Raw genomic sequence first — 72,089 nt, forward strand, 5'->3', positions numbered from 1 at the left:
GTTGCTTTTTCCGGTCCATGGACTAGTCCTTTGGCTGTAACACCACACCAGAAGGCCGCTTGTAACGCTGAATTACGTCAGAGTCTGTCAAAGTCTGCTTCCTGCCGTGAGGGACACGCGTGGACAGGGTCAAGAAACTGTTCTGCAGTCGGTATGCGAGCGTTACTATCGCGCGGCCTAACTTTGAACGCGATAGTGGTGAGGAGCGGCACGAGACACTGACCCTGGCCGCTGCGCTAAGTGAGCGCGGGTCATCTACACAAGCAGGGGTCACGGCGCTTATCTGCTCGTATCCGCGCGCCGTCTGCTGTCTGCCTAGTGTCGCGTGCTGGCGACCACGCCGGCGTCGGGTCGCGTCAGATTACCACCCAGACACTCGCAACGCTCGATTCTAGAGTGTTCCAGTATAAGTACCTTTTTTGTCCACGTCGCGTTCGTTTCCCCTCTATCCAGCGTCAGGTTAGTTTAGGATATTTATGGCATCTGTCCACCATTCTTCTTCCATAACAGTTTCGTTGCAGTCCAGATTCCTTCTTCTTAAAATAGGCATCATTGAGACAATCCATCTTGCTCTAGGTCTCCCTCTTGCCCTCAAACTTGGCCTTCATAATTTGTCCCGTGTTCTTCATTTCAACCTGTTCTTCTCATTTCTCTCAGTCAGCTTTTCTACACCAGTTTCATTCCTAACATTTTCATTTCTCACTCTGTCGTTCCTCGTTTTCCCTAATACATTTCATAGGAAGTGCATTTCACTAGCTTGGATTCTTCTCTCCTCTCTTCTTGCCATTGTCAAGGTCTCCAAAGTATATATCAGTAACAGGGGGAAGGGGGGGAGGGGAGTACGTCTTGTTCATTACTCCCTCACACTTTATTGACACCTCCCTTCTCCAGACTAAAGCCCTCACACACACTGGTAAAATATATTGCTCTGTTGTACTCTTAACAATTTCTGCTCCATTTTTGCACCCTTGCTAGACAATTAAAGTTATCTACAATTTCAATGTCCTGTCCTTTAATATTAATCTGTCACTTGTGTTCTCTGTCTTCTCTGATTACCACTATGATCTTCCTTTTCTCCATACTGCATTTCATTTTCATTCCACATTTCTCGATTTTTGCATTTGAGATGTCTATTTGTTCTTGTACATTCGTTACTATTGATTCTCCGCGCCAAAACGTCAACGGAAAATTGTGACAACTTCATCTCCCTTTCTCTATGAGCTTCTTTTGTCTCTTTCATAATTTCATCAACAACCATTACAAATAATAGTGGTGACACCACACTTCCTTGTTTGACACAGTAACATTCCTAAACCAATCAGTTCTTCCACCGTGGGCCTGGACACAGCTGAAGCTTTTGTTGTAAATTGCTTGAAGAATTTAAATTATTTGCTTTCCAGCTCTCTTTCTCTCAAAGGTTTCCTATATATTTTCTCTGAGGGCAATATCGTAAGCCTTTACTAAGTCAAGAAATGTCATCACCATTATCTTTCCCATACTCTCAATTCATTGCCATTAACTGCCTCACACTAAAGATTGGGTCAACTGTTGATCTACCCTGTCGAAAGGCATACTGCTCCTCTTCCATTTTTTCCCTCAATCTTCTACTCCAGTACCCTCTCTAATATATGTTCTGCATGTGATGTGAGTGTTATGCTTCATTCGTTATCGCATGTTTTTCTGCTTCCCTTCTTGAACATTATTCAAGCACACATTACTGAGTCCATATGGATCTTGGCAATGTGTTGGGTGATCAAACAGTCAGTATAAATTTGAAAACTTAATAAACTACGGAATAAAGTCGATAAAGAGGTAAAAATTGACACACACGCTTGGAATGACATGGGGTTTTATTAGAACCAAAAAACACCCCATATTGCTAGACGCGTGAAAGACCTCTTGCGCGCATCGTTTGGTGATGATCGTGTGCTCAGCCGCCACTTTCGTCATGCTTGGTCTCCCAGGTCCCCAGACCTCAGTCCGTGCGATTATTGGCTTTGGGGTTACCTGAAGTCGCAAGTGTATCGTGATCGACCGATATCTCTAGGGATGCTGAAAGACAACATCCGACGCCAATGCCTCTCCATAACTCCGGGCATGCTTTAAAGTGCTGTAAACAACATTATTCCTCGACTGCAGCTATTGTTGAGGAATGATTGTGGAGATATTGAACAAATCCTGTAAAGAACATCATCTTTGCTTTGCCTTACTTTGTTATGCTAATTATTGCTAGTCTGATCAGATGAAGCGACGTCTGCCGGACATTTTTTGAATTTTTGTATTTTTTTGGTTCTAATAAAAGCCCATGTCATTCAAAGCATGTGTGTCAATTTGTACTTCCCTATCTACATTATTCCGTGATTTATTCAGTATTCAAATTTATACTGACTTTTTGATCACCCGGTATATAGCCACAGTAGCATAGTAGGTCCAGCTTCCTTTATCACTTCCACATTTATTGCATCTATCCCACATGCCTTTTCTGTTTTCGTTCTTGTAAGTGCTATTTCTACTTGTGACATTGTAATATCTTTTTCTTTGTCCAGGCGCAGTTTCCCCCTGCCGTACTTCTATTCCTATTTCATTGCTGTTTATCACATATAGTAGTTTATTAAAGTACTCTTTTTATCTTTTCCTCATCTCCTCAAGTTGTGATATGTGCTCACCATAATCCCCTTTCGCCAGTTTTGTGTATGTGCTCTCCATCCTCTTACTCCTTGTAATTCCATACAGCATCCGTTGCCCCCAGTAACATACCTTTCTAACTCTCGTGTGAATTCCAGATGTTCATCTTTTCTTCCACTGTCACTTTCTTACACTTCATTTCACTTTCCTGGCATATCCTTTTGCTTTATTCCCTTTTATTCCTGTTCCAGTCATGCCATGCTTTGTTGTTTTCTTTTGCTACTTTCTTCATCTGCCCACAGTATATTTTAATTATAGGGTATAATATTGTGGAGTGCCTAAAATGTAATTTACGGTGTTAAAAAATGTTTGTTGCACAACATAAATGAAGAGCTATGAATGGTGGGCTCTATGTGGTTCTCCAGTTGTGCAGCGACTGTAAACCATAAAATTACCAAATAAGCAGCAACCAGTGGCAATATCATGTTTTATTTATTCACTTTTACAAATCGATTTCAACTGATTAACAGCCATCATCGGTGCTTTCAACGAATATATTCCCTGACTAGTAATACTGACTTAAGCCAAGTCGCTTAAGTCAGGATTACTACTGAGGGCACATATTTGTTGAAAGCACCGATGATGGCTGTTAATCAGTTGAAATCGATTTGCAAAAGTGAATAAATAAAACACGATTTTGCGACTGGTTGCTGCTTATTTGGTAATTTTAATAAATGAAGAGTGCTCAGCTCAATAGTTTCTCATAAACACTAGCATTATAACCATTTAGACTGTGATACTTTGTAGTTTAATTATTTATTGTGCTCTCGACTACTACTTCCACTCTCGCAGACAGACCTCATCTCACAACAATGCTTAGAATCTGTTGTGTACATAGTTCCACGTAGTCAGCACGTACACAACTTTCCCACTAGAGCGCGCCCCGCTAAGCACAACAGCGCAGGCGCAGCGCTCGTCCGTCTCCGCACTACGAGATGGCGCTGCCTTAGAGACGGACGAAATTCTGCTTCCGCCGATCCGCGTATTAATATGTAACGCAGCCAATGAGATTGCTGCTAACCTAGAACCATTTCTCCTCACGGATCACACTCGCGCAGTGATATCTGAACGCGCGAGGTATTAAAATGAGTGTACAGACCTCCGATTAGTCAGTCTGCATTTGTCTGCACCAGTCTGTACCAGTCTGCATTAGTCTGTATCAGTCTATAGTCAAGATTCAGTCTGCGGCTAATAAGATTACCATATTCCTGTACATAGCCATGAAGATAAATGAATAGGCACTTTGTCAAGTGCGTCGGGTCGCGTCAGATTACCACCCAGACACTCGCAACGCTCGATTCTAGAGTGTTCCAGTATAAGTACCTTTTTTGTCCACGTCGCGTTCGTTTCCCCTCTATCCAGCGTCAGGTTAGTTTAGGATATTTATGGCATCTGTCCACCATTCTTCTTCCATAACAGTTTCGTTGCAGTCCAGATTCCTTCTTCTTAAAATAGGCATCATTGAGACAATCCATCTTGCTCTAGGTCTCCCTCTTGCCCTCAAACTTGGCCTTCATAATTTGTCCCGTGTTCTTCATTTCAACCTGTTCTTCTCATTTCTCTCAGTCAGCTTTTCTACACCAGTTTCATTCCTAACATTTTCATTTCTCACTCTGTCGTTCCTCGTTTTCCCTAATACATTTCATAGGAAGTGCATTTCACTAGCTTGGATTCTTCTCTCCTCTCTTCTTGCCATTGTCAAGGTCTCCAAAGTATATATCAGTAACAGGGGGAAGGGGGGGAGGGGAATACGTCTTGTTCATTACTCCCTCACACTTTATTGACACCTCCCTTCTCCAGACTAAAGCCCTCACACACACTGGTAAAATATATTGCTCTGTTGTACTCTTAACAATTTCTGCTCCATTTTTGCACCCTTGCTAGACAATTAAAGTTATCTACAATTTCAATGTCCTGTCCTTTAATATTAATCTGTCACTTGTGTTCTCTGTCTTCTCTGATTACCACTATGATCTTCCTTTTCTCCATACTGCATTTCATTTTCATTCCACATTTCTCGATTTTTGCATTTGAGATGTCTATTTGTTCTTGTACATTCGTTACTATTGATTCTCCGCGCCAAAACGTCAACGGAAAATTGTGACAACTTCATCTCCCTTTCTCTATGAGCTTCTTTTGTCTCTTTCATAATTTCATCAACAACCATTACAAATAATAGTGGTGACACCACACTTCCTTGTTTGACACAGTAACATTCCTAAACCAATCAGTTCTTCCACCGTGGGCCTGGACACAGCTGAAGCTTTTGTTGTAAATTGCTTGAAGAATTTAAATTATTTGCTTTCCAGCTCTCTTTCTCTCAAAGGTTTCCTATATATTTTCTCTGAGGGCAATATCGTAAGCCTTTACTAAGTCAAGAAATGTCATCACCATTATCTTTCCCATACTCTCAATTCATTGCCATTAACTGCCTCACACTAAAGATTGGGTCAACTGTTGATCTACCCTGTCGAAAGGCATACTGCTCCTCTTCCATTTTTTCCCTCAATCTTCTACTCCAGTACCCTCTCTAATATATGTTCTGCATGTGATGTGAGTGTTATGCTTCATTCGTTATCGCATGTTTTTCTGCTTCCCTTCTTGAACATTATTCAAGCACACATTACTGAGTCCATATGGATCTTGGCAATGTGTTGGGTGATCAAACAGTCAGTATAAATTTGAAAACTTAATAAACTACGGAATAAAGTCGATAAAGAGGTAAAAATTGACACACACGCTTGGAATGACATGGGGTTTTATTAGAACCAAAAAACACCCCATATTGCTAGACGCGTGAAAGACCTCTTGCGCGCATCGTTTGGTGATGATCGTGTGCTCAGCCGCCACTTTCGTCATGCTTGGTCTCCCAGGTCCCCAGACCTCAGTCCGTGCGATTATTGGCTTTGGGGTTACCTGAAGTCGCAAGTGTATCGTGATCGACCGATATCTCTAGGGATGCTGAAAGACAACATCCGACGCCAATGCCTCTCCATAACTCCGGGCATGCTTTAAAGTGCTGTAAACAACATTATTCCTCGACTGCAGCTATTGTTGAGGAATGATTGTGGAGATATTGAACAAATCCTGTAAAGAACATCATCTTTGCTTTGCCTTACTTTGTTATGCTAATTATTGCTAGTCTGATCAGATGAAGCGACGTCTGCCGGACATTTTTTGAATTTTTGTATTTTTTTGGTCCTAATAAAAGCCCATGTCATTCAAAGCATGTGTGTCAATTTGTACTTCCCTATCTACATTATTCCGTGATTTATTCAGTATTCAAATTTATACTGACTTTTTGATCACCCGGTATATAGCCACAGTAGCATAGTAGGTCCAGCTTCCTTTATCACTTCCACATTTATTGCATCTATCCCACATGCCTTTTCTGTTTTCGTTCTTGTAAGTGCTATTTCTACGTGTGACATTGTAATATCTTTTTCTTTGTCCAGGCGCAGTTTCCCCCTGCCGTACTTCTATTTCTATTTCATTGCTGTTTATCACATATAGTAGTTTATTAAAGTACTCTTTTTATCTTTTCCTCATCTCCTCAAGTTGTGATATGAGCTCACCATAATCCCCTTTCGCCAGTTTTGTGTATGTGCTCTCCATCCTCTTACTCCTTGTAATTCCATACAGCATCCGTTGCCCCCAGTAACATACCTTTCTAACTCTCGTGTGAATTCCAGATGTTCATCTTTTCTTCCACTGTCACTTTCTTACACTTCATTTCACTTTCCTGGCATATCCTTTTGCTTTATTCCCTTTTATTCCTGTTCCAGTCATGCCATGCTTTGTTGTTTTCTTTTGCTACTTTCTTCATCTGCCCACAGTATATTTTAATTATAGGGTATAATATTGTGGAGTGCCTAAAATGTAATTTACGGTGTTAAAAAATGTTTGTTGCACAACATAAATGAAGAGCTATGAATGGTGGGCTCTATGTGGTTCTCCAGTTGTGCAGCGACTGTAAACCATAAAATTACCAAATAAGCAGCAACCAGTGGCAATATCATGTTTTATTTATTCACTTTTACAAATCTATTTCAACTGATTAACAGCCATCATCGGTGCTTTCAACGAATATATTCCCTGACTAGTAATACTGACTTAAGCCAAGTCGCTTAAGTCAGGATTACTACTGAGGGCACATATTTGTTGAAAGCACCGATGATGGCTGTTAATCAGTTGAAATCGATTTGCAAAAGTGAATAAATAAAACACGATTTTGCGACTGGTTGCTGCTTATTTGGTAATTTTAATAAATGAAGAGTGCTCAGCTCAATAGTTTCTCATAAACACTAGCATTATAACCATTTAGACTGTGATACTTTGTAGTTTAATTATTTATTGTGCTCTCGACTACTACTTCCACTCTCGCAGACAGACCTCATCTCACAACAATGCTTAGAATCTGTTGTGTACATAGTTCCACGTAGTCAGCACGTACACAACTTTCCCACTAGAGCGCGCCCCGCTAAGCACAACAGCGCAGGCGCAGCGCTCGTCCGTCTCCGCACTACGAGATGGCGCTGCCTTAGAGACGGACGAAATTCTGCTTCCGCCGATCCGCGTATTAATATGTAACGCAGCCAATGAGATTGCTGCTAACCTAGAACCATTTCTCCTCACGGATCACACTCGCGCAGTGATATCTGAACGCGCGAGGTATTAAAATGAGTGTACAGACCTCCGATTAGTCAGTCTGCATTTGTCTGCACCAGTCTGTACCAGTCTGCATTAGTCTGTATCAGTCTATAGTCAAGATTCAGTCTGCGGCTAATAAGATTACCATATTCCTGTACATAGCCATGAAGATAAATGAATAGGCACTTTGTCAAGTATCAGAGATATGCGAGAATAAGATTAACGTACCAAGACCAAAGGAACTTCAGATTGTCAATTGTAAACAGCATGCAGAATCAAGTTACTTAATGTCTACGCTTTTTATTATTTTAATAAATGTGTGTGAATATTAATCAAGTTCTGTTTAAAGTTGGTCACCGTCAATCTGCTACTCTAAGCGTGCAAGTGGCATTTCTATCGTCTGACCTAGCGGCAGAAGATAAACACATCACGATAAGACCACGAGACATATTGCTGACACTCACCTACTTCGTTAGAGCGACAAGTCAAATAATCTGATGGTGTGTGTACCGAAGGTCTTACAGTACGCACACCACAGAATCGCGCTCCAATGTTTCGCCCACAGATTGTTATCATCGATATCTGAGTGCTTATACAATGCGTAGAATAGCGTTAACTTGACTGTATTGTTTTGAATGTAATGGAGTGTTCTGACACACTCCTTACAAATTTTTACCCACATCATTATAGCGGAGACGCCAATGAAAAAGCATATTTCTAAATCACCTAATTGGCGAACAAAGTGTGATCCTCTGTATCATCGAACCCTGAATCCACTCCTCTCAGTTACTTTCAGTGATGTGCAAAGAAATAAAAGAGATAACTCTTTGCTTGGACATAGAAATTTTGTGTGTAGTGTTACATAGTGTTTTATGACAGGACATTGGTGTTGCTTTATATTTACATTTTTTGTAAGCAATGGTGTTACGGGGTTGTTCCACCTCTTCCCAGAAATCAGATGAAACATTTACGTACATGTCTGGATTAACAGACATTGTTGACGACAAACAGCCCCAGGAAATTACTTCGAAATAAATCCGCTGAATACTTGGCTTCAGCTGTGTTCAGTATAGATGTACTACCTGTTGGTAGGTGATATATGAAAGTTTTTGCCGGACCGAGACTCGAATCCGGATTTTCTGCTTATCAGACACGAAAATACGTATTAAATGCTGAAGCATGCAAAAGACGATAACATCAGTGGTATCGATTCCTCACAGCCTTATTCTCACTGGTGTGGGAATACAGAGCATAGCTGCGAGCATTTATTGATGAATGCAGGAGACTATGGTATTGGCGTGACATATGGAAGTTAGGATCGGTCCGGGAGGCGTACAAGGATAGCCAATTTACAAGACGACTGCTCGCGATAAATTGGAAATTCCGGTACAAGTCTCATTCCGGCACAAATTTTCCCACCATCAGCAGGTAGTACATGCATACCGAACACAGCTGAAGCCAAGTTATTCGCATTCAGCGAATTTATTTCAAGACAGATGAAAGATGTTCGCGTAAAACAGTTGGTTATGTAACTAGCATGTGAGAATCGCCATCTGTAGAGACGATGGATGAAGCGTGAGTACAAGACACTGGCGACGCACGATGCTTCAAGAGTCTCCACGTGCTGTGGGGCCGCGTTTGTCACGGCTTCGCGGTGTTTTGGAAGGCACAGGGCAGAAGTCTCTTCTGATAGTGTAAACGCTGGAGAAAATAGTCGATAGCAGCTAGGGACAAATGTCATTCTCTTATGTGCTATTCTGCAATTCGGCGGAAGATATGTCGTTCTGAATAATAACAGACCTGCACGTAACATTTTAAATATTAAATACGAGAATTACCAAATACAGAAGAGCTCTTTAAGGGGCAGTTACATTATTTGGTAGTGAGTTGACGTAGATGTGAGCCCTCTTACAGTCTTTGACCCTCTGCGGTTGGAGAAGATGTCCTACGGCACAATTAATGGCACTGCACAGCAGGTCAACTACGTCAAGAAAACACGAGGAGGCGACTGTAAATTTTCGATAAGGTAAAAGTGCTTGTAATAACATAAAGGTGACAGATCGTTCGAGAAACGAGGAATTTTGCTAAAACTGTAAGAAGAGACCCTTTTATAGAAGTACATTTTGTCGCCCAAGAGCAAGGGCGTGGATAAGAGGCTCTGATATAAGAGAACTTTTGAGATATAAAAAGGAATTTTCAAGAAATAACGGAGAAATATCGACGTTGCCTAGAGCAGTTGAAGTAAGCAACGAAGGTATAAGCGGTCACACGCTCTAGTGTCGTTGTAGTGTCTTCCAATATGATTGTAGAATTTAAGAAGTAATACCGTCACTTGGTACAAACGAAATAAGTGTGAATTACCATAACAGATGAAGTAAGCGAAGTTTGTTGCCCATAGCATCCACGTCAACAACAAGAAATATTTACTGGTTAAAATAACAGTCGACGCGTTCGTAAAAAGATACTACATCCATGGAACGGGAAACTTCGGCGTGCTGATTCCGAGCCTAGGAGCGCAGCATCGATATCCGAGAACGGCTCTGCTGCTGCCGACCAACGCAACGGCAGCGCGGCTTCGTTTACAATTAGCAGCCTGGCAGTTAGTCAGCTGACTACGGCAACGGCTACACAACGGCTCGCTTCGCCCACGCACGACGCAGCGGCAGCGTACGGTGTGCCCAATTAGTTGAGGTGTAAACAGACCCAAACAATATTTTGTTTTGTGGTGATACGTTTGTGAAGTGTTGTCGAGATACGTTCTACTGATTGCACTGATTGACTCTTCCGTCGGTTCTTGGTAGAATATTTTATACATTATGAATGAAACACACACAACACTGATGTAGTATTCTACTGCAAAATTTATTTGTTACACGAACCGGTTTTCGGCTGCTATGCCATTGACATGTGGGACAGCGAAATGTTGTTGAATCAATGATTTTAAACTATCGCATCTACAAAGTATCTCCATTTCCAGAGATGAAAAAAGGTAATGTTAGAATTAGGAATAAAACAAGAGGGATTATTTCAGCGCAAATGTGGTGTAAGATTATTTAATTACGACAAAATGTGTGATACCTTAACAAAAGAACTATAAACATAGAAGAAACATAGAAGAAAATAATTGAACAATAAACTTTCGTGACATATTCCAAAGTTGTGGCTGAGCAAAATAACCTTGTCTTTCATAGGTTATAAATTACAAACAGATAAGATGTAAATAGTGATATTAAGCAGGTGAGTGAAATTTTTTTTTATCATAACGAGAGAAATTATAGTAACTGAAATAAAGGAAAATAGGGCCTGTGAGTAAGAGGCTAATTTACAACATCGCCTGGACTGCATTATGAGTAATATATGGGGTTAGAGGTGGCGACTAAGAGAAGTATGTCTCGTCATTCAGTAATAAGATTGAGTTAATGGAAATGTGATTATTAATTACCATTCCTTCAAGATAGATCATCTTGCTTTCGTTATGGATGTCATGTAATACTTCATTTTTCACCTTGTAACTATGGTCTTCTTTAAGCAGATGTTCTGCAGAAGTACAGCCTCCTTTTCTAAGCTTCCAAATTCCGTGGTGTTTCTTCAAGCGGGTACGTATTGCCCTGCCAAAGAAAACCTTGATGTAACAGACTGTTTCATCTTTTCCTCACAATCAGATGAGAGATGTTCACGTGAAATCGTTGGTTAGGTAGTTAGTATTTGAGGATGTCCATTGTGCGCGGTTTTATTTTAGTTTCTGCACAGACGATGAAGTGTGAGCACAGGACAGTAGCAAGGTCCCATGCTGTCATGAGTCTCGAAGTACTGTGGGGGGTGGCGTTTATACTTCGGCGTCGCGGCTTGGAGGTGTCTTGGAAGGCAGAGCAGGCGCCTCGACTGACAATGTAAGCCGGCCGCGGTGGCCGAGCGGTTCTCGGCGCTTCAGTCCGGAACCGCGCGACTGCTGCGGTCGCACGTTCGAATGCTGTGTTTGATGTACTTATGTTAGTTAGGTTTAAGTAGTTCGAAGTTCTAGGGAACTGATGACCTCAGATGTCCCATAGTGCTCAGAGCCATTTGATTTGACAATGTAAACGCTGGAGAAGACAGTTAATAGCAGCGTGCGGGGAAATAACATTCTCTTATGTGCTGTTTTGAGATTGACTTAAGATATGTTGTTCTTAATAGTAAGGGATTTGCCATCTAACGTTGTAAATGTTAATTACGATAAGAACCAAATACAGTAGAGTTCTTTAAAAGGCCGTTACGTTAATTTGTAGCGAACTGGCATAGATGTGAGCTCCCTTACAGCCCTCGACCTTCTGTAGTTAGTCTCACGGCACAATTAGTGGCACTGCATAGCAGGTCCACTGTAGCAAGAAAACACGAGAAGGCGAGCGTAAATTGTCTTATTGTGCTTCAAGTACATCATATCCCCCTCATTCCCCTGCCTGCCATCCAGAACAAGTAAAGGACTCCCTGTAATATGTATTCTCTGTCAACTCGCGCCTCTGGTCGGAGAGCAGCAGGGAATTACCGTTCCGTGCGTAGGCTGTCGCTAGCACCGAAACGTAAATGGCTGCGTTTGCAATGGTGCCGTTGCCGGGAACCATGGACTGTTGATGACTTGCGTCGCATTGCAAGCAGTGATGAATCGCATTCCTGCATTATCCCAGATTACCATCGTCTGCGAATAAGGAGGTGACGTGACGGGAGGTCCCATTCTTCCAACGTTTTTTGGAGAAGCACATTAATTTTACTTCCGGTGTCATGGTGTGGTGAGACTTCGGGCATGACTTAGGTCACGGAATGTAGTGACTTACGAAAAAAATGACGGCGCAACAGTACGTCATGGACATCCTACGTCGTCGTGTGTTCATGTAACAAACCGCGGTGCCATTTTTCAACAGGACAGTACTCATCCACACGTGGCACGTTTCTCTATGGACTGCCTGCGTGGTGTAGAGGTCCTCCCGTAGGCAGCAAGATTCGCAGCTCTTTACCCTGTAGAACATGTGTGAGACCAACTTGGTTGTCATCTTGTCATCTCTGTGCCATTGGCAAAACCCAGGATCCTAAGGAGCAGTTGCAACAATTGTGGGCCGGCATGTTCAGCAGAGGCTTGACGACACCTTTCCCATCCGAACACGTTCATGCAGACAGGTCAGAGGGGGTACAACGTCGTACTCATAGGTGGTTCAGATGGTTCAAATGGCTCTAAGCACTATGGCACTTAACATCTGAGGTCATCAGTCCCCTAGACTTAGAACTACTTAAACCTAACTAACCTAAGGACATCACACAGAGCCATGTCCGAGGCAGCATTCGAACCTGCGACCATAGCAGCAGCGCGGTTCCGGACTGAAGTGCTTAGAACCGCGCGGTCAAAGCGGCTGGCTCATAGGTGGGTTCATACTGTCAAGTTCTTTGACTCACTATTGTAATCACTGAAATAACATTATATACTCATTCAACACCTTCAAGTTTCATTTTGTTTCCTTCTCCTCTGTGGGTGTTTCACTTCTAATTTTTTAAAGCTTTTTATAGGCTGTATAAATGTTTCCAGAGCTTCCTTGAGGTATGACACTGGTCATAACTGACTTAACTACTCGTATTAATTGCCCTTAGTGTTCTGATAATCACTGCTGCTACAGTTGCCTCATAGTCACTGATTCCAGTTTCTGTTAAGCTGCTATTCAGTTTTCTTCATCATTCTCTTTGTAGTCTCGTAGCGAGAGTTTGATAGTCCCTCTTTTTGTAACTTTCACTGACTGGTACTATTTAACCAATAGTTGTCTTTGGTGACTTTCATTTATTTGGTACGTATTTACTTAGACTACAGTTTAAACCGTCGTTGAAATTATACAATTGTTGTGCGTTTACTAGATCTGATCTACTTGTTATCAGTTTCTCTTTAAATTACTTTGTTAGTGACCGTCTATCAGTTCGATCAAAGACGACTAATCTCCTAGCTTTAGTGATGACTTTTAGAGTTCGGCGACCATCATTCCTGTAATAGCATCTCCCTCTCATTCCTAGCACTCTTGAAAGATCAGGTGTGTTTATATCCAGGAGGGATAACATATCTCTTCTGTATGTGATACATTGGACTAGTTGTTAGAGGCAGCTGTCAGACAATGTGTTTAATGTTATTTAAAGAAACTGTTTGTACTTCCTGCCAATAAGTTATGTATAGTTTTTCTAGTTGTAAAAAAATGGCTCTGAGCACTATGGGACTTAACATCGGAGGTCATCAGTCCCCTAGAACTTAGAACTACTTAAACCTAACTAACCTAAGGACATCACACACATCCATGCCGAGGCAGGATTCGAACCTGCGATTGTAGCAGTCACGCGGTTCCGGATTGAAGCGCCGCTCGGCTACAGCGGCCGGATTCTAGTCGTAAAGGGGCAGATTAAAGTCATCACCACCTACTACAAGATTCTAGCAGCATTTCCATCCTGTTGAGTTTGCGCTTTCTTTTAATGACTCTATGAGTGATGTGTCTGAATGAGGCAGCCAGTAAAAACATAGTATTGCTAATCCGTCCGACACCTGTTACTTTGTCAATATTAGTTCGCAGTTGGACTCATTTTGTACATCGCTAGACATAATGCTTCTGCTTGCCGCCATAACTAGCCCTCACCCTGGAGAGACTATCTTTCTGACATGTGTTCCACGTATTGTCGAAAATTTCCCTGCTCTCTAATTCATACGTTTATTGTGGACCTATCGCTCTAAGATCGTCATTTGAAACGGTTTGGGTCGCTCTGGGCTGAAGTTTGCGGACCACTGATGACCTCCAGAGACCGCTTGTAGAGCTCTGGGAGGCCTTATTGCAAGCTGCACTGGGTGGTCTGTTCCGCGGTATGGGGAGCCTTGTGCAGCCTCTATTGCTATCATACCCCGTATTGACATTTTGTGCGGAATCAATCAGCAGAGGATTACACATACGATACGTGCTACCCACGGCACAGAGCCGGTGTTTCCGTGTACCATGTACCTGTAACATTATGTAGCCTGTCACAATGTTGGCAGGACGCCTTTCGTGTACATGTGATCACCATGCTTCATTTCCTTTCCTGAATGTCGATGATTGTTAAATTTGTTGACATGATTTTACTTCTAAATAGTAGCTAGTTACTTTCTGCACACTGCGGACAGACCATTATTTATGACACTTGTTTTCATTTTGGCGTAACTGTGTTGTGTTTTTAATTTCTGCTACTTGCATTAGTTCATCTGAATATTCTTGCCTTTTGAAACTAATTTTTCCTGACAGGTAGGATTTAATCTGTCTGGGTAGTTCTTTATGAATCAACTGTGCCGGTTTAAGTGTACTATTAGTTCTTTCTCCTTTGTACGCTGTAATCATCGTGTTTTTCTCATTAATTTCTTTTAGTACATGTTTACTGCATTTTATTACAGCCCAAGATATTTTTGTGACTACTTTCTATATCTATATTACAAATCCTTCTGAGATTCTTCCTGTTACCTCAATGACAACAACTCATAACCATAACTTAATTCGTTCATATAAAATTTCTTGATAGATTTCTACCAAACTTCTATATTATGGCGATTTTATGTTAGTAAATTTCTTTTGTTTCCGAAATATTATTTTGCCGTTATGCTTTCTTTTTATAATGTTGATTAAACCTCTGTTGTTGTAATGTTCAAGTACAGTCAATGAGTTTCAAGTGATAAGGTAAATTCAATAATTTCGTACATGAATAGGGAACAACCCTACTAAGCTATAGGGTTATGACTAGATCCGCAGCTGCAATGAATTTTTTAAATGATTTTACGCCACCATCAGTTGACATTTTGTTTCTTTATTCGTTGTACGGTTGCACAGTTTCAGTCTTAGACCATTATCAAGTAACACTACAAAAAAAATCATCGTTGGATGCTTTTTAAATGCACACAGGTGCAGAGACTTGCGTGACATTACGTGCCATCGATGAATTTCGTACAACGAACAAATGCAGTCGGTATTAAATCATTTAAACATGGAAATCACAGTCACAAAAAGACAGCTGCTGAAACGAAAAATGTAAAAAATGCTTGGATAATTGGCAGTACTGATGGCAAGTGCTGCGAAATGCACACATACCGAAACGCATACGCAAATGTTCTTGCATCCCCCCTTTTATTTCATCCATGTCCCGGTCTTCCTGTATCTCTCTCTCACGCTAGCTAAAGTATTCCAGTGCTTGGGCAAACATGATGACACGACGCAGGAATAGAAAAAGAGAGAGGCTACGAGTAACGCAAAAGCAGGCATTTGCAGAAAATTGTGAGTTCCGATGAAAACTTTCGCACGAATTAATGATCCAGAAGAAGTATAGCAAGTTTTTTTTTTTTAAAAAAAAAAAACATCTGATTTGAACCTGTTATATTCTAGTTATCAAAGTAGAAAGGTGAAATTAAAAAAAAATGCACATTTAAAGATACGGTTTTGTACAAAAATAATACGACTGTTCGTAATTTCCTCAGTGTGGCTCCCTTTGGACGCCCGGCTTACACTGAGGTGACAAAAGTCATGGGATAGCGATATGGCGATAGTATCGCGTACACAAGATATAAAAGGGGAGTGCGTTGGCTGAGCCGTTATTTGTACTCAGGTGATTCACGTGGAAAGGTTCCCGAGGTGATTGTGGCTGCACGACGGTGGTTCACAGACTTTGAGCGCGGAATAGCACTCGGAGCTAGACGTATGGGACATCGTAAGGCAATTCAGTATTCCGCGATCCGCAATGTTAAGAGTGTGCCGAGAATACCAAATTTCAGGCATTACCTCTCACCACGGACAACGCAGTGGCCGACGGCCTTCACTTAAGCGGCGTGTGCCATGGAGAACTGGATTCGTTGGGGTGAAGAGAGCAAAGACCGAAGTCATCGGTCTCATCGGATTAGGAAAGGAAGTCGGCCGTGTCCTGTCAAAGGAACCATCCCGGCATTTGCCTGAAGCGATTTAGGGAAATCACGGAAAACCTAAATCAGGATGGCCGGACGCGGGATTGAACCGTCGCCCTCCCGAATGCGAGTCAAGTGTTCTTGCCATAGAGCTAGCAGTGCTAACAGACAACCAACATTGTGTGAAATAACCACAAAAATCAACGTGGGCCGTACCGTTACAACAGCACGGGGAAATTTGGCTTTAATGTGCTATGGCCACAGACAATCGAACCGAGTGCCTTTGCTAACAGCACGACATCGCCTGCTAGGTCTGTCCTGGGCGCGTGACCGTGTCAGTTGGATCCTACACGACTGGAGAACCGTCTCCTGATCGTATGAGTCCCGATTTCAGTTGGTAAGATCTAGTGGTAGGGTTCGAGTGTGGTGCAGACTCTACGATGCCACGGACCCTAGTTGTAGACAAGGCAAGGTGGAGCTGAGGGTGACTCCATAATGGTGTGGGCTGTGTTTACGTGGAGTGGATTTGGTCCTCTGGTGCATCTGAAACGACCATTGACTGGAAATCGTTATGTTCTGCTAGTTGGACACCATTTGCAACCATTCATGGACGTCACGTTCCCAAACTATGAAATTTTTTTGGATGAAACCAGATATCTTTAAGATTACGTTTTAGTTCATTATTTTATATTTTGATTTTATAATTATTTTAGGTTTTGTATTAAGATTCTTGATTTAATTTAATAATCTTTCTAATAATGATACACTACTGGCCATTAAAATTGCTACACCACGAAGATGACGTGCTACAGAAGCGAAAATTAACCGACAGGAAGAAGGTGCTGTGATATGCAAATGAATAGCTTTTCAGAGCATTCACACAAGGTTGGCGCCGTCGGCGACACCTACAACGTGCTGACATGGGGAAAGTTTCCAACATATTTCTCATACACAAACAGCAGTTGACCGGCGTTGCCTGGTGAAACGTTGTTGTGATGCCTCGTGTAAGGAGGAGAAATGCGTACCATCACGTTTCCGACTTTGATAAAGGTCGGATTGTAGCCTGTCGCGATTACGGTTTATCGTATCACGACATTGCTGCTTGCGTTGGTCGAGATCCAATGACTGTTGGCAGAATATGGAATCGGTGGGTTCAGGAGGGTAATACGGAACGTCGTGCTGGATCCCAACGGGTTCGTATCAGTAGCAGTCGAGGTGACAGGCATCTTATCCCCATGGCTGTAACGGATCGTGCAGCTACGTCTCGATCCCTGAGTCAACAGATGGGGACGTTTGTAAGACAGCAACCATCTGCATGAACAGTTCGACGACGTTTCCAGCAGCATGGACTATCATCTCGGAGACCATGGCTATGGTTACCCTTGACGCTGCATCACAGACAGGAGCGCCTGCGATGGTGTACTCAACGACGAACCTGGGTCCACGAATGGCAAAACGTCATTTTTTCGGATGAATCCAGGTTCTGTTTACAGCATCATGATGGTCGCATCCCTGTTTGGCGACATCGCGGTGAACGCACATTGGAAGCGTGTATTCGTCATCGCCATACTGGCGTATCACCCGGCGTGATGGTATGGGGTGCCATTGGTTAAACGTCTCGGTCACCTTTTGTTCGCATTGACGGCATTTTGAACAGTGGACGTTACATTTCATATGTGTTACGACCCGTGGCTCTACCCTTCATTCAATCCCTGCGAAACCCTACATTTCAGAAGGATAATGCACGACCGCATGTTGCAGGTCCTGTACGGGCCTTTCTGGATACAGAAAATGTTCTGGTCAATGGTGGCCGAGCAACTGGCTCGTCACAATACGCCAGTCACTACTCTTGATGAACTGTGGTATCGTGTTGAAGCTGCATGGGCAGCCGTACCTGTACACGCCATCCAAGCCATGATTGACTCAATGCCCAGGCGTATCAAAGCCGTTATTACGGCCAGAGGTGGTTGTTTTCGGTATTGATTTCTCAGGATCTATGCAGCCAAATTGCGTGAAAATGTAATCACATGTCAGATCTAGTATAATATATTTGTCCAACGAATACCCGTTTATCATCTGCATTTCTTCTTGGTGTAGCAATTTTAATGGCCAGTATTGTAGGTCGGAGCTTTGCACAAAATTCTCTCCATCATCAAGTTCCGTTCGGTTTCTACATTAATATTTACGTCTATACCCCACACGTCATTAGCTGGAGTGTGGCGGAGGGTAATTTATGCAAGACAATCACTTCTCCCTTTTCCTGTCCAAATCGCAAACGGTTAGCGGGAAGAACGATTATAGGGTAGCCTCAGTGTCTGCTGGAATCTAATTCTACCTTCATACTCTTTCCGCGCGATATACGCAGGAGAAAATAATATACTGGTTGACTCTACTAGCGACATATGCTCTCGATTGTTTGACAGCAAACAACATCGAGATGCAGAGCGTGTTGTTTGTAGCATCCGCCGCTCGAGTTGGGTGATCACCTCCTTGAAACTTTCACGCTGAAAAGGGAACATTCCCAAGTGCCAATAGAGGATTTTGATTAAACTTGTCGAGATTGTGGAAAGGCCAGAATAGTGCAATATCTATATTTTTTTAGCCCAGTTTCACTTTTAAGGGATAAAAGGCACTCCGAAACATAATTTGGCAATTTAGGTTTAGAGCGAATATCTTCGAAACGATTAAATATAAAAATGTTTTTCATATAAAAGTTTATAGGTAACAAATGTTCTTCAAAACAAAGGCTCGATGGCACAGGAACAGCAGCGAAATGTATACTGCTTTTGATGTTGGAAGAACTTTGTGAGAAGATTTTCGGATCTAGTCTGTTGAATGATTGTGATGTAAATCTCCACCTGAGAAACAATTCAATTAAGCTGCAGGCACTTGTACATAATCAATTCTCTTCGCCAAAGCTTAACAATGAAATGGAATGTGCCTGATACAAACAGCATATGTAGAGGATCACCGGCGACAATTTGAAATCCCGCTGAATTTTGTTTTGCATTATCTCCTCCGTCGCATATATTACGTGAAGAAATTTCATTCGTATTATGTGCGTGATGTAAAAAAAGCTTATGTTTTAAGCATTTCGTCATAGATTACCAAAATTTTAATTATTTTCTATCAGAATAATCAGTTATGTATTATTTGCAATTAAGAAAAGACACGTATGTGACACGGTAAACTATAAAACGAAAAAAAACTTTGAATCTAGAAAGTAAAATAACAATTTGAAATATAAAACAAACATAAGTAAAGTAAATAATTAGAATAGTAATGAATATTTATATATTTGAATTAGATATGTTGAAAATACTCCTACAGCACATTATGCACAGGATATTTTCCAAGAAGGATATTTCAGAAACCAGCTTGGATATATGTGGCTTGGAAGCTCCTTTAATTTATGTTGTAACAAAAGTTTTCATTTCTCAACACTAATCAATGGAGGTGGGGTATATTGCAAAGTTTCAGATCGTTGCAAACGCTGGTTATATAGTTTTATGAACATTAATTATGTATCAACTTTTATATAAAAATATTTTCATATATCATCGTTTAGATGATATTCCCTCTAAACCCAAAACGCCAATTTGGCTTTCGCGATGTGTTTTACCCCCTAAAAGTGAAATTCAGTAGAAACAAAAAAATAATTATTACAACATTTTGCACCCTCTACAGACCCGCCATGTTTCATCAAGATCGTTTATTGACACTTCGGAATGTTCCTGTGGCATTAAGTGAACCTCTGACAAAATGTTCTGCTCCTATTTCGGTCTTGTCTGTGTCCTCTATCAATCTTATCTGGTAAGGGATCCCAGACTTACGTGCAGTACTCAGGTATCGGATGAACGAATGTTTTGTAAGTTAGTTACTTTATGAATGGACTACACTTCCTGGGGATTCTTGCAATGAATTTCAACCTGGGATCTGCCTTACCTGCGATTAGTTTAATGTGGTCATTCCCCTTTAAATCCCTCCACACACATATTCCCGTATATTCAATGGATTCGACTGCTTCCAGTGATTGTTCGACAATCACGTAATTATGCGATAACAATATTTATGCACCATACATTTGTTTATGTTGAGGGCCAGTTGTAGATCCCAGTATTAAAGTAACTTGCCTGTAAATCCACTTAAAAAATCGATGTTTTTTTATCTTAAATCGAAGCTTAGAGTTTTTTGAACATGGTGGTTAAAAGAAATGAACTGGACATCAGAAAGTTGTTTGGAAATGAACTTAAAGATCTCTCTTTTGCGTCCACACCCATATTTCTGGCGTCTTCGTATATCAGTGTTGTCGTTAGACGCCTATTCGAGACACATGTACTATACAACAATTTTTCAAGTTGACACTCCTGTTAGAAGATATGCTTTGTGGCAGTCTTATGTTTTCTTCTCTGTCTTTGGTTTTTGAGCGTTATTGTGCTTATTAACTGTGAGTTGCTGCTATTTTGTCATTCTCGAAAGTTATTCTGCCTGTGATTTGTTTTAATGTGGGCTACTTTGGAGGTGTGAAGTTCTAGAGTGCTAGTGATATATGCTGGGTTTGAATGTGAAAATAACTATAGGCTCTGCTAGCAATTGGTTCCATAAAAGTAGCTGAAGTAAGGAGAATCAAGAAAAGGAAGAGAGAAGGTGTGAAAAGTGTAAACCAAGAAGATTGTGCAACTGGAGTGCATTAGGAGCAACAGAGGTGAGTTATAGATCACATATAGCTCGAATTGAATTTCCAGAGAATCAAATTTTCTGACTTCTTTTCTTCACACACAAAATATCTATTTGAGCCAGAGGTATGGAAATTTTTGGGCTATTTCAGGTCACTATTTGGAGAAAAGTAGATTACATATACTAATAAGTGCTATCAACAAGAAGGCAAATACATACTGATTAATTATAAAAAAATTAACCTTAAGTTTGATTATCAGATGTAAACATTTCTAGAATAAAAAATTGTGGCTTAAATGACATGATTGTGGACTAATTTTCAGGTAACTATGTTTTCAAAGTGTTCTTTAAGTTTCAACGATCTTAGTAAAGTGGTCAGTCAGTGCGTAGTTTCCAAGTTCGGATCAGCATATGCAAACGAAATTTACTGCTCTTTACAAAAGAAACTGTAATAAAAATAACGTGCCAACTAATTTGATTGATTGTATATCAAAATGTTCAACAAGAATCATTCCTATTGTCCTACAATTTTCATCCTACAAAGAGTTCACGTTTTTCTGTTAGAGCCGTGTAAACTTTATGAAAATTGTTAGTATTTTTCCAGGCGTTCACAGGAAATCTACCTTTTAGCGCTCATGCTCTGAGGGTCGTCCTGCATTTCTCTACAACTTTGTTGCTTTGCAACTTCTCACTGTACAACAGCGTCATCCGCGAACAGCATAATAGTGTTTCCGCCGTTACTCGTTAGGTCGTTTATATATATTCTGAACAGTAATTGTTTTATTACACTCCACCGGGGCACGCCCAGAGCTACTTTTATGATATATTACAGTACATCCAATGCAGCTGAACGCCGTGGCGTATATACATTTTCTTTAACGTTCCCCCACACTAAGAACAAAGGGCTATTTATACATTTACTCATCGTATGGACTTTTACGACAGTCCAGTAATTGGGAAAGTGTGTTGAACAGTTATCATCGCATATGCAGTACATTGCAGCTTTAGGATAATAAATAAAGAAGTAATAGGATCGAGCTTTACCTGTGGTAAAAACTAATTCCCAAGCGTACACTTCTGTGATAGTGTCAGACAAAGTGAAGTACGTGCCACATATCTTTTTTTTTAAATTAAAAAAAAAAGCGACTCACCACACAGCAGCAACGCGACGGACCTCTTCCCGATTCACTCGACGATAGGTTTCTCAGGATTACGAAATAAGCTTTGTCGAATGCACTCCGCATCTTGGTTAATTCCCTTTGTGCCGACAGTTCGTGTTGTGTATGTGTTCGCGTCAACGTCGACTACCCTAAGTGTTAGGAAGTTACTTAGTTTATCTATCTAAATATCGTTTTTCATTTATTTTAGACATGTAACTTCAATACTGCAATAAAACATAATTAAAATTTAAAACAAAAAAACAAGAAGAGCTTTTCCTATACGTTACAAAGAACACTCTGATACTTTTAGACTTAACCACTTTGACAAATCCTTAGTGGGTACTGAGTAAGTGACACCAACAACAGCCTAACTGTACTCCATTCAGAAAACCATAGTAAACAATTTGATCTACTAGAATAATTAGAAATAATGTAACACAAAGAAAAAGTTCTTGAAAACGTGTTGAATGAACAAACGGAGTTTAGCAACACAAATATTTGTTTTATAGATGATATTTACATATAGTTGTAATTAACAATATAACACCTTTGTTTCTTCTTTGAAATAACCATACCCGTGTATTCGTCGAATTCCATCATCTTTACAGTTAAAATACTTGATTTGTGTTTACAAATGTACTTTAATGGAAAGTGTACATTTATTTGTACATTAAAATGTCTACTCACACAGTACTTCAAAATCATGTTTCCATTGGTGGAAACAGTAAGTTATTTTTCGATTTGTCTTAGTTATGCAAACTTATATTTACAATGTGTCACTTTTTAACATACCAATGTAATCTTACCAGAACAGAATTAAGCTAAAATTGGAAACAAATTTGACGTAGACTGTCAAAGCACCTGACAATGAGCCCACTGGGCCCGCAGTGCATCGTGCTTTGAAATAAAATCACCGTTGTGACTATTTTTCTTTATTTTACGAAAGGAATAGGGTCACGGAAGAATCACTGACGGCAGTGGATAAAATTAAGTAAAACATGTATAGTGTATAATTACGTACGAGCTCAGTTGACTCCCATACTAACATTGCACTATTTGTTCACATCTCTTCACGAGTCACTGTGAACGTTGTACTCACGGCACGCTTTATGCACAAATATTTTCGGCTGTTACCAGGCCCGTGACGATACTTTTGTCTCTTCATTATATTCTTTGAGAGTACCCGTCAATCAGATTTGAAAAACTAAGTCAGCATCTCTCTATAATGAGGGGATGAGGGATATGTTGCACTCGGGAAGATGAAAGAAGGGTAGAGATTTCCATCATAGATTTCGGCATATAATTTTCCACTACCTTATATTATACTGAGAAAATATATTGTGGCTTGAGATATGTCTTATATTTTTATTTTTAACAACATTTCTTTCACCAACCCCTACTCTGTGTTACTTAAGTAATCCGTTACTTTATAATATGTGTAAGAGGTAGGCTTCAACTGTCTTGCTAAACATCTTGATTCAAAATCAGATTGTCACTGAAAATGTCTTTTGTAACAGATTATATCGAAGGGTTACTGAATTAAGAGACTTCAAAATCAGGTGATTCATTTTGAAACATTTGGCATTTTAAACGTTAAAAATATTGTAAATTTTACGTATTTCCGACATACTGTCAGTTGGTACTGCGACCAACACAAGTAGCAAAAGTTATTTGCTTTAGTGTATAGCTAAAATTTTATTTACCTACCGGTTACCGGTTTCAGTACAAAGTAGCCTACCATCATCAGCCCATCCTACACTCAAAAAATTACAGTGCATTGTTAAAATAATTCTTGAAGAAACATTTACAAAATATTTTTTCTCTATGCCAGCAAACGCAGGTATCTTTGAGATTACGTTTTAGTTCATTATTTTATATTTTGATTTTATAACTATTTTAGGTTTTTTATTAAGATTATTGATTTAATTTTAAAATCTTTGTAATAATGATAGAATTAGTCTATTATTTGTATAAAATTTTTACCTTGTAAATTTATTAATAGGAACCAGACAAAATTGATTTCCGCCTGTTTATCAAAAACATGTCCTCTTGAAAATATTTTGAGGTCTGGCCTGCTCACTGAGTGGATTTTTAATGAGCCGCGGTATTTTGACCGTGCAAAGGTAGAATAATCATTAGTCACTTAATTAGTGGCTGGAATGAATGGCTTGACGAGGAATCAACTGTCTCTTAGTAAATTTTTGAATTTAACTTTTGAGTCAAAAGGCTTAAATTCTTCTTTAGGACGAGAAGACCCTATAGAGCTTAACATTTTACTTTTATATAGTTTTTTGTTTGTCTTTCTATATTTAATGATGATGTTTTGTTGGGGTGACATGAAGAATAAATAAACTCTTCATTATTATATCACTGATTTATGTTTGTTGTTTTGATCCATAATTTATGATCATAAGATTAAGTTACCTTAGGGATAACAGCGTAATTATTTTTGAGAGCTCATACCGACAAAGCAGATTGCGACCTCGATGTTGGATTAAGAACAATTTTGGGTGCAGGAGCCCAGTGATTAGATCTGTTCGACCTTTAAATTCTTATATGATCTGAGTTCAGACCGGCGTGAGCCAGGCCGGTTTCTATCCTAAGACTATTAATCCATATTAGCACGAAAGGACCATATGGATAAAATATTTTTTACTATATTCATTAATATTAATTAATTTAGTATTTTGACAGATTAATACGTTGAATTTAGAATTCATTTATGGAGTGCAACATTAAAATATAGGCAGCATCTTACGCATGGCGTACAGTTGTCAAGCTCGCTGATGTATTGGGTTGCTACAAAAATTCGCAGCATTTTTCCTAAGTTTAGTGAACACAAGAGATACGCGTAATAGAGACTTTAGTCATCAATAATATAATCTTCTTCACTATTTGCAACAGTCTGCCAATGCTAGGGTAACTTTACGACTTCGCGGCTGTAGAAATCATGTAGTTTTAAGACGAAGAACTCGTCGAGCCATGTTCGGAATGTATTTTCATTCGGAGAGGAAGGTCCTTGAAGGTTGTTCGATAGAGAGTGGAAAACGTGAAAATCCCAGGGCACAAGATCAGGTGCGGAATGATTTCCAATCCCAATACGCTCCTGTTTAACGTTTTTTGTCAGTCCAGCAGAATGCGGGCGGGCGTTGTCGTGGTGTAGCATCACTTCGCTTAGTCTTCCTGGTCGTTGTTCTTGGACTGCGTGTGCAAGACTTCTTAGTTGTTGGCAAGTAATGTCTGCAGCGATGGTTATATCTCGGGGAAGCAATTCGTAGTACATCACACCATCGCTTTTCCACCAGATGTATAACAATTACCTTCTGTGGATGCTCTCAGGTCTTTGTACAAGGAGATGGCGCTTTGTTTGGGTTCAACCAGTCCTTTCTTTTCCTTGTGGTAGCAGCATAAAGACACCATGTCTAGTCACCAGTAACTACACAGATAGGAATGGTCGCTGTTGTTCACGAGCCAATTGATGACGAGCAAGCAGAGATGCACGCTGATTTTTGTGATTTTGGTTCAGACCACGCGATACGCATACAACCGATTTATTAACCTTCCCCAATGCATGCAGATGTCGCATGATGGTAGAATGATCGCAATTATCATATCTGCCAGTACTCGGCTGCACTGACGTGGATTATTGTGGACTAATGCGTTTAAACGATCTGCATCAAACCCTGAACTTCCTCAACGTGGAGAGTCACTAATGTCAAAACGATCCTCCTTAAAACGAGAAAATCATTTCCTTGCTATGCTCTGTCCAATGGCATTATCCCCATACACGGCGCAAATGCTTATTGCTGCCTCGGCTACTGTCATCCCTCTATTGAACTCAGACAGCAGACTATGCCGGAGATGTTTCGATTTCTTCACTTGGCACTCCATTTTCTAGCATCGATACAGCTCCACTCACTTCCTACAAATGGCAATATAAAACAAAAATTGGAATCGATCAGTAAACCCATAGCATCTGGAATACCAATATGCATAACAAAAATACTAAGAACGCATGCAACAGCCTAATGGTAAGAGTAAAGCTGTCATAGTTTCCTTGTGCGTCTGCAACTTAAAACTGCATTTAGAAAATGATGGTATGTGGGCCCGTATCACAATAAAGTTAGTCTTTAGGACAATCAGCTAGAACACAGAATAAAGGGTGAGGGGTAATGACTAACTACCACACATTTGCTTATCATAATACTGCATGGGTTATCTCATGGGAGGGAGGATAATGGGGAAGTACGTGGGAAATGAACTTGATAACGGTACGCCAATGATAACGTGCTACCTATACTTTGAGGTTGCACTCTATACCATTCGTTTGCTATCACAGAGAAAATATATTTTGTAAATCTTTCTTGACCACAGGATCGTCTGATGATAGTCCTTTGCATCGAAACCGGTAGCCAGTACGCAAAATAAAAGTGCGAGTGTAGACTAAGGCAAATAACATTTTTGTCATTCTAAATGCATTCAATCGGTGATGTAAACTAAAGTCTGCTACTACAATTACATTGTGAGTTGAGTCCACAGTTCATTTTTTAGGAAATAAAAAATGATGCGCATCTAATGGAAACGTACATCAGAAGCATCCCTTGCGTAACCTTCTTCCTTAACAAAATTTTACTTCTCCATTCTATAATGTATATTTTTCAATTTTTAAAAGCTGTCGTTGGCTGTGGCTTCACATTACTGTCATGTCCTCGAGCTCGTTGAATATGTAAAGTTAAAGTGGTTGCCATCTACATCTACGTCTACATGGATAACCTGCAAATCACATTTAAGTGCCTGGCAGAGGGTTCATCGAACCACCTTCACAATTCTCTATTATTCCAGTCTCGTACAGCGCGCGGAAAGAACGAACACCTCTATCTTTCCGTGGGAGCTCTGAGTTTCCTTATTTTATCAAAAATGTTCAAATGTGTGTGAAATCTTATGGGACTCAACTGCTAAGGTCATCAGTCCCTAAGCTTACACACTACTTAACCTAAATTATCCTAAGGACAAACACACACACCCATGCCCGAGGGAGGACTCGAACCTCCGCCGGGACCAGCCGCTCAGTCCATGACTGCAGCGCCCTAGACCGCTCGGGCTTATTTTATCATGGTGACCGTTTCTCCCTGTGTAGGCCGGCGTCAACAAAATATTTTCGCACTCGGAAGAGAAAGTTGGTGATTGAAGCTTCTTGAGAAGATTCCTCCGCCTTTGTTTTAAAGATGTCCATCACAAATCCTGCATATTTCAGTGACACTTTCTCCCCTGTTTCGGCGATAATAAGAAGCGTGCTGCGCTTCTGTGAACTTTTTCGATGTAGTCCATCAATTCTGTCTGCTAAGAATACCACACCGCGCAGCAGTATTCTAAAAGAAGGCCATTGTAGAAATACGACATAGTTGCTGCCACCTTTTCAGCGCTGTTGGTCATGTCAGACGAACCTAACATCAGTTGATACTGTGCTGCGCTTACGATATGTGCTTAGTCGCTCCCGCCCCCCCCCCCTCACTCTTCCTCCCACATAAGCGTAATCAAGAGGCTGGGCTCCAAGGCTTCGTTTACACAGCTCTGTTACCACTGACCGAGACCTTATCTCACACTTATGCAATCATCCTGCGATACGGAAGCGAGCGGTTGACAGAGAGAGAAAGTCACTTAGGTACGGACTAATTCCAGTTTCATATAACACAGGGGGCTGTATTCGAAGAAAATAATAGTTCCGAATAACTATCGAGACCTTGGTCAGTTTGAGTACGAGTCAATATTTGGCCCACTTGACGAAGTGGAATATTTTCTACATTTTCTGTTTTATGCGCTATTTCAAAGCCCGTCTTCCGTAAGGACAGTTACTTACGTTCCGTTTGTGATCACTGAACCTCTACTATATCTTATCTTTTTTATTTTTTTAATTACTAATGAAAAGACTCCCAGGTAAGAAATGTAATTCCTAACAATGTTGCTTCCAGTAGCGAAATTCGAGTCTATGGCTTAAATGTGAAGTGCTGTAGTCCTGCCGGATAGTCTCCCTCATTTTATTCATACTCCTGTGCGACTAATTTATTGGGAAACATATCAGATTACGACGTATATTTGCAACACCACTCTTTAGAGCGCGCGTTAGTACACAGCCCACCATATAGCCAATTCGCTTTGGTAGCTGGGGGTCTGTGGTGCGGATTGCTGACTGAAGAGGTCCGGGTTCGATTGCTGGCTGGGTCGGAGATTGCCTCCTCTCGGAGACTGGATCTCATTGTCCTCACGTTCGTAGTCGTATCGTCATAACTGACATTCCACTTTTGTGCTAGTAATATGGGCACGTCTAGAAAGCCAATAAAAATACTATGATCAAAACTGTGGTAACGTCCTATTTAGAGGTGCTTGATCAACTCTTTATCATTGCTACAGCCTTCTACATTGCAGGATTAGGTAACAAAATTAAAATTTTCATGAGAAACGGGCATGCGTTTCTTCTTGCAGATCTATAGGGAGGTCAGCCCTCAACATGAATATGATTTGCTTGCTTCTGTCTTTCATCTAATGGCTGCACAAACAAAGCCACCCCTACATGCACTATAGACAGTTCCTAGGGGTCCCGTCAACTGCACTACACTCACAGCAATCCCTCTCCAGGTCTCCTGTCAATCAATTAGTCCCACCACACCACATCATTTCAAAAAATTACTCTTAACAATCGTGGCTTCCATTTCGAATGGCAGATAGTAGGGACACTAAAATTAAATGATAATTACCTGGTAGCGCCAGCTATGTTGGAGGCGGTCTCAGAAACTAAACGCGGTTGTTCTTCTTATTACAGAAGCGGTAATTATGCTTATAGTAAGGATTGTTCCATACAGTCACAGTAGAATCTACACATTCACATATGCAGGGTCTTATTGTGTCATGTTAAACCTAGACCTCGAGCTACGTTGTATTCAGTGGCCTATTCTACTGCTGCCACGTCATATGAGGTAAAGATAGTACATTTTGTGAAATTTTAACACCACTTGTAACTTTTGTTATTTGGAATATTCTATTGAGTTGGTACTTTTATTGATATTAATGCGATCTAATTTGTGGTATTCTAAACTTTGTAATGTGTTTCCATGTGCTGCAGTGATAGTTTTTTCATATAATTTTATGTGTTACACAGTTATACGTGATATTGCGCTGGAAGGTGCTGCAAGAGAATAAAAGAGAGCTTACCAGCGTGTTTTATAGATAATAACGACACACCACTTCTGGTGTTTTTGTGGTTCCACCTTGCAGCCCTACACTCTCTTTTTAGGTTTATGATGCAGTTTCGTCCGAAGCTTTTATATAATGAGTCAATATGTAACGCTTACCGAGACCTAGACGATGAGTCAGATAAGAGACTTAGTACACTGGACCATAACATAGACATTGAGCTATTCAGCACATATCAGCTGATTATTCAAGGTACGTTGTTACACGAGACTCTACACTCGCATGTACTGAAGCCACACAACACCGTTTTCGTATTTTAATCTCTATATACCAAGAACTTATTATTGTAAAGTTAATAGTTTACCACTCTATGTATCTGGTGACTATGACAACAACACCGATATAAGATACCGTAATAATGTACTTGTAATAATTTTTTGACGTTTGTATTTGAAAAATCAGATATCTAATACTTCTATTTTTATGGATTTTTATACAAAAATAGATAACATTTTTTACATTGTATTTCAAAGACATAATCTTATGTTGTAAAAGACTGATGCTATCTGATGGCGCCTCAAAACACTTTGTATTCCGTAGAGTGCCTCATAACATTTCCTGTTAAATGTCAACGAGGACACAACATGAAAACATTTTGTATACGTATTATGTGTTTTATTGGACACTGTTTGTACAGCTATTTTCTTACTGTATGACTAGAGACGATATTATGGAATGTCGTTTCTATCAGGTATGTTTACTATGAATTTATATGCATTTTTCGTGATGACTGGGTGTTGTGTGATGTCCTTAGGCTAGTTAGGTTTAAGTAGTTCTAAGTTCTCGGGGACTGATGACCATAGCTGTTAAGTCCCATAGTGCTCAGAGGCATTTTTTTATATGCATTTTACGTTGGATTGACACTAGAAATTTCCATAGTTGTACTTTTATGAACATTATAGAGGCGTCCAATTAATGTGAACAGTTGACGAAATGGATTGGTCCTGTAACAATCTTTTCTGTACAAATGATCTGAAGATGACGGTTTAATTTCGCTAAAACTAATAATCAGTGTGTATTTTTGTACGATTTGGGTGAATAAACTTCTGTAATAGAAACAACCATGTTTAATTAAATGAGTTAGAAAACTTCAATGCTTCTTGCTTCGTGACACATAAAGACGCAACTATGCTGCCTCAAAGAAATATATACATCGACACCTAAATGTTGTCCACCTGGTGGCAGCGTACAATATTTCCCGAGTTAGCGCACGATAATGCATTTCTTCACACTCGCCCGTCTTGGGAAACGCAAGAGCTCGTCTTTTGTTTAATAATATTTCCCAGCTATATGCGCAGGAGTAATTTACCCGATGCAAATAAAAATGAATTTAGGTCCCAAATGATGATTGATACATTCCAAGTTCTGCCTCTAGCTGGGCAACGAAGTATTCATTTGGGATCCAGTACCCCTTCTCCAGGGTTGTTCATGTCTGCCGGCTACTGCGTCCAGACGTTGGAAATCGCCGCCACTTTCACTGAATACAATACCTGTATATAGCAGCTTTTAACACATTATCAAAAGCCTAGTGTATTACCGAAGAAATAAAAGTAAATGAAATCAAGACTTGAATGTTGCCACCAAAGCGCCACAAGCTGATACTTCGAAACAGTGGTCCACCCTCTGGAACAAGCTGTTCAACTAGATGCCACTTCGTCAGCATACATAAGAAGTAGTATTTGCAGTGTCTGTGTTACACGATGTACTAAGCAACGCCCTTCAGACATTAATATTTGCATGTATGTCTGAATGACATTGCATAGTAAATCGCATAACACAGACACTGCAAACACTATTTTAAGCCTAGACAAGGCCGTGACAGTAATAATTAAAGCATCTGCACGGAAATCACAGCAGCTGTGTTGGTGCAGGGAGTAGACACACGGTGATACACGAAAGTCTGGGTCGGTCCTGCAGGCATGCTCGGATAGCCGAAGTGGTAAGGCGACAGCTCCCGATAAGCGGGAAATCCAGGTTCGAGTCTCAGTCCGCCACAAATTTTCATTGTCACTAATCCACTGTGTAACTGAAGTCAAATCATATTCGCAACTGCGAATACATTTAATTAATACGTAAGACGTGACTGCTTAGAGAAGAATACGGAGATGAGATCTTGTAGTGGAGTGCTGTATATAATGATGGATGGAGAGGACGAAACTGGGACCTGCACACAGTGCGCTGATACTGAATTCCAGCACGTAATCACAGAGATTGTCGTTCCTACACACGGTTAGGGCACCACCACCAACAATATGCAGTACGTACTTTTAGCCCACTACACGACCTGTTCCGATTTGAGATCTAGCCAACGGCAATGATATACAACACTGTGATCACTATGTCGGTGCGACAACCTCTCCTTTTCTTTCCAGCCAAAAATAGCTGTTGGAAACGACCCAAACCCACTACCCTGCACTGAGCCTCCAGATCCGCCTTGGCGAACTGTTAAGTGATCCGGGTTCGATTCCCGGTCGGGTCAGTGATTTTCTCCGTCCGACGACTGGGTGTTGCATTGTCCTTACATTCGTATGGTCGTAATTGACCTTACACTACGAGATGGCTGAATAGGCTCAAATGCCAATAAACTGAAAATGCATTGAGCCCACAGTACAGGTGGACGTCCGTTACCGTAGCACGTTGCCTTCGGCTAAACCAAGCAGCTTTGGTGTAGCGTCATAGTATTGCTACAGCTCCACACGAGCTGTCTACATTGTAGTCCAGAGGCAGCGCACCGCCCACCAGGGACGGTTCGAGAACATCGTCGCACAAAAGCGACATATCATTCTGCGCCGCTGCAACCCTCCATTTTTTCTACACATGCTACGTCGCTGTAGAATGTTGACTCTGTTGACTGAGACACAACCTCACGTCTGCTTGCATCGCTTCATCACTATGAAATGGAAGACGTCGAAGGTGTTCTTTAAGTTTCAGAGCCGGCCGGAGTGGCCGAGCGGTTCTAAGCGCTTCAGTGTGGAACCGCGCGACCGCTACGGCCGCAGGTTCGAAACCTGCTTCGGCCATGGATGTTTGTGAGTTAGATTTAAGTAATTCTAAGTTCTAGGGGACTGATGATCTCAGATGTTAAGTCCCATAGTGCTCAGATCCATTTGAACTATTTTGAATTTTAAGTTGCAGAAACAGATGAAAATCGGATGGAGGATGGTCGATGACAGTGAACCCAAGGCGTTGGATTTTTTGCAGATGGCGCAGCTCTCCCGTGTTGTCTAGCACCGTCTGCTGAGGAAGACGATGTTCCATGTGTGGACGAACTCTTAGAATTCGGAATTCGATTACAGCACGGTCTTTCTATTGCAGCGACACAGTTACGTTGCAAATCCCACATTACACACTGCAATTAGGAGACTCCTAGCAGGGGGGGGGGGGGAGGCTGCAAATATGTAAACATGACAAATAAACATCTGTTCAAATGGTTCAAATGGCTCTGATCACTATGGGACTTAACATCTGAGGTCATCAGTCCCCTAGAACTTAGAATTACTTAAACGTAACTAACCTAAGGACATCACACACATCCATGCCCGAGGCAGGATTTGAACCTGCGACCGTAGCGGTCGCGCGGTTCCAACTGAAGCTCCTACAACCGCTCGGCCACACCGGCCGGCCTAAACATCTGTTAGTATAGGTTATCTGTCTGGAGCTACACCAGAATAACACCAGACGCGTTTCGCTTTTATTTATAAAGCATCTTTCGCGGTTATTCTGTAAATTGGCTAGATGCGTTTGTACATTTTTGATTGTTTTAGGTTAAAAACAGCGTTTTATTTATAAAGTTGGTTGGCAAGTTACTTATGGTGTTTCTTTACATATTTTGCTCCTTCCCTCCTTGCTACCAGCGGTTGGTGTTGAAAGGCTTCATTTCACATTTGCATTTGGCAGTTTTTGGCATTCTGCAGTATTTCCTGCTCTGGACTACTTAAAATTCACTTTCTTAAACTGTTTCACATTCTGCACTGCCACAGTGTTTATGCCTGGTCGTAAGTGTTGCCAACCTGTGAACCGTTTTTTTTTTTTTTTTTTTTTTTTTCCAGGGAAATGCTTTAAAGCGAAATGTGTGTGTAGTAATTCCTTGTAATTGGACTGCAGTCAGTTCAAGACGTATAAACTATATTAACAGCTGCTGCGGAAGATGGCCACGCAAACAAACGTATGATGAATAAAGTGTAGAATATTAACAATATCTGCTTTATTTAAACAGAGTTGTCACATGAGAAATTCGGAGGCATTACTTTTCAGCACGCTCTCGTAAATTGCAGCATGATTCATGATCCATGGCTCAGTGTGCCGTCTTAGCGCTTAATTGTACTTGTCTTACATAAAAACGCTACTAAGGAGGAAAAATATTTCCTTTCTCTGTATCAGTGTAATCAGTAAGTTGATATAGACTTTCCGACTACAATGGATGGATGAGGACTGTTGTATTTTGCAGCGATTATATTCTTCCTCTCTAAACCTGCTCTAGCGAAAAGCAGTTTGACCTCCATAAAAAATCCGGTTGTGTGAAGGCTACCAACTTGCTACACGACTAACTCAGTGCAAGGCCAAGTCTCAGATGCACGGAGGACGCTGGAGTTGCTCTCTGCTGCCAAAAGAGCTCTCAGCTGCGTGTATTACGGGGCGAGTCATCAAGTAAATGCTGGTATTGTAGCAGCAGCAGCAAAGAAAAGTATGTAGGAAAATGGAATTAAAGTTTCAGAGGGACATTCAGTCCTAAATTTCCATTTAACAATGCAGCACGATAGGCAAGAACAGCTTGCATTCACTTGAATGAAACTTAGGTATTGTTTGTTGCTTCAGTAGTGGTACATCCCGATACAAAGCGTAAACAAAAACTAGCATCGCGAGTATTTCTGGAACGAAATATTCAACTGATGCGCTGTTTTTACAAAATGAAACACACTACTGCTTATAAAGTTTGTCCAGACAACGATTGAATACATGTTCAACTTAAACACGTACATTTATTGAATAGAACATTGCCAATTTATTGTACAAAACTAACAGCAGAGGTGATTTAAATCACAGCGACGTTTTGTGCAGCGTTGCAGTGCAAGTACTTGTGGAACAGTGCAGTTGCAGGCCTTGTCCTCCCCACTGAGACGACCGCTAGCACGGAGCCTGTGCTCAACGTAACCATTTCGTTCCTTTTACCAGGTAATTTCAAAATGATGGCCATTATCTGCAGTAAGTATGTCTATTCTTACAATGATTTCGGTCGGAACATGATGCTCTGATGTAACATCTGCTTGTAAACGACGTTCATCGGGAATGTGCTGTGTATCGTGATGGGCTGGCAAGCATTGTTGATAACAGTGCGTAGCTCTTGGACCGAATCAGTTGGGATAGGGACTGATTAACGCTCAATGTAGCGTAAAGTGGACTGCAGCACTCTCCGGTGCTAACTCGATGTTCTGAGGCAGCTTTAATGAAGGAGACAGTAGTGTAGTCCCTGTATTGTTCGGGACAACACAGGTACGGCAATATCGTATTTATCCGCCGACACCAGACATGCGACTTTCAAGTAAAATATCTCCCCTGTACGGGAATATACACATAATGGATGTAAGAATACAGGTTGCAGATACATGGTTGACCACATATGGAAATTTGGGTCTGGCCGTGAGTTGTGCTGGCATAGCTTAATGGTAAGACTGTAGCTGACTGTGGCCCCTACAAAAACAAAACAAAATAAAAAAAACGGATGGTTTAGTTATCTCAAAAAATGTTCAAATGTGTGTGAAATCTTATGGGACTTAACTGCCAAGGTCATCAGTCCCTAAGCTTACACACTACTTAACCTAAATTATTCTAAGGACAAACACACACACACACACACCCATGCCCGAGGGAGGACTCGAACCTCCGCCGGGACCAGCCGCACAGTCCATGACTGCAGCGCCTAAGACCACTCTGCTAATCCCGCGCGGCAAACGGTAGATGTGTAATCGCTATTTCTTGGCGTTTCTCATGAGAGTGATATAAGTAATTTCTTAATTTTTATTACCACAATTCAGTAAACAACTTCAGTTTTCAGAATGAGAGTTCGAGCCTCGGTCCGGCACACAGTTTTCATCTGCCAGGAAGTTTCAACTTCAGTTTTGTCTAATTAACAGATGGTAGGAGAACGTCATTAAGCATTCTCATGTAAATTTTCTACTGGCAACCTCGAGTGCAATGATTCTCTTATTCTCGTTAGTCTTAAGGCAGGTCTTTCAAAGAAACGCACAGTAAGCATAATGACCTCATCTCTGCGTGTACACAACGCACTGCTTATTCAGACCCACAAATAAAACCTCTGAGACGAGTCCAGACGGTCCTCACCTCGCGGAGGAAGCGTTAGCGGCATCAGTACTTGAGATGAGGAGCGAACGAGTCCGCTCTGTGGCATAATTACAAAGCCGCACGTGAATCTAACAGCAATCGACGCGCCCAAATTAACTCCCCACAGTCCTGAATTTCTAATAGTTTCTAGATCAGGCTCGCCAGCTTCGATTAGACCTGCAAGACGAAATTAAATTGATACACTACTCCACTATTACGAGACCTGCAGGACTTCGATTGGTTTTCACAAAACCCCACTGTACGGATTTTGAGTAAAAATGGAAAAACTAACATGTTCTGTTAGCGTTTCTGTGGTTCAGCCATTTGTACCTAATACTTTTGAAAGTAATAACAGTGTCAAACATTATAAAAACAGGGGAACGAAGTGACAGGGAAGAATATGGACAACTTGATGTTGTCACTAACAGTGAAAACCTTTTCCTGTTAATTGAATTCTTATAAAATACAGTAACAATTACAATCAAACCAAAAGAGGAAAGAAAAAGCAACACACTAAGTGTTACTGTTTTGTGGGGATATCAGCTGACACCTGTTTAACAATAACCGAGCGAACAAATCTGAAACATCCAAACAAATAAGATGTAAGAAAGTGTTCAGCGGAGTTCTTGTTCCTGGTGGGACATTATTTTGTGCCCATCGGTGACGTTCGCTCCCCCCCCCCCCTCCACTTTAAACTGAATACAAGGTTTAGGATATATTTTACCCACTTGCTGAATCACAAATATTTCTCTGTTATAATCTACCCACAACAATTTTAAGAAATTTTTGTTTTTAATTGGTGGCACCTATTCATCGGAACAGTTTTTGCGTTTTTAAATGAAATAATAACGACAGTGGATGATATGAAACTTTTATTGGTATATTTCTTGACGTTAATAAAGCCTATGGTGTTATTGACCATGGCATCCTCTTGCATAATTTCTGTAATTATGGAATTAGAGGCCAATCTAGAAGGTAAATAAAGTGATAATATGGTCGTCAAAAGATTACAGAAATAAAAAATAAAGCCGGAGAAAGTTTTAGTTTTTACTGCAATATGCAAAACAAAAATTATGGAGTTCCTCGAAGTTCAATTCTGAGACCTGACCTGTTTCTAACCGTAGTACTCTTTGCAGATGACACTAATATTGTAACTAGATCACAAAGTGAGTAAAACCTTCAGGAAACTGCAATATTGGTATTGCAAAATTTAGCACTGTGGTTTCAAAAGTAACGGGCTCGTCAGAAATTTTGTAGAAACTGTGATAGTTAACGTCAAACAACGGAAAGTTCGAGATGGAATAATGACGATGTTATGAAAAGGATAGACTTCTACTCACCATAAAGTTGAGATGTTTGGTGCAGACAGGTACGGCAGTAAGACTGCTAAAAAAATAAGCTTTCGACCAAAAGGCCTTCTTCAGATTTAAACAAAATGCATACATACATTCACCCAAACGTAACTCACGCACTCTTGATCTGGCTGCCGAGGCCAGACTGCCAGAGACAGTGGTCATGAGTGTGTGAGTTGTGTTTGTGTGAAAGTGCTTGTTCACGTTGTCTAATTCAGAATAAGGCCATTTGGCCGAAAGCTTAATTGTTTAGCAGTATTTTTATTGTGCCTGTCTCCGATTCAGCATCTCCACTATATGATACACTACCGGCCGTTAAAATTGCTACACCAAGAAGAAATTCAGATGATAAACGGGTATTCATTGGACAGATATATTATACTAGAACTGACATGTGATTACATTTTCACGCAGTTTGGGTGCATAGATCCAGAGAAATCAGTACTCAGAACAGCCACCTCTGACCGTAATAACGGCCTTGATACGCCTGGGCATTGAGTCAAACAGAGCTTGGATGGCACGTACAGGTACAGCTCTTCAACATGATACCACAGTTCATCAAGAGTAGTGACTGGCGTATTGTGACGAGCCAGTTGCTCGGCCACCAGACGTTTTCAATTGGTGAGAGATCTGGAGAATGTGCTGGCCACGGCAGCAGTCGAACATTTTCTGTATCCAGAAAGGCCCGTACAGGACCTGCAACATACGGTCGTGCATTATCCTGCTGAAATGTAGGGTTTCGCAGGCATCAAATGAAGGATAGACCCACGGGTCGTAACACATCTGAAATGTAACGTCCACTGTTCAAAGTGCCGTCAATGCGAACAAGAGGTGACCGAGACGTGTAACCGGTGGCAGCCCTTACCATCACGCCGGGTGATCGCCAGTATGGCGATGACGAATACACGCTTCCAATGTGCGATCACCGCGATGTCGCTAAACGCGGATGCGACCATCATGATGCTGTAAACAGAACCTGGATTCATCCGAAAAAATGACGTTTTGCCATTCGTTCACCCAGGTTCGTCGCTGAGTGCACCATCGCAGGCGATCCTGTCTGTGATGCAGCGTCAAGGGTAACCGCAGCCATGGTCTCCGAGCTGATAGTCCATGCTGCTGCAAACGTCGTCGAACTGTTCGTGCCGATGGATGTTGTCTTGCAAACGCCCCCATCTGTTGACTCAGGGATCGAGACGTGGCTGCACGATCCGTTACAGCCATGCAGATAAGATGCCTGTCATCTCTACTGCTAGTGATACGAGGCCGTTGGGATCCAGCACGGCGTTCCGTATTACCCTCTTGAACCCACCGATTCCATATTCTGCTAACAGTCATTGGATCTCGACCAACGCGAGCAGCAATATCGCGATACGATAAACCGCAATCGCGATAGGCTACAATCCGACCTTTATCAAAGTCGGAAACGTGATGGTACGCATTTCTCCTCCTTACACGAGGCATCACAACAACGTTTCACCAGGCAACGCCGGTCAACTGGTGTTTGTGTATGAGAAATCGGTTGGAAACTTTCCACATGACAGCACGTTGTAGGTGTCGCCACCGGCGCTAACATTGTGTGAATACTCTGAAAAGCTAATCATTTGCATATCACAGCATCTTCTTCGTGTCGGTTAAATTTCGCGTCTGTAGCACGTCATCTTCGTGGTGTAGCAATTTTAACAGCCAGTAGTGCAGTTAACTTCCACACACAAAACCTTCATCCTGAAGACACTTTTTTTATCAGTGAGGAAAAAATATCTCAAATCAGAATGATACGAAATTTTTAGACATACACAATCAAGAAGTTTTGAAGTGAGACATTCACCTCAACAATTTAAATAAAAAATTGAATACTGTTACATGCACTATTAGAACTCTTATCAAATTATAAGTTGCTCATCAGTGGTGACAATGTACGATGAAGTATACAGTAGCTACTAATCTACGAACTATTTTTTTGAAGGAATTCAATAGTTTTCACACACAGACACACACAGAGAGACAGACACAGACAGGCACACACACACACAGACACACACACACAAAACACAAACACACACACACGTGCGCGAGTGTATCTGAATTTCTAGAGTATCATAATAAGTAAATGTGATTTACCAAATATTGCTAATTATAAGATCACTATACATTACATCAATTTAGATTTTGTCTAGGCCTATATTATTATTTATGTTAATTGTGTTAATCTTCCAGTTTCACTTATTAAATGAATTAATTATAAAGAAATTGTGATACACATGACTTGTCCAGTATCATATGTGTAACACTGTACTTAAATGATTTACTGGACCAAACGATAAATAATTACATGAAAGTGGCTGAATACGATTAACATGTGGTAACGTTAGTAATTTAAACTGATGAAAATGCTGCATAACATAATAGAAATTGGGTCTAGATGATAAATGCATGTGACATCATGTCAACTGAAATTGTCTGCTTACTGACTGTCAACAAGGCAACCTGCTCCAGAAAAAAAGCAAGGGAGTGATACAGTGATTTGAGTTAATTTCTGACAGCTAGTAAACTTTCTTACAATGTTCTTCAGTTCATATGGACCAGAACCAAAAGACGGTGCTTATCTGTTAGAGATGACGCATCTCATTAGGCACTGTTTCTACAAGTTATTTGAAAATCTAGATTCAGAGATTGAAAATTTCTGTTGCTTCATGGCACGAGGCAGAGTTTGTTATTAATTTGTATGTTATTGCTGTGATATTCATTCCGAAGACAGGTTTGATGCAGTTCTCCATTCTACTCTACCCTGTACATGCTTCTTTATCTCAGAATATTCCTCCAATACTAAAATGGTGTTCCCTTGACGTCTCAGAATGTGTCCCATCAATCAATTCTTTCTTCTAGACAGGCTGTGCCACGAATGTCTTTCCTCCCCATTTCTACTTAGTACCTCCTCATTAGTCACGTGATCTAATCTTCAACATTCTTCTGTAGCACCACATTTCGAAAGCTTCTTTTCTGTTCTCGTCTAAACTGCTTATCGTCCATGTTTCAATTCCATGTTACACTCCATATAAAAACTTTCAGAAAAAACTCCATAACATTTAGATCAATATTCGTTGTTAACAAATTTCTCTTCTTCAGAGACGCTTTTCTTGCCATTGTCAGTCTACATTTTATATCCTCTCTACTTCGGCCATCATCAGTTATTTTGCCACTCAAATCGCAAAACTCATCTACTACTTCCAGTGTCTCGTTGCCTAATCTAGTTCCCTCAGCAACACCTGATTTAATTCCACTACATTCCATTATTCTTGTTTTGATTTTGATGATGTTCATCTGATATCCACCTTTCAAGACAACGTCCATTCCGTTCCACTGCGCTTCCAAGCTCCTTGTTGTCTCTGGCAGAATTACAATGCTATGGGTAGACCTCAAAGTTTTTATCCCTTTCCCTGAATTTTAATTCCTAACCAAAATTTTTCTTTGGTTCCCTACTACTTGCTCAATATGCAGATTGAGAAACACCGGGGATAAACTACAACTCTGTCTCTTTCCTGTCTCAACCACTGCTTCTCTTTCATGTCCCTCGAATCCTAGACTGTCGTCTTGTGTCTGTACAAGTTGTAAATCGCCTTTCCCTCCCCGTATTTTCTCTCTGCTACCTTCAAAATTTTAAAGAGAGAATTCTACTCAACATAGTCAAAAGCTTTCTTCAAGTCTGCATATGCTATAAATGTAGATTTGCCTTTCCTTAACTTAAGATGTCTTAGGGACAGTATTGCCTCGCGTGTTCCTACGTTTCTCCGGAATCCAAACTGATGGCCGGTAACTGTGACCGAGCGGTTCTAGGCGTTTCAGTCCGGAACTGCGCTGCTGCTACGGTCGCAGGTTCGAATCCTGCCTCGAGCATGGGTTTGTGTAATGTCCTTAGGTTAGTTAGGTTTAAGTAGTTCTAAGTCTAGGGGACTGATGATCTCAGATTTTAAGTCCCATAGTGCTTCGAGCCATTTGAATCCAAACCGATCTTTCACAATGTCGGCTTCTACCGGTTTTTTCATTCTTTTGTGAAGAATTCGAGTTACTATCTTCCAACCATGACTTAATGAACAGATAATTCGGTAATACACCTGTCAGCACTTTATTTCTCTGGAATTGGAATTATTATTTTCTCTCTGAAGTCTGAGGGTATTTTCCCTGTCTCATACATCTTACCAGGTGAAAGAGTTGAGTCAGGGGGGCAATCACAAGGCTCTCGTCTACTCCGTAGGCCTTGTTTCGACTTAGGCCTTTCATTGGTCTGTCAGGTTCTTCTCGCAGTATAATATTCTCCCATCTCATGTTCACCTACGTCCTCTTACATTTCTATACAACTGTCTTGCGTTTCAACTCCCTTGCATAAACCCTCTATATGCTTCGCCCACTTTTCGGCCTTCCCATGCCGAGCCCTTGATATGCATACAGTTGCTACTCTTTTGTCCAAAAGGTCTCTTTAATTTTCCTGTAGGCCGTATCTGTCTTTCACCTATTAACATATGATTATAAATCCTTACATTTCTCCTCTAGCCATTCCTGCTTAGCCATTTTGCACTCCCTGTCAGTCTCATTTTTAGAAGTTTATATTCCCTTTCGAATTCTTCATTTGCTGCATTTTATACTTTTGCTTTCATCGGTGTTTGGTCCTTTACTGCCTTCGATATTTCTTCTCTCAAAACTACCCATTCGTTTTCTGTTGCAATCTTTACCCTGTTTCGGGCCAGCATTGACAGATGCTCCCTCTGAAATTCTCAACAACATCTGATTCTTTCGAGGTCCCATATCCTTAATTTCCTTTCCTTCTTGCATTTTCTTCTGCTTTAATTACGCAGTTCGCAACAAATACATTATGGTCAGAGACGACTGCCTCAGGAATGTCTTACTTTTTAAAGTCGGATTCGAAATCTCTGTCTTACCATTATACACTGAGGCGCCAAAGGAATTAGTATAGGCATGCGTATTCAAATACAGAGATATGTAATCAAGCAGAATATTGCGCTGCGATCGGCAACGCATATGTAAGACAAAAAGTGTCTGGCGCAGTTGTTAGGTCAGTTACTGCTGCTAAAATGGTAGTTTATCAAGATTTAACTGAGTTTTAACGTGGTGCTGTAGTCGGCACACAAGCGATGGGACACAGCATATCCGAGGTAGAGTTGAAGTGGAGACTTTCCCGTACGGCAATATCACGAGTGTACCGTGAATATCAGGATTCCGGTAAGACATCACATCTTAAACATCGCAGCGACCGGAAAAAGATACTGCAAGAACGCCACCGACGATGGATTAAGAGAGACGTTCAATGTGACAGAAGTGCAACCCTTCCGCAAATTGCTGTACATTTCAATGCTGGGCCAAAACAAGGGCCAGCGTGCGAAACATTCAACGAAGCATCATCATATGGACTTTCGGAGCCGAAGGCCCATTCGTGTACCCTTGATGACTGCACGACACAAAGCTTTACGCTTCGCCTGGGCCCGTCAAGACCGACACTGGACTGTTGATGACTGGAAACATGTTGCCTGGTCGGACGACTCCCGTTTCAAATTGTATCGAGCGGATGGGTGTGTACGGATATGGAGAGAACCTCATGAATCCATGGACCCTGCATATCAGCAGCGGATTGTTCAAGCTGGTGAAGGCCCTGTAATGGTGTGGGGCATGTGCAGTTGGAGTGAAAGGGGCCTCTAGATACGACTGTGTAAGGTGATATATATATCCTCTCTGATCAACTGCATTCATTCATGTCCATTGTGCATTCCGACGGACTTGGGCAAAACCAGCAGGACAATGCAACACCTCATCCGTCCATAATTGCTACAGAGTGGCTCCAGGAACACTCTTCTGAGTTGAAACACTTCCGCTGGCCGCCAAACTCTTTAGACATGAACATTATTGAGCATATCTGGGATGCCTTGCAACGTGCTGTTTGGAAGAGATCACTAACCCCTCGTTCTCTTACGGATTTATGACTCATGGTGTTAGTTCCCTCCAGCACTACTTCAGACATTAGTCGAGTCCATGCCATGTCCTGTTGTGGCACTTACGCGTGCTCGCGGGAGTCCTACACGATGTTAAGCAGCTGTACCAGTTTCTTCGGCTCTTCAGTGTATAATCACTCTGAAACCTTCCAGTGGTTGCAGGTATGAAACCTCCTTTCGCGAGTCTTAAACCAAGTGTTAGCGACGGTTAAATTATGCAGTGTGCAAAATTCTACCAGGCTGCTACCTCTTTCATTCCTTTTCCCCAGTGCATATCCACCAACTATTTTTCCTTCTCTTCCTTTTCCTACTATCGAATTCCGATCCCCCATAACAATTAAATTTTGGGGTCCCTTAACTATCTGCATAATTTCTTTTATCTCGTCATACATTGCTTCAACCATTTCATCATCTGCAGAACTAGTGTGCATATAAGCTTGTCCTGTTGTGATGAATGTGCGGTTTGGTTCTGTCTTGGCTATAATAATGCGTTCATTATGCTGTTCAAAGTAGCTTCGTTTACTCCTGTTTTCTTGAACTATAAATTGGACTCAGTATTTAGATATAAAATTACTGTCTTTGAAAAATACCTCGATTAATCTTTGACTGCTTAATCATGAATATCATTACGCAGTGTAGTGACAGCTTATCGTTGATACGATAAAGTCTCTTTGATGTCTTTGCCTCGTGTTAATGTATACTTTGACTCATTCCACATCCCTAAAGGCTCTCCTTCTTGAGAGGAGCTATTGAATACAAGGAATGAATGAAAATATTTTCTATTTTTGCACGATCTGATTACTACAAATGAGCTCGCCATATGATAGAACTAAACCAGTCACACATATGTTTGAAATCAATTTGTCACTGATTGATATTCACTTTGATTTGAGGTATATCCTCTGAAAAGTCTACTAATTAAAAGAATACTTCCGTGTTCACAAAACTAAGTCTATGAACAGAGGCGAATGTATGGAAGTGTTTGTAATTTTTACTTACGGCCACTTATGTGAAGATTAAGATACTAAATTTATGAATCCAAAAAAATTATTTGAAAGCGCTGTCTATAAGCCTTATTACAATTCCGAGCACAGCTGCATATATGTGTAAAAACCCTATACCGTTTTACAGAATTTTGTACTTAACTTGTTTGATTATCTTCGACTGTAGTCATGACTATGAACTCTACATCGACATCTACATCATTACTCTCAATGCTACACAAGCCACCTTACGGTGTGTGGCGGAGGGTGCTTCTGGTACCACTAACTTATCCCCCCTTCCCTGTTCTACTCGCAAGTGACGGGTGGGAAGAATGAGTGTCGATAAGCCTCCATATTAGCACTAATTTCTCGAATTTTTTCATAGTGGTCGTTTTGCGAGATGTATGTGGGAGGAAGTGATATGAATAGTAAACCTCTCGGTGATTCACAACGGCCGGCCGGAGTGGCCGAGCGGTTCTAGGCGCTACAGTCTGGAACAGCGCGACCGCTACGTCGCAGGTTCGAATCCTGCCTCGGGCATGGATGTGTGTGATGTCCTTAGGTTAGTTAGTTTTAAGTAGTTCAAAGTTGTAGGGGACTGATGACCTCAGAAGTTAAGTCCCATAGTGCTCAGAACGATCTGAACCATTTTTGATTCACAACGTCTCTTTTGCAGCGTCTGCAACTGGAGTCTGCTGAGCAGCTCGTGTCACGCTCTCGTGCCGACTAAACGATCGCTTGCCGAAACACGTCGCTCTTTGTTGGATCTTCACTATTTCATCCATCAGTCCTACATGGTAATGATCCCATACTGATGAACAATATTCTAATTTTCGCTGAGTCCAATGTGCCGCAGTTCAAACGTAAATTCCGGTGAAATGCAAGACACAGAAGTACAGCCACGTTCTGTTCACTACCATAAACTCACAGCCATGCAGCAGGCCTTAACGCAGCACTTCCACATCACAGCCCTCCGGCGTCTAATGCGAGCAGACGGCCGTGGTGAGTGCATCCAGTAGCATTGCTTGCAGACGAATCACGGCGCTACCTGGAGGCTCGTTATAGTAGTTACAGCTTCTGATGCGCCCTGGACCACAACACAGGCCTCCAATATTCTGCAAAAAGACTCATACCGTGGCGCCAGTATCGTCTAGGTTTTGCTTGGGTGAGTGTTACTCCTTTGTGCGATAGAGTTGACATCCTACAACAACGCTAGCAGACATGGGAAGCGCCCCTCCATGAGCTCCTTGACCGAATGGTACTTCAATGGTACTCCTGTATTTCATATCAGTCTGGACTGTTATTAAAGTGTCATCCTTGTGAGAGCTTTTATTCAGTGTTTACATTACAGAAAAAATCACCCTATAGGTGGAGAATGGTGTAAATGCACAATTTACTTCTGGGAATGTCTAACGTTACTGGAATTTTTCAGGTGGAGATGGCATACCCAAAAGACATTCACATGCAGACTGTCGCCATTTCTCGGACTTTGAGAAAGGTCGAACTATTGGCCTGGGGGACTTGACGGTATCAGACAGTTGGCTGTAGTGCAATGACGGCAGAACAAATACTGACGAGCTGGACACAGAGCAATAGTGTGGTAAGAAGAACAGGCACGATTATCAGAAGAACGCAGTATTGTTCCACTGACCCAGGCAAATAGATGGACAGAGTTTACAGGCAATGGCACAGCGAACAGTCGAAACAGATTACTGGAGGTCAGATCGTAGCCGGCGTGTCCGTAGATGGCCTCGTGGAAGGTCACAAGAAGCAACGTTTATCAGAACCAGTACCTCTCTAACGCTTGCAGTCAAAGTGTGGAATGTTATTAGATAGGACTTCGTTATTGGTGAAGGGAAGCTGAATGCTCGTCAGTGTATGGAAAGAATGGTGAACCATGCTGTCATACCCTTCATAACTAGGGTACCAAATGACATCCTCCAGCAGGGATGGACAGATCATTGGCTGACCTGCCCATAGAGCGTATCAGAGGTGCGATGGGAAGACGTATACGAGAGGCGTTCAATAAGTAATGCAAAGCATTCTTTTCTGAAAGCAGGATTTTTTTTTTTCAGGATTACAGTGCACCATATTATTCCCACTCTTTTGGCTACAAAACCCTATTTTTGAACAAAATCTCCGTTCAATGCAATGGCCTTATGCCACCTTACTGCGAGGGCCTGTATGCCCGTATAGTACCACTTTATTGGTCTAACGTCTTGCTGTATCAATTGTCTCACCATCATCCACGTATTGGTTCCCACAGAGTCCATCTTTCGTTGGGCCAAACAAATGGAAGTCGACAAAATCTGGGCTGTAGGGTGGATGAGGAAGTGTAACTAATGGACGAGCGTCTCAGTACTACCAACAGGCGACATCCAGTTGAGCAGCGAAGTATTTCATTTTGATCCGTCGATCACCTCCAATCATAGTATCCGCGCGCTCCAACACTGCAGGAGTCACAGCTGTGTGCGGCTGCCAGGCACGCGAGATAGGTTTGCACGACGTTGTTTCGACAGATGCCTCGTCCAACGACTCACCGTGCTTTTGTTCACTGTAAGATCTTCATAGATCTCCTGCAATCCTCTGTGAATATCTACGATACTCTCTGCCTGGAACATACCGTGCAGACGCTACATATAGCGCCGCCACCAATCGGAACTTCATGAAAGTATAGAGGCTTAAGCGGGAATATCGCACTATGTCCCACAAAAAATCCTGCATTTATTCAATCGAAACTGGCAGAAGAAAAGGTGTTGCGTTACTTACTGAACACCGCTCGTACACTTTCATGCTAGCCTCTAGCCAGCATTCTTCATAATTGACACACCTGGTGTTACAGTCGTTGCAAGAAATTTCACAATATGGCACTCGGAGGCTGTTGCTTCCACGCCACAACACACAGAAGAGTGTATGTGTGTCCGTGGGGTCATGCCTCATACTAATGTTGATGATAGGCACAAGTTCCGAATGGGTTAAATATTAGTCAATTAATACCCGTTAGGTGACCATATCCACAAAGTTTTCTAATGTTGGACTTGTGCTTCATGGTGTAACACCTGCCGTGTCCCTCAGTGCACTTGAGTGCCTTCTTTGTTGTGTATGTGGAACAGATTCCATCTGATGGACAAGTACCTGCAACATGAGGACATCGCGGGTCTACCCATCTACATCTGTACTCCGCTGACCATCATGTGGTAGTGGTGGAGGACACATCATTTTCTGGAGTTCCTCTTACATTCCCAGGTGGTGAGAGGGAAAGACTATTATCTGTATATTACTGTTCAAGCTCAAATTTCTAAAAATTTATTGTTGTGGACATTGAGCAAAATGTCAGTAGGTGGAAGGAAAGGATTTCTTAATTCATGCTGCGACTTCAGCGCTCGGAACTTTGGCAGTAAGGCTCCACGTCATGTACAGGACCTTTTTCGTGGTGCCTCCCACAGGAGTTCGTTGAGCATTTACCTCTCAAGATCAACTAAGCCACTAACAAAGCCAACAGCTCTCCTATGGGACTAGTAGATTTCTTACGATATTCTTTCTTGGTATGGGATCGAAACTGACGAACATTACTTCAGAAATGGTCGAACAAGGGTTCTGTAAACTGCGCACTTGGAGGGTAATTTGCAGTCCGTTAGATTCTCCGTCTGTCATCTGCCTTACATTTATGTTATTGATCCATTCTGGATCGCAATGGACAGATAAAGCAAGATATTTGACGACTGCGATTGATTCCTGTAACTTGTCGAGTATCATGCAGTCAAACGCCGCACTGAATGACCGCGTGGTTTGAGGCGCCATGTCACGGATTGCACTGCCTCTCCCGCCGGAGCTTCGACTCCTCCCTCGGGTATTGGTGTGTCTGTTGTTCCTAGTATAATTTAGTTTAAGTTGGCTTAAGTTCTGTGTAAGTCTAAGGACCGATGTCCTCAGCAGTTTGGTCCCTTGGAATTAAGACATGCAGTTTAAGGAAATCCAGTCTATTCGCCTGTTTTTGTGCGTTACGTTTACTTATTTTCAGGTTCATTTGACAGTTTTTGCACCAACCGCTCATCATTTTCAAGTCTTAATGCGTTTCGCAACATTTTTCCAATGACGTGACTCCCTGCATACAGCAACGTCAGAGAGTTGCTAGTTTTCTCCCAGGATTTAAATTTATCAGATGAATCTCTTTGCGTTAGGAGTACAACCATAACACCACAACCAATCGAGGAGAATTAGTGGTTAAGTCCGCTTCCTTAGCTGGGTGTCAGCATACCTCATTTCCATGAAGCGATTCCCGCCGGATCGGAAATTTTCTCCACTTGGGAACTGGATGTAGTGTTGGCCTCATCCTCAATCTATCGTCATTGACACGCAAGTCGAAGTGTGGCGTCAACTGAAAAGACTTGCAACTCGGTGGCCGAAATTCCCTAGGTGGGGACTCCCGGCTATCAATGCCATGTGATAATCATCATTATCATCAGTGGTTAAGATCATGGAGTCGCGTTTGTAGGACGATGGTTCAGATCCCCTTCCGGTCATCCAGATTTAGGCGTACCGTGGTTTTTGTAAACAACTTAATGCAGATGCTGGGACCGATCCTTTGAAAAGGACACAGTCGACATTCGTCTCCAGCCTTCCTTAATACGAGCTTGTGCTCCGTTGCTAATAAACACATCATCGAATGGAAAATCGTAATCCTCCTTTCTTCCCCGAGACCACCAACAATTCTTGAGCTGCAGAGGGTGCTGATTTAGCAATGATACTTATATAATCTACAACGTACTTTTACAGTACCACATTAAAAAAAATGGATCCAAATATCCTTAGAAAAGCCTTCCTCGCGCATCTACAGAGAGAGTATGCAAAATGTGTCGCATATGCCTACAGGAAGTAGTATAGGTCAAAGCGAGAAGAAAATTTCCTGTAATTGCTGGGTCTCGCCCATTCGTGTTGTATATGGTGCCTAGGGGATGCAGCGTCCTCGGAATGCTATTCAACAATTCAAGCAAATAACATTATTAGTTTTATTTCTGTAAAGCAGATTGATAATACTTAACTTGGAGATTTACAAGGAATAGCCGCAAACGGTGAGCGACATGCAAACAGTAATATTCTTGGCTATGCAATGTTCCTGCAAGTTTCTACGCACGCCACTGATAACTGATGTCCGCACTGAACCGCTACTGAGTACTAATGTCCGTATACTGAGCCGATCTGAACGCTAACGTCCGGCCGAGGCTGGCAGGAACAGCGCTTATATTCACTCCTTGCAGGTGTCGCTCCTGCCGTGGCGCAATCCGTGTCAGCGTGCTGTTGCCTGACGTCGCCGCACCGCCTTCTCTGTTCTTGTGTTCTGCTTCTTCGTTCCGGCGCTTGTGGTTACGCCGGAACAGCAGTTATATGTGCCAAAACCAGTAGCTGTTGAAGTATTGGCCCATCTCTTCTCTCGTTCCCAACACTCTGTTATCTATAGAAGAAACTACAGGTAGTACTGCGTGTGGTTACCACGCATCCTGACCCATCCTTCAGCCCTTTATCGCAGTGAATCACGCTATCTTTCAAATAAACCCGGCTCTTTTCGGATGCACACACTTACTGGTCACACATTCGTGTAACGTCTGCACAATGTTGATGGATGGACATACACCAGTAACTTTAAATGTTCCATAGCCAGAAATCCAACGGATTCAGGTCCGATGAACGGGGAAGCCATGCTACCGGACCTCCTCGACCAATCCATCACTCATGATACGTTGCAGTGAAGTACACTCGCACGATCCTTAGAAAATGAGGTGGTGCCCCGTCGTCCTCTTTCTGCAATGGTAACTTTTCCAACAGTACTGAAAATTCGTAGGTCAGAAATGGTTGATACACAGTACCTGGTAACATGTTTGGTAAAGAGTGTAGCCGTATGAGTCTGCCACTGACAATTACGACCCATACTCTTTCAAATTCTGAAGGTGGCAGGGGTAAAATACAGGGAGCGAAAGGCTATTTACAATTTGTACAGAAACCAGATGGCAGTTATAAGAGTCGAGGGGCATGAAAGGGAAGCAGTGGTTGGGAAGAGAGTGAGACAGGGTTGTAGCCTCTCCCCGATGTTATTCAATCTGTATATTGAGAAAGCAGTAACGGAAACAAAATAAAAATTCGGAGTGGGTATTAAAATCCATGGAGAATAAATAAAAACTTTAAGGTTCGCCGATGACATTGTAATTCTCTCAGAGACAGCAAAGGACTTGGAAGAGCAGTTGAACGGAATGGACAGCGTCTTGAAGGAAGGATATAAGATGAACACCAACAAAAGCAAAACGAGGATAATGGGATGTAGTCGAATTAAGTCGGGTGACGCTGATGGAATTAGATTAGGAAATGAGACACTTAAAGTAGTAAAGGAATTTTGCTATTTGGGGAGCAAAATAACTGATGATGGTCGAAGTACAGAGGATATAAAATGTAGACTGGCAATGGCAAGGAAAGCGTTTCTGAAGAAGAGAAATTTGTTAACATCGAGTATAGATTTAAGTGTCAGGAAGTCGTTTCTGAAAGTATTTGTATGGAGTGTAGCCATGTATGGAAGTGAAACATGGAGGATTAACAGTTTGGACAAGAAGAGAATAGAAGCTTTCGAAATGTGGTGTTACCGAAGAATGCTGAAGATTAGATGGGTAGATCACATAACTAATGAGGAGGCATTGAATAAGACTGGGGAAAAGAGGAGTTGGTGGCACAACTTGACTAGAAGAAGGGATCGGTTGGTAGGACACATTCTGAGGCATCAAGGGATCACCAATTTCGTACTGGAGGGCAGCGTGGAGGGTAAAAATCGTGGAGGGAGACCAAGAGATGAATACACTAAACAGATTCAGAAGGATGTAGGTTGCAGTACGTACTGGGAGATGAAGAAGCTTGCACAGGATAGAGTAGCATGGAGAGCTTCATCAAACCAGTCTCAGGACTGAAGACAACAACAACAACAACAACAACAACAACACTGATACTGAAGGGATATTGATGCCGCACCTCCATAGTTGTTCAAAGATTTGCATCTGCCCTCAAATGCGTTCTGTGGTACCTTACTATGCAACATCCTGTGACGCCCCACAGCACCGGAGACCATACGCCACACATTACACGTCACAAATGAAACGGCCCATATCGCTGTTGTGTCGGCTACTGTGCAGGTCAGCACAACAAGAAACAAGGAAGGAGAGAATTTGCAATGGTTGGTGGCAGGAATCCAAAATGATCTGTACATAATACTTTCAGATTAAGAGAATTCGTTATTTCGAAGAAGGACAGAAACATAACTTCTCGTTATGAAGTGGCCTCCTGTGCTTCCTACGTGCAATGACATTTACTCTCTATTACTACTCGCAGAGCGCAGCTAAGTATCATCTTCGTATTACTTGGTACTGGTGCTCTCTAAGGCTGCGACCGAACTGGGCTCGAAAAGTGATGGGCGGCTGGTTTAATCAGCGTTGACAGGGGGCGATGAATTCCTGTCTTTCTGGAGGTGTGACGCTGCCCGCTCTTTCCAATGGCGCGCGGGTCAGCGCCTTATTGATGACATTTCGCGTCGCTGCGCTGGTCGATGGGCAATCGATGGTTGGGACTGCACGGTGTCAACAGGTACTGGTTCCCAAGAGATAATTATAGGAACTTTTCTTCTAAACTACTTCCTGTAGGAATATGTGACAGTTTTTTAAACGCTTTGTATTCGATATTAAAAAGTTGCCTTTATTCTACAACCCTTTTTACCTATTGCCACTCCGCATTTTCTGTTTTGTTTACTTTAGTCATCGTCTGTTTTTTGCTGTTCAAATAACAAAACTCATCTATTATTTTTAAGCCTCATTTCCTAATGCAATTCCCTTAGCATCTCCTGATTTAATTAGACTATATTCCATAACCGTTGTTTTATTTTTGTTGCTGTTCCTCTTATAATCATTCGATGGCACTGTCCATTCCGTTCCACTTTTCTTCCAAGTCTTTTGCCATCTCAGACAGTATTACAGTGGTATCAGTAAACATTCTTTTTATTTATTCCCCTCGAAGTTGCACTTTATTTGCGAAAACCGTGAAAAATGCTCTGTTCAATCAGTAATGGAGAAAACATGTTGTAAAATAGTAGGCTAGAGAAGAAAAAAAAACAAATGGATTAGGATACAGATTGGAGTGGAGGCTGTAATTAAGACCGTAATAAAAATGAAATGGAGATTGCTGGACATGGTGCCAGGAGAAGGGATGGCAGCAAGATCAGGAAAGTTTTTGGTGGATTTTAAGAGAGAGTGGCGAGATGGCAATAGAAAATGCAGGAATAACATGGATGCGTTGAGACGACGACGGCAAAGTATGCGGAGACTTTCATCAACCACTGGCACAGAACGGCTGATTCTCACGTTGATGATGATAATGATAAAGTTGGACCTCAGTTTGTGAACATTAATTCACTTCAGCAACTCGGTAACATCCTCAGACCATTCATAAACATCCACACACCAAGTAGCGTAGTTGCAGACTGAGATAACATGACATCGGAAAAAATACAGAACGTTGCTCCTGTTACTATGAGTTGGATCCTGAAAATGGTGGACCTTTGTCTAGCTAGAATGATTATTGCTTAGACCCGGCAAAGAACAGAATAACCCCAAGAATTACAGACCTATATTGCTTCTGTGCCACCTGTTTAAAATTCTGGATGCAATGATTTTGACTCGAATTTCTGACTCTGTCGACAGGAAAATCATTAAATAACTGTCCAGACCACGAAAGTATTTTATTAGCCAGATACATAATATACCCCAGCACGTCGAGAAAGTGTATGAAAGAAAGAAGATTACAGAAGTTGCTTTTATTGATCTCACAGCTGCTTATGACACTGTGAATCGTATCAAACTAATGGAAAGAGCTATGCGCAACTAAGGGCTGCAGACTGACACAGTTTATTTTGTGTCTGCTGCGTAACAGACAATTTTTGCCACTCTAAATGACAAAACGATCAGATGGAGAATGCAAAAAATGGACTTCTTCCAGGAAGTGTGGAAGTTAGCCTGTGATGGATCCTGTTTAGGGCTAACTGATTTAGAATCGTCAGTATCAAAAAGGGAAGAATTTTGATGTCCACCACTCTCAACAGGATGCACGCTGATACTGTGGCGCAAGGGTTACCGAACGCAAATTTACTTTGGCCCTCTTACATATACTAATGAAGTGGCTAATTTTCCATAAATTGTTACAGAAATTATGGGATAAACCTTCCAAAATACGTGAGCTGGGAAACGAAGTTCAAGAAACAAGAAGACAATGTGCTAAGCTATAACAAACAGGTTTATTTGTGTAAGGACAAAATTAAAACTTGTGTCATGACACAGAATATTAGAGCGGCAAGTTGTACAAAAATCATGCTGCTGGTTTGCTAATAATACACCGTCGTATTCCTAGTTTGACTACAGCAAATGTGCTGTTGACTCTGCTGTGAGTGGAGGGTCGTTAATACTAACGTAGAATGCGTCCAACTCAAAACTGTGATTTGATCGTACATAGAAAATACGTGGCTTTGCATGCAAAGAGGCTCTGACTGCGGCTATTCCATATGGCAATAAGATAGCAAGTGGCGGTAAGGTAGCTCAGAATTCCCTATTTGCCGATGCTGCAACACATTATCAAAACTGCAGGCATATGACGTGCACGGTGACGATGTCGAAACTGCAAGAGTCGTCAGCTGCCCAGCGTCCCGTCTGCCCCACTCCAGAGTTATAAAACGACTTCGCGACCTCCCCGAAGGGAGAACCCGATTTTCCATCTTTCGCACCACAACACGAACCCCCATCTCGCTGCTCTCTAAAACTGTCAGCCCTGGCATAGCAACAAAACCGGCAACAATCGTGTCCCCGAAACAGACGCTCTCTGCTTACCAAAGGGCAACTTTGAACGTGGTCAGACCACCAATCACAGGCTCCGCCAAGACCGTGCGTGGGACAACTCAAGCGTGGGGTGTAATGACCGAATATGTAAATTTGCTGGTCTACGTGCAGTGTTTCTCTGGCGGGCGTTCCGCAGAGTCAGAGGGCAGTTTCTGCGAATTCTAACACACTAAGTAGTGCGGGCACCACAGCCCAGAACTCTGCCGTATAACAATCCAGGACTGTCCCTGACTCGCCGTATTCCCGTGACCCCTGCACACACTGTCTCGACCGCATCCGATGCTTACAGCCGACGAAACGTAGCAGTAAGAATAGAAATCCATCCCCTCACCGAAGAAACTCTCCAGACATGTAGGTACTGCGAGCTCAATACCGATTCGTGTCTCGTATATAATAGAAATAAGATGACATGATGTGAATTACGACGTATCTGCATGTTGAACTACTAAAGAAAAAAAAATGAGTAGGAAAGGGTCTGATGGGCCTTTCAACGAGAGCGCAGGGGCTAGAATTTCCTGTAACCTATCAAGTGTGCTGGCTCCGATGTTATGTAACATGTATTGCAATGCAGCCACTCAACAATGCAACCCGAGCCTTCATCTATGCAGATGACGCAGTTGCCGCTGCTGAAGGAGCGACATTTGAAGATGTAGAATCCAAGCTACCACATGCTATGACGGCAACTACAATCCAATCCGAATAAAAAAATGGTTCAAATGGCTTTGAGCACTATTGGACTTAACATCTGAGGTCATCAGTCCCCTAGAACTTAGAACTACTTAAACCTAACTAACCTAAGGACAGCACACACATCCATGCCCGAGGCAGGATTTGAACCTGCGACCGTAGCGGTCGCGCGGTTCCGGACTGAAGCGCCTAGAACCGCTCGACCCCACAGGCCGGCTCCGAACAAAAGTCATGTGTGTGCATCCCACTTAAGAAATAAAGAGGCAAGGAGAAAGCTGAACATCACCTGGGGCCCAATTTAAACTACTATGTTCACCTCAAAGGTCTAGAGTTGAAACTGGATCGTGCCTTAACTTGAAAACAAGGCTGTGTAGACGCCAAACGGGAGATATACGACAGTAAAAATACCGTCCACAAGCTGCCAGAAGACTCCGCATGGGGAACGCAGCCCAGCGCCACCCGCACATCCGTTCTTGCTTTGTGTTTTTCTGCTGGAGATTACTCCGCTCCACTAAGCAAGTTGATGTCGCTCTTTATGTGTAGTCAAAGGGTGTCTAAGACTAAATCCGGTCAATAAAATCTTTCCAGTCTTGGGAGAAGCACCGCCAGATGTAAGAAGACAGGCAGCAGCAGTGATTGAAAAGAATACGTAAGAAACAGATCCAAGGCATCCATCGTTTGGATTTAATGATTATCCACCACGAATGGAATCCAGAAAAGGTTTCCTCCTTACAACAGAATTAAGTAGAAGCCAGCCGAACTGAGCTGTGGAGAACAAAGTCCCCTGGAGGACTGTGGACAGCGGGACGTGGAAGACCCGCAACAGACTGAGAACATGAGTAACAAGGTGTAGAATTAATTTGAAGTTGGGTACCAGTGATGACGAAGACTGTAAATGTGGGGCAAGGTAGGACAATTGTTGATCTGCAGTAATGTAATCGAAAAATGTGACATGAAAGACTTGCATGCAGCTAACGACCGTGCAGTTCTGACTACTGAACATTCGACTCACAAAGCGTGAAATTTTCTCAGTCATGAAAATGTAATTGTTATATTCGGATTATACTGTGTTTCAGTGTTTTTTACACTCGGATAAATAAACAAAATAACTTGTATTCGTTACGACTAGTTTTGAGTTCAACCTGTAAGGTGTCAGGCAAATCCAACACCTTCCATGAAAACCCTGACATGATAAGCAAATCCAGTAGTAGGTCACATAGCTCCGAATAAATCGTGACATTAAAGTAACCAAAGTAATACGAGTAACGAGTGAGCAAATGGAATACCACAGACTAACACAAGAATGCCTAAATGCATGTCATACCTTCCCACCGTGAGACAGACGCAGTTCCGAGGGGAGAAACGAGAACAGAAGCCGAGAGCAGAACCGTGTTAAGCTAGAAGGCCCTACGATAAGGGACGGACACCCACGTATCCAGCTAACCACCAGGACCACCCCCCAGCCCGTGTTAAAAGCTAGAGCCCTCCAGAAGAACAGTATAGATCTTACGATAACACTAAAAGGGCCACCCCAGCCGCAAGTTTTAGCGTGAGACTTTTTCGCGTCTCTGTTACGTTGCAAACGTTAAAACCAATGCCCCACCAAGAAAAGTAACCGCCAGGACCACCCCACAGCCCATGTTAAAAGATAGAGCTCTCCAGAAGAACAGTATAGATCTTACGATAACACTAAAAGGGCCACACCAGCTGCAAGTTTTAGCGTGAGACTTTTTCGCATCTCTGTTACGTTGCAAACTTTAAAAACATTGCCCCACCATGAAAAGTGTAACGTGTCTCATTGGATAGACAGAATTTTTGTAGGTGGAGCTTAAGGTTAACATTGAGACTCTGATGGGTCAGATGAAAACACAGCCAGATAGTTTTTTTTTAAACCAACTTCGGTAAATTGTAGTAGGGAGAAGTTAGGAAGGAATTGCTTCCGAGGCGGCGAGCTGTATGGAGCTGCGCCGGCCGCCGCCCCCTGGCGAACACCGACAAGGTAATGAACGGACGCGATGCCGCATTTTTCAGTGCATAAGGCTTCACTCAGAACTGCAGAAGTCTCATCTGTTACATCCCCTTTTTACGTAATACTAGTGTCGATCGTCAATTGAAGCTCATGGTATTCACATTTGCTACGTAAGTTAGAATCTGAAACGCGATGATTTTTCTGTTATATAATTATTGAGAAGCCACATCAGCCACTGTAATTTACGACAAGTTAGATAAGTAATTAAAGATAATTGAGGGTCACTGTAGACCATTTTGATAGTTTTCTATTTTGTGAAACTTAATTTAAACCTAGATTATAGATGTGATATGGCATAGGTCATCCTTCGATCCATTGTAGAACTTGGAAACCCATTCAGGGAATATTCGTTCACATTTTTGTTGAACGCTGTTGGTTTTTATCATCCTGTATTAAAACATTTCCTTTTATCAATAGTGCAATTTATAAACAATGTTTTGTGAGTAGAATAAAATTTCCAATGGTAAACTTAACTGCTTCTTCAACGTTATTTTACCAGCTAACTAAAAATAGGAAAGCCTTGAACCCCTTCCACTAAAATTAGTTAGTATTATGATTCTTTTACAGGGAGTGCAATGGAGCTGACGCTGAAATCATTAAGTATTTGGTTATATCATCGCTAGTCTCACTGAACTCTTCTGAACTCTACATGTCATGTGTGGTCTGGCGTCTCCTTACCAGCAATAGGTCCCAGGTTCAAACTAGTCAATTCCCTAAAAAACACGCTCAGAGCGTCGTTGCACGAAAGTGGTAGGGAGACACGACATAGAACAACAGGCACCACGCAGAATGTTAGAAACCGTGATTTACGTTTTCAAATGGTTCAAATGGCTCTAAGCACTATGGGACTTAACATCTGAGGTCATCAGTCCCGTAGACTTACAACTACTTAAATCTAACTAACCTTAGGACATCACACACATCCAAACCCGAGGCAGGATTCGAACCGGCGACCGTAGCAGCAGCGCGGTTCCGGACTGGAGGGCCTAGAACCGCTCGGCCACAGCGGCCGGCATTTACGTTTTACGTGGACAGTGATCTTTCTTTTGAGTAACTGTCACCTGTATCGAATATTACCGATTTCCGATGAATTACAATAACATGTAAGGCAGAAACTTCTCTGATTGACGTTACTGTACATACGGTAGCCCAAAAGCTCGTGTTTCTATTTGTGCCAAAACGTGACTATATCACAGTCTGAGCTCCAAATACAGATGACACATTTATACGGCTATTCAGAATGTGAAGGCATTATAGTTCTATGGGCATTTTGACAGGAAGTGAGAGAATTCCAACCGGCACTTGGGCTCTGCGTTTCAGATTGTATTACCTGGAACTGCTACCGAACAGAGCCACGGTACGATATCTTTAAACCCTTTTATCTCGACAGACTACGCTCGTAAAGTTTGTTTCCGTTGTGTAACGACCTTTTGAAAGAAAGGTTATGAGTTATAGCAGTACTAAAACACCGGACTCTGAGGAGAAACGGAAAGCGTGCCAGTATCGCCAAACCATTATTTTCTGTTGATTCCTCAAATCGCTTACTTCAGGTAACAATCTTGTTTTTCTCAGATAACGCCGCGGTTAACGATTTCGCACTTGTTATCCTGTCTGTTTAAGAAGCGTGTCGCTCATAATCGCGCTGTAGGTAACGATAAAAAGTTCATATTAAAATCTGTTATCTTCATTTACATCAATGCGCCACCGATGTTATGAAACTGATAACGGTCGGTAAAATCTTCTTTACTTCCGGTCTTCTGGCTGTCGTTTAGTGTAATTGTTCACAAGCACACAGCAAGAATTTGATTTTGTTTTTCGTCGTTCCTCCTTCCAGATTTTTAACATTTTTTAGTTACAAGGCATTACAAAGAAGCTTCGAAACCAGAAATGAAGTAGAGGGAATTTTATTACGACAAGAGGGAATGCGATCCTTTGGAAATGTATTTGAATTGCTCAAATGCTAGTAGTATGCACTGAGATGGGATAGCGAGGTGCACATACACAGATGGCGTAAATTAGGTATAAGAGAGCAGTGCTTCGACGGATCTGTCGTTTGTACTCAATTGATTCATGTGAAAATGTGTCCGACGTGATTATGGCCTCACGACCAGAATGAACAGACTTTGAACGCAGAATGGTAGTTGGGACTAGACGCATCGGACACTCCATTTCGGAAAACGTTTGTTGTTGTTGTTGTGGTCTTCAGTCCTGAGACTGGTTTGATGCAGCTCTCCATGCTACTCTATCCTGTGCAAGCTTCTTCATCTCCCAGTACCTACTGCAGCCTACATCCTTCTAAATCTGCTTAGTGTATTCATCTCTTGGTCTCCCTCTACGATTTTTACCCTCCACGCTGCCCTCCAATGCTAAATTTGTGATTCCTTGATGCCTCAAAACATGTCCTACCAACCGATCCCTTCTTCTAGTCAAGTTGTGCCACAAACTTCTCTTCTCCCCAATCCTATTCAATACCTCCTCATTAGTTACGTGATCTACCCACCTTATCTTCAGCATTCTTCTGTAGCACCACATTTCGAAAGCTTCTATTCTCTTCTTGTCCAAACTAGTTATCGTCCATGTTTCACTTCCATACATGCCTACACTCCATACAAATACTTTCAGAAACGACTTCCTGACACTTAAATCTATACTCGATGTTAACAAATTTCTCTTCTTGAGAAACGCTTTCCTTGCCATTGCCAGTCTACATTTTATATCCTCTCTACTTCGACCATCATCGGTTATTTTACTCCCTAAATAGCAAAACTCCTTTACTACTTTAAGTGTCTCATTTCCTAATCTAATTCCCTCTGCATCACCCGACTTAATTTGACTACATTCCATTATCCTCGTTTTGCTTTTGTTGATGTTCATCTTATAACCTCCTTTCAAGACACTGTCCATTCCGTTCAACTGCTCTTCCAAGTCCTTTGCTGTCTCTGACAGAATTACAATGTCATCGGCGAACCTCAAAGTTTTTACTTCTTCTCCATGAATTTTAATACCTACTCCGAATTTTTCTTTTGTTTCCTTTACTGCTTGCTCAATATACAGATTGAATAACATCGGGGAGAGGCTACAACCCTGTCTCACTCCTTTCCCAACCACTGCTTCCCTTTCATGCCCCTCGACTCTTATAACTGCCATCTGGTTTCTGTACAAATTGTAAATAGCATTTCGCTCCCTGTATTTTACCCCTGCCACCTTCAGAATTTGAAAGAGAGTATTCCAGTTAACATTGTCAAAAGCTTTCTCTAAGTCTACAAATGCTAGAAACGTAGGTTTGCCCCTTATTAATCTTTCTTCTAAGATAAGTCGTAAGGTCAGTATTGCCTCACCTGTTCCAACATTTCTACGGAATCCAAACTGATCTTCCCCGAGGTCGGCTTCTACCAGTTTTTCCATTCGTCTGTAAAGAATTCGCGTTAGTATTTTGCAGCTGTGACTTATTAAACTGATAGTTCGGTAATTTTCACATCTGTCAACACCTGCTTTCTTTGGGATTGGAATTATTATATTTTTCTTGAAGTCTGAGGGTATTTCGCCAGTCTCATAGATCGTGCTCACCAGATGGTAGAGTTTTGTCAGGACTGGCTCTCCCGAGGCCATCAGTAGTTCTAATGGAATGTTGTCTCTTCCCGGGGCCTTGTTTCGACTCAGGTCTTTCAGTGCTCTGTCAAACTCTTCACGCAGTATCTTATCTCCCATTTCGTCTTCATCTACATCCTCTTCCATTTCCATAATATTGTCCTCAAGCACATCGCCCTTGTATAAACCCTCTATATACTCCTTCCACCTTTCTGCCTTCCCTTCTTTGCTTAGAACTGGGTTGCCATCTGAGCTCTTGATATTCATACAAGTGGTTCTCTTTTCTCCAAAGGTCTCTTTAATTTTCCTGTAGGCAGTATCTATCTTACCTCTAGTGAGACAAGCCTCTACATCCTTACATTTGTCCTCTAGCCATCCCTGCTTAGCCATTTTGCACTTCCTGTCGATCTCATTTTTGAGACGTTTGTATTCCTTTTTGCCTGCTTCATTTACCGCATTTTTATATTTTCTCCTTTCATCAATTAAATTCAATATTTCTTCTGTTACCCAAGGATTTCTATTAGCCCTCGTCTTTTTACCTACTTGATCATCTGCTGCCTTCACTACTTCATCCCTCAGAGCTGCTCATTCTTCTTCTACTGTATTTCTTTCCCCCATTCCTGTCAATTGTTCCCTTATGCTCTCCCTCAAACTCTCTACAACCTCTGGTTCTTTCAGTTTATCCAGGTCCCATCTTCTTAAATTCCCACCTTTTTGCAGTTTCTTCAGTTTCAATCTGCAGTTCATAACCAATAGATTGTGGTCAGAATCCACATCTGCCCCTGGAAATGTCTTACAATTTAAAACCTGGTTCCTAAATCTCTGTCTTACCATTATATAATCTATCTGATACCTTTTAGTATCTCCAGGATTCTTCCAGGTATACAACCTTCTTTTATGATTCTTGAACCAAGTGTTAGCTATGATTAAGTTATGCTCTGTGCAAAATTCTACAAGGCGGCTTCCTCTTTCATTCCTCTCCCCCAACTTCAATATTCCAAGATCCACAATGTTAAAAGTGTGTCGAAAATACCAAATTTCAGGCACTACCTCTCAGTGAGGACAACACAGTGGCCGACGGCCTTCTCTTAACGACCGAGAGCAGCAGCGTTTGCGTAGAGTTGTCAGTGATAACAAACAAGAACACTGCGTGAAATAACGACAGAAAACAGAGTGGGACATACGACGAACGTATCTGTTGGCACAGTGTGGCGAAATCTGGCGTTAATGGGCAATGGTAGCTCACGACGACGTGCGTGCCTTTGCTAATAGCACGACGTCGGCTGCAGCGCCTCTCCTGGGCTCGTGACCGCATCGGTTGGAACATGGACGACTTGAAAACCGTGGCCTGGTCAGATGACTCCTGATTTCATTTGGTAAGAGCTGATGATAGGGTTCGAGTGTGGCGCAGATCCCACGAAGCCACGGACCCAATTTGTCAACAAAGCACTCTGCAAGCTTGTAGTGGCTCCATTATGGTGTGGGCTGTGTTTGCATGGAATGGGCTGCGTCCTCCGGTCCAGCTGAACCAATCATTGATTGGAAATGGTTATGTTCGGCTACTTGAAGACCCAAATAACGATGGGATTTCTGTGGATGAGAATGCGTCATGTCACCGAGCCACAGTTGCTCGTGAGTGGTTCGAACAAGTTTCTGAACAATTTCGAACGAATGATTTGGCCACCCAGATCGCCCGAGGTGAATCCCATAGAACATGTAAGCGACATGTTTGTGCGCAAAATCCTGCACTGGTAACACTTCCGCAATTATGGACGTCTGTAGAGGCAGCTTGGCTCAGTAGCCTTGCACGGGCCTTGCAACGACTTGTGGAGTCCATAGCAAGTAGTGTTGCTGCAATACGCCTAGCAAAAGGAGGTAAATGGAAATGCCGGGTGGCTAGGGCCTCTCGTCGGGTAGACCGTTCGCCTGGTGCAAGTCTTTCCAGTTGACGCCACTTGGGCGACTTGTGTGTCGATGGGGATGCAATGATGATGATTAGGACAACACAACACCCAGTCCCTGAGCGGAGAAAATCTCCGATCCAACCGGGAATCGAACCCGGGCCGTGAGGCATGAAATTCTGACGTGCTGACCACTCAGCTACCAGGGGCGGTCAGCAAAAAGGAGGTCAGACGTGGCACCAGGAGGAGTCCCGTGTCTTTCGTCATCTCAACGTATTCTTACCATCGCTCGAACCACATTCTGTATTGTGATCAACCAGTATGATTATTATTAATCAATGAAGAAGTCTCAAATGTAAAGGATCGTCATTAACTGTGTTATATTACGGTAAGGGTTTGATGTATTTCATTTAAAGTATGTATCCAGTGATATGCTGTAACATGTTATTTCTTTGCCGCACCTCTGTGCTCTTCTTGTGGTTATTGTCTGTGACAGACCAAGCGAAGCGACGCAGTGGTTAGCATACTGGACTTGCATCCGGGAAGACGCCGCTGTTTGGTGAATTAAATTTGCTCAGAAAACTTCGAAGTCGATTTTCTCAAAAATTTTTGTGATCTGCATCGAAAACTTTGTGTGATAGTTATTTGGATTCTGAATTTCACGTACCATAAATGTTAAAAAACGTAAATAAATCCGACTTTCTCAATTATGGACGTCTATAGAGGCAGCTTGGCTCAGAAGTCTTGCAGGGGCCTTGCAAGGACTTGTTGAATCCACACCAAGTAGCGTTGCTGCAATACGCCTAGCAAAAGGAGGTCAGACATGGCACAAGGAGGAATCCCGTGTCTTTCGTCACCTCATCGTATTCTTACCATCGCTGGAATCACATTGTGTATTGTGATCAATCAGTATGATTATTATTGATCAATCAAGAAGGCTCAGAAAGGATCGTCATTAACTGTGTTGTATTACGGTAAGGGTTTGATGTATTTAATTTAAAGTATGTATCCAGTGATATACTGTAACATGTTATTGCTTTGCCGCGCCTCTGTGCTCTTCGTGTGGTTATTGTCTGTGACAGACGAAGCGAAGTGACGCAGTGGCTAGCATACTGGACTTGCATACGGGAGGACGCCACTGTTTAGTGAATTAAAGTTGCTCAGAAAACATCCAAGTCGATTTTCTCGAGAAATTTTGTGAGCTTCATCGAAAACTTTGTGTGATAGTTATTTGGATTCTGAATTTCACGTACCATAAATATTAAAAAACGTAATAACATCCGACTGCCGGGTAATCTCCTTGCTAGACACTTGCCTGATTTTTCTCGACGAGTTAGTGACCCCGTACTTCGGTAGAAAGAGGCCTGAGAAAAGAACGTGGAGCCGATAACTAGCTGCAGGAAGTGGTGAATAAATGTTGGCTAGCGTTAACTGATATCAGTAAACTTAATTTGTTTTCGTGCTAATTCAAGTGTGATGTTTATGTGTGAAATTTTACCGTTGAATTTAAACTGTATTCACTTTTTGTTGTTGTTGTGGTTATCGGCGGGAGCTGGTAGTAGCCAGTTTCAGGTCGTGCGCTGAACTACTAGCAGCTAACATATTGCAGTCCAGTGGTGGGATCTCGGAATATCTCCTGAAAATAGTAAGAGAGCTACAGAGCTTTTAATTATTGACTTTGGAATTGTAAGAAGTTAAGCCCTATCTCGTGGGTCAAAGAGAGGCTGGCGACCCATTATGTATATTGATTTAATAGAGTATCACCGCAGTGGTTTACTCTGGGTCCGCCAACAAAAGTTTCCAAATAAATCTGCATAGCAGTACGAATTGTTTGTCTCGCGCCGCATACCAAGAGTGGGTGGCTTTTGGCCGCGGCCGCGACTGGGTCTCCACGCGACACACAATGAGACAGAATCCCTAAAAAGTGGCCATACATAAAAAAGGTTCGGACTTCAGAAGTTTCATTTCATGATTTGGCTAGAGGAATGTTGGTACTATTGAATCCCGGTCTTAGAAGCAGCTAGCTGTTTCTTCCGAAGGTTGAACTTCAGGTTTAACGTGGCATTAATTTGTGAGCCACGCACCGAGTTAGCGGGGCTAGAAAATTACTGCATCATGAAATATTTTTGTACAGCGAAATCAGACCAAAAAAATTTTTCCTATGAGGTATGTACATAATTTAGAACGCTTATTTCATTATTTAATCATTAATTAACAATTGTTTGTCAAATAACTTATTATGGGAATCCAAAAAAATTGTAGAATGCGTGCAAAGAGATAAGTTTTACATTCCACGACATTCTGACTTCTTTTTCATTACGTCCTTAGGTATATACAATTATCTTCGCGAATATGATTTAAAATCTATCTACTAGCCCAAACTCTGGCTTTGACTCATTTTTTAAGCGACAGCTGCGAAATGCCGTTGGTTACAAAATTTTGGAAGATACGTATTTGAAACAGCCAGGCATTATGTGAAAGAGTACGCATGGTTCAATGTGCCAACAGGTGTCCATAGTATGTTGATCCTCGGACTGGAAATAATAGCATCTACAATGTTACCAACTGGTCAGCTGTCGGAAGACGCTCAGGAATGAACAGGTGTCCATAGTATGTTGATCCTGGGACTGGACATAATAGCATCTACAGTTTTAGCAATTGGTCAGCTGTCGGAAGACGCTCAGGAATCAACAAATAAGTTAAAAAGGCGATATCGTCTTCGCTTTCCCCGAAAGTCTCCTCATCTGAAAAATATGGAGGTTATGTTCCGGAGGATTCTGGCAACAACCGATCCTTCTATTTCTTCTTTGTGGAAACCTCCGAGCTACGTGAAATCATTGTCATTAGAAGCTATCGGTCTACCTGCCGCAGAGGATTTCTAGAAATCTGTACTGAGGATCATGGAGAGGATACAAATGTCGGTGATGGAGAAGATGTAGAAGGAAATGAAGATGAAAAACAAGAAGCACAAGAGGAATAAGATCAAAAAGAATTATAAAATTTTCCATTTTCGTAATAGAGACAGTTTAGCATTAATGATCACTGAAAACATTCGTTTCATCAATTTTCACAGGTTCTTTTGCCTTCGCCATATTGGTCCGCCGGTTTTAATTTTTAAGTTTTGCGAAAAAATTTCTAATCATAAGCCTCATAAACGGCATTATACCCATTTTTGGCCATATTGGGGAAGATTTTTGATATTTTGGCCAGTTTTTCAGCATTTTGGTCCACTGTGCGACGTCACGGATTCTCCGAGGTACGAACTATAGGAATGTTTCATTACTAACTGTATTACGTGCCTTAGTTTAATTTTCTCCCAACGATAATCTTCCATTAACATAATTTCGATTTTATCCCTATACATGACAACACGTAAATGTACCTGGTGGTTATAATTAAACTTCCCCTATTTAGCGCTTTATAACACGGAAACTAACTACCGTACGAAGGCCAGACTTGGTAGCATTAATGTCAAGGACGTGGGGAAGAGACATAATGCAGAAGTAGTTCAATTGAAACACTTTTAATGTGCTACTGCGGTACATCATACCATTACATACCGGTGCGATTACTGCTACAAAAGGACCTCAATATGGCGCCCAGACGTGTCCAGGAGAGTCTGAAAGGGCATGATTTCATTCTGCACGGCAGAACGAAGCATGTCCGTACGTATGGTGGCTACCTCTCTTGACTCTTGATATGTTGCTCTTCAGATCACCACATGTGTGAATGTTCCTCGCGTAAACCCTGTCCTTCAGATAGCCCCGCAACCAAAAATCACAGAGAATGAGATCACGTGATCGTGCCAGCCAAACGTTTGGAAACGATAGGCTGATGATTCGATCGTTTCCAAATGTGTTTCGGAGAAGCAGGTGAGCTTCACGAACGGTATGAGGTGGGGCCCCATTTGGCACGAAAACTGTTGATTTCAATGCGTCTCAGTTCTATAGGGCGGCTACGACATGCTGGCGAAGCATATCGCAGTCGCGGTGGCCCGCCACACTCCACGTCTTTGATCTTTCAGCGCCAACCTGTTCAAAAACGAAGGGGCCAATGATGAACGTAACCATGAAGCCACACCATACCGTGACACGTTCACCATACACAGGAACTTCAGCACAGTGACTGGAGGTGAAGATCCCTTCACTCGGCGATTCTGTGTGTTCGCTTCACCCGCCACAGAAAATTGAGCTTCGTCTGTCCATAGGAAGGTCCAGAGCCAGCCCTCGTCAACTTCAATCCTTGCGAGAAAGTGTAGAGCGAAGTAAGTGAGTCGTTGCGCGTCCTGTGGTGCAACCTGCTGTACGGATACTATGAATGGTTCGAAGCACCTTCCGTACTGTGGACCACGGGATGTTCAACTGTCGTGACACAGCAAGCGCATTGCCTGGCGTTTGGGAATTGCGCGCAGCGTTGTCTGCCATAGCAACGATTTCATCAACCACCTGGGGTGCAAACGTTCGTCGGTCTCTTCTCGGAGCGACGCCAAGTTCTCCAATTGACTCGAACTTCTTCTTCATGCTCCTCACAGCAGGTGGACAAAGAGGACCCTTCCGTAATCCTTTCAGCCGGCGATATTCTCGTTGGATATTGGTTTCTAACCACGTATTAACTATCCTATATGCACTTCTTTCTAATACGACATTGCGTTGTGTTATCTGTCGGGTAACAAATGCTATTTTTATTCCCCAGTGGGAAGAATTTATTTCAATCATATTTTCTTGAATTCTGTAGACAGTGTCGCTGAAGGCAGTTCGTTTGTAAACTGAGACAATTTATCAGACAACAACTGATTTGTATTTTCAGTATTTTTGTATGTAATTTTCCTCATAACAGTATGCTTTATTTAAAGTGTACATGTTGACATGATCTGCATACTACAAGCTAGATTTTAACATTTTCGGGCATAAACCTCTCGTCATCTGGTGGCTGTTAAGTCTTGCCTTGGGGCTTCACTGCACTGCTGACCGGTTGACACTTTGTTTCTTTATAAACGCTTTGAGGATCTTGTAACACGACTAATCTGATGTATGTTCATACACTTTGATGTTGTATTTTTAAATATAATGGAGCTGTGGTGATTCTAATATTGGCGGTATGGCTTTCCGCTGGCGTCATTAGCTGCTTGGGTTTCCAATGTCGAGTCGATCGTGTGTCGCTAAGGTCTTTGGTCGAGGTGTGTGTTGTTGGCTTGGCGAGGCCTGTGTAGGCCAGTTGGCTGAAGCGTACGTCGCTGGCAAGTTGTGGCTTTTCGAGGACTCCGGCTGTCCGGCGCAGATACCGAGGAATGGGGTGAGGTTAAATCCGTCGGGGACAAGACTGGCCGGCTCGCTTGAGAATTGGTAGCGGCGAGCGGTGCGTGAAGAGAATGACGTCACATGAAACCTGGTCGACAACTTCCCGGGCTACTCTGAACCTCGAACCTCGAAGGTCGTCTGTGCGGCTTGGAGGCAATAACCCTTTGACTGGAATCCTTCAAGCCGTGGTTCCTTCTTACTCAAATGGAGTTAAGGTGTGTTTTCTTATTTTGACCACTTGTTATTGTAAGGCCATACCAAATTGTGTTCTAGGCCATATTTCGTGCAAGTGTAAGAGTATTGCCTGTGACAGGTTTCATGAAGGGAATAACTTGTGGGTCGATCTGTAGACTACGGCCGGCCGGTGTGGCCAAGCAGTTCTAGGCGCTTCAGTATGGAACCACGCGACCGCTACGGTCGCAGGTTCGTATCCTGCTTCAGGCATGGATGTGTGTGATGTCCTTAGGTTAGTTAGGTTTAAGTAGTTCTAAGTTCTAGGGGACTGATGACCTCAGATGTTAAGTCCCATAGTGCTCAGAGCCATTTGAACCATTTTTGTAGATTATGGGAGACAAGGTGGTACATGCGTACGTTTGTGTCATTGAAGTAGCGGGTGCTGACGTAATTGATAGTGAATATTAGTAATTTTAAGGAGTGTTAAATTTAATCTATTGGTACCCGCTTGCCATTAATCTATATATTTCCATTTTACTGTCCGCCTCCGGTAGCTGAATGATCAGCGCGACAGAATGTCAATCCTAAGGGCCCGGGTTCGATTTTCTCCGCTCAGGGACTGGGTGTTGTATTGTACTAATCATCATCATTTCATCCCCATCGACGTGCAGGTCGCCGAAGTGGCGTCAAATCGAAAGACTTGCACCCGGTGAACGGTTTACCCGAAGGGAGGCCCTAGTCACACGACATTTATTTTTTCCTTTTTACTCGCCGGCCATTCTTGTGTGAAGCCTTATTTCCGCAGATTACTGTTCCCTCTTCTTCTGTGCTGGCAGCGTAACTTTAGCGGTGAAAGGTGCGTTCCTGTTCCCTGGGCCATGAGCAGACGCGTGTTTGTTTGTGGGCACTCCGATCGTCGCACGGCGTCAGGGTTGGTCGGTAGTCGGCCGCCCCCTCCTAGCTTCGTCGGTGTGACTCAAGTAAAGTTGACCATTTCATTCGTGCCACGGCGGTGTGTCGCCGTTCGTGCGGGGACCAGTCGTTTTGTGAATTTAAGGAGCTCAGGTGCTTAAAGCGTGTTTGCCAAGCCTGAGGTTTTCTCCTCATTATACCTCTGTAACTGTTCTTTCAAGCTGGCACCCTTATCACTATTTCTCAGGGTGTGCAGTTTAAGACCTGTTACTTATCGAGATAAAGTGGCGAACGTTACCTTGATCCACAATCATTAGCTACTACACTTGTTGCGAAATTTGGCTATTCGTTCCTTGTTGCCGTTTGCTGTAACTCTCAGCTTACTTTGAATTTTGGCCAGTTGTTTGGTTATTAAGGATTGTGCCAACGTTTCTGCTGGTCTGTGCCAAGTTCAAGTACATTTCAATTGCATATACTTCTACTTATCCTCAAATCTGAGCGACTGTATATTTATTAAGCCTTGTTATTAATGTTTGCTTGCGAGATATAGGTGGCCATTTATGTTTAAATTTTATACCTTTCTAGTTGGTCTGTTTGAGGGACTGTATAGTTTTTTGGTTTAGGAGATTTTTATTAAGGGTTATGCATTGCTGAGCGACCTACCATCAGATTCAATCAGTGGCGTGTCTTGTGAGCAACCCAGGATTTGTATGAATGTTTTCGACTGTGTAACGGTCAGTTAGGCTTGAAATTTCTTAGTACATTTAACAGTTATTGTAATTCATTTGGCTGATAAAATTTTGTTGACCCTGCTTGCAGCCACGCTCAGTTGATGTAACCTTTGTTTTTGGGAACTCTGTACTTACGATTTTAAAGTCCTGTTCTTAACGATAAAGTTGTTAAGGTTGTTTTAATTGAATTGAGCAATTATTAGTACATTTAACAACTGTCACTGCAATTCACCAGACTGATAGATCGGTTGTTGAACCTGCTTGCAGCCACGCCCCCAGTTGATGTAACAGTTTGTTTTCCGGAGTTTTGTACTTGCGGTTTTCATGTCCTGGTTTTAATAGTTTAATTGCTAAAATGTTCTAAAAAAAGAATGTGAGTCTGTTCAAACTTTGCTCAAATTTCTGATTTCTTTAATAAGTTTGTAAATTGTAATGTTAATATTGCCACTAAGTAATAAAATGTAGTACACGAAATAACAGATGACAAATGTGTGCGTCCACCTTCTATGTTTTCCCTTCCGCTATCCCAGCCTAGTTAAGAGGAATCAATAATATTGCATTTCGCAATTTCGTGTTTGACTTTCAATGTGTGATTTTCAGTGGCTGATTTATGTATTTAATGTCACTGATCTGAAGATGTTGATTCTGTGACGCATGATGAATATACAGTAAAAAGTTTTACGATCAAAGCAATCCTCCTAATCACTGTGGGCCAATCTACAGTGTTCACTTATCTCTATTGATGGTTTCTTCCTCACGTCGTGAGGAGATGGTGAAGCCAGGTGCCACACACAAGCAGTTATGATTTATGGAATGTCTGCAATGTGAACGTAGCAAGATGAAAGTGCATAATAACCGACAGAGCAGAGAAAATTAAGAACCAAACTATTTTTGTTCAACAATGTTTCAAGTCTACAAAACCAGGGTGCCCGCTGAATCCATCTCAAGTAAAATAAAGGTGACGTGATTTCCCAGAGCATCAGTGCAACAAACCATGCTATGTGTGACGTTAGTGATGGCACCTATGAGCTCCAACCCAAATGAATACTCTTCTTTCTTGAAAGTTTGCTCTCTGTGAGACCGAGGGTCTATTGAGGACCGGCCAGCGTCAATAGCTCTCCCGAGAGGATAATAAACATCCTCCTTACTGGTCAGGATGGAAGATGAGTTGAAACTCAGTGCATCGAACTGGTGTCTGTTGGAAAGTTCAACCGAGAAACAATTAAAATGGTGTAGGGCGTTGTCTTCTTGAATAATAATTTCATAACCTGTTCAGTCAGGTGTATACGAGTATATACAGGGTGAGTCAGTAACTATTGCCACCAAGAATAATTCTGAAAGTATGATAGGAGCTGAAAAGTTTGTGGGGCAAAAGTTGCATGGGACAACGGGGGCCATAACATGACGGTTTTTTTTGTTGCTAGATGGGGTCGCTTCAGAGACATGAAGGTCAACTTCGTTTTTTTTTCGATGGGATGCTATAGTTTGGTACTTATTTTCTGATAGCGGCTATCGAGAGTCCACTGATGTGTAACAGTAAGGTCTTTGTAGGTCAGCGAAGGTCACAAAGGTGGCATGAACGTCCATTTACAGAAGGTGTTCGAAGTGATGACCACTGGTATCAATGCAGTGCTGCAATCCTCTTATCATGGATTGACTGTTACTCCTTATCACATCGGCACTTATCGGCTTCGCTCTGACAATTCTCTCCCGAATATCTTCAGGTGTAGTTGAAATGTATTTATAAACAATGTCTTTTACGAATCCCCACAAGAAAAATCCAGAGGCGTCAAGTCTGGGGATCGAGCCGGCCACGACACATCTCCTCCGCGTCCAATCCAACGATTTGGGAACTGTCTCTGCAACTCATTGGCGAAAAATGTGCCGGATACCCATCCTGTTGATACCACATTCTGTTCCTTCTTTCTAAAGGTATTTCTTCCAATAACAGTCCTGTTTCTTGCAGGTAGGTGGTGTACTTCCTACCACTAAGATATCCTTCGATGAAATAGGGGCCTATAATTCTGTCCTCCAGAATCCCACACCAAACATTCACCAACCACGATTTTTGGTGTCCAACTTGCCGCAGCCAACATGGATTTACAGTTGCGCAATAATGCATGTTATGCAAATTGACATCTCCATGATTCGCGAATGTAGCATCGTCAGTAAATAAAATCAAATTATTACATGTGTCATCAATCTGAATCTGAAGGTGAGCCCATCGGCAGAATTAAAAGCGACGCATACAATCCGTACGAGTTAATTCTTGGTGGGGACTGGTATGGTAAGGATGATATTTATGGCGATGCAGAACACGAACAACACTACTCTGGCTCATGCCAGATTCCCTTGCAATTTGACGTGAACTAACAGAAGGATCTCGAACCACAGTGGCAAGAGTACCAGTTTCCGTTTCCTCGTTAGTAACTTCCCTTTGCCGGATATGTTCTCAATTTATCATACACATATTCAAATGAACGACGTGTAGGGTGAGTACGTTGAGAATTTCTTGCAACTTATAAGTCTCTAGATCTCACTGAATTTCGTTGGCATTCTCCGTAAATGAGAAGCATACCGACTAATTCTTCGAAGGAATACATCGTTCACATTCGCTTGATTCGACAATACTAGTCTTATCGTTCCTATTATTGTTGTATTGCGAAACCGTCGAATGGCGTTTTCATGGCAATGGCACGTTAGATGGATACGCCGTATTCGGCGAATATTTACTATTTGCCCGATATACGAGAGAGAATTGTCAGAGCATGTGCTTCGATAAGTGCCGAAGTGATAATGAATACTACTCAATCCATGGCAAGAAGATTGCAGCACTGCATTGGTACCAATAGTCATCACTTCGA

This window comes from Schistocerca piceifrons, chromosome 2 (assembly GCF_021461385.2).
Source record: "Schistocerca piceifrons isolate TAMUIC-IGC-003096 chromosome 2, iqSchPice1.1, whole genome shotgun sequence".
NCBI lineage: Eukaryota > Metazoa > Arthropoda > Insecta > Orthoptera > Acrididae > Schistocerca > Schistocerca piceifrons.